The following is a 72,089-nucleotide window of genomic DNA, read 5'->3' as shown; positions in this document are numbered from 1 at the left end:
ATGTTGCATCCAAAGTCTATCCAATGTGGTTCTCCGTATGAACCAGAGCCTGCTATTTGCTTGGGCCTCTTCTTGTGCTTGAAGATAGAGGATACGATAACTTAAAGAGTGGTCGTCAGATGCTGCAATGGTGCTGGCTATTCTAGCAAGGTTTATGAGCTTTAATTGGTCTCTTAGGGCATCCAATGGCTTATAGGACTTAATATCCGAAAAAAAGCTACTTTCTTTTGATTCCCTGTTCGATTCAAATTGCTGTAATTTTAGTTTAATATCTAAAAAAAAGCTACTTTCTTTAGATTCCCTGTTCGATTCAAATTGCTGTAATTTTAGTTTCTTTGCCTATCGATATCTTTGGACATGTATGCCAATAACACTCATTTTCCCATGTAGATCTAATCTTTTTTTAGCATCCCACCTTTTTTTAGCTCAATTTAGTTCTTTATTTGTGTTTAATAATTTTTTAAAGAATTTAACAGGTATTTTTCAAAATTTTATGAAAATTATGTTGAAAATTTTAAAAACATTAACATGCATTATATAAATTTTGTCTAAATTGTGAAGCAATTGACAAAAAAATATATGTTATGTACCAAAAAAAAAAAAAAAAAAAAAAAAACATAGAAGTCTACATAAAGTAGAGGGATAATTATATAAACTAATCATCTACTTTAAAAACCTTTTACAATTGCCCTTGAGTTTTTATTATTATTATTTTTTTTTATAAACTTGCCTTCTAATTTCTTATCCATTGCCATTTATCCTTTTTTTTTTTTTTTAATTTATCACTTTTAATATCAAAATGATAATGAAACATTTAATGTGAAAAGACAAGAATACTTTTTTAAATAAACGAGCCACTAAGGTTGTTGCTCTTTCTATCCCTTTGGTCCATGCAAAATTACCATCCATTAGTAATAAAGGACCTTGGTAGAGAGCAACTTTTTAACAAATTTGTTCATTTTGCTATTAATTTTAACCTAAAAAATAATGTTTATTTTTTTTTATTGAAACTGTATAAAAGAAACTATATCATGACTTTAATGACCTCAAGTATTGTTGTGTTGTTGTTTTTTCTTTTTCTAAAAGTAAATTATTAGGTACTTTTTGTTACTATTTAAACAAAATCTCTACCCAAATGCAAATCTTCATATCACTTTTTTTGTGTGTGTTTTTATTTGCATTCCCAAAAGGAAAAGAAAAGCAATATATATATATATATATATAAAATGAAAAATCATTTGAATAAAATAACATAAACGTACACATAAAACATGTATATGTATAGTGGTGGACTCATAAAATTTACAGGGCACCATTTATTACCAAAATGATAGAATTGAATTAATAATATTAATTAAAAATATAAAAAAAATTATTAATAAAATATATAAAGAGTAACTAAAAAATTTCTTTACTTATATATCAAAAGTTGTCCTTAAATTGCAACTTTTAATGTTTTTAAAATCAGTTAACAATAATAAAAAAAATTAAAATATGAATTAACAAAATTAATGTTTGGTTGATTAATTATTAAGTATATTAGGTATTATATTAAGTATAATAGTTAAAACAAAAATAACTACCATCCATTAAAGTTGTGAATTTAATGTTAAAAAAATGGTTGAAAGAGAAAAAAGGAATACTAATATACTCACATTTAACAGTATAAAAGATCAAAATATATTTTATTATTTTATTTTCAAGTTTTTTTGTTGAGGGACAAATTGTAAATTTCTCAACTAAGAGTAAGCAAATGTTATTTATTAAACAAAAAAAAAAGTGGTTGCATAAATATATAGATTAAAAGAAAATAAAGGAAGAAACAAACAAAACAAGCGAAAGGAAGGGGAAAAAAAGAAAAAAGAATGGCAACATTTATATTCCCTTTTCATCTCTAAAGCTTACAGACAAAAAAGGGAAAAAAAACAAAAATCAAAACTCTCATTCTCCCTCTTCATTGACCATTGACTTCAAAGTCTTTCTTTGCAAACTTCAATATCAAATTAGAGGTGAAACACAGCCAAAAGTGGAGTATCAGAGAGACATAATAAAAGCAAAAGAAGTAGAACCTGACACTCAAGATTTGAGTACAATGGATAAGCTGTGCACTCTTGTAAAGCGCTTAGATAATGTTGATCAAACAATCGATAATTGTAAAAAAAATGCTGATTGCTTGAATGAATCCAAAGGGGGTGATGTTGTTGAAGTAAAATCTGTTGAGGGAGTCAACAAGACCACAAATGAGTGAGTTCACTGATTTGTCATTTTGGAGCCTTTTTTGTTTTTGTTTTGTTTTTTTTTTTTTTTTGAAGGGTGTTGTTTCCATATTGGTACGTGTAATATAGAATATATAAATAAACTTTGCTTGCTTTATGGGAAAATATTCAGGTTCAACTGAGATTAATGCTATATAATCAATCTGACTTTTTTAACTCATCTACCAAACAAGAATTTAAGTTATCTAACCTTGTTTAAGAACCCTGGATATATTAGTTATTTGTCTTCAAAGATGGTTTTAGTTGGAACAAATTGAGATGATTAATATGAAGAATAGAGAGACTAATAATTAATAGGTTGTGGGTATCTAAGATAATGAAATAATTAAATTCAACAAAGAAATTAAAAAATTAATAAATATCAATAGGAGATTTCTAAAATAAACCAAAGATGATTTCTCTCTTATAGTCTTGATACAAAAAGGAAAAATTAATACAAAAGACTCTCAAGCCAAAAAGTGATGAAGAACCCAACATTTATAAGAAAAACCAACAATTTTTTTTTTTTGTGGGTAAAACATTAATTTGAGTTGTTTGTTAATGTTAATAATAGTCTTTTCTATTTTATTTGAATGGACACTATAGCTATATGATCGAGCTGACTTTTCTGATAAATGTTGGTTTTTTCATCAATTTTTGGCTTGAGAGGATCTTTAGTGTGTTGAGGTAATAATGAACTGTAACAGTGAAAAATACTCTAAACCCTATCAAATATTGTAACAAAATAAACCAATTTGTCCAATTGCATAGTGTCCAATCAAATGGTGTCCATCCCAATGCTATGACGACAATTTGTCTTTTCAAAGCTATCGCCCTACTAAAAAAATTATTCTTGTGATAGGTCCTATTCTTGGTCAGAAATATAGTGAAATCATCTTTCCTATTCTTTCTCCGGACCTTGCTATCCTGCATACCGCGGTATCATGCATTGCTATTCAAAGCAGTAAATTAAAAATTACAAAAATTACAAAATTTCTGATATTATCTAGTTTAAACATCAAACCGTAAATATTGCACAGTAAAAGTACCATACCTCATATACGACTATTCAAGGACAATAGCCAACAATATTGCAGCAATATAAAAACCTACCAAAAAAACATATACTGAAGCATGAGTATATTTCTATAACAACCTAAAAGAATGTTTACTCCAATGTAGCAAAATGTAAGTAAATTACCTCTCAGTTCTTGTGAACCTCTTTTTTGTGATTCTTTATGTCAGGACCCGTCCAGAATTCCTTCCCCGGAACCCTAGACAGCCCTGATCCCAGGGAAACCCTACCGGACCCTCCAAAGGAAAATCCAACAGAGCCTCCCCTAAGGGATTTACTTACCACAAATTACCTGCACTGAAAACGCACTTCTAAAAACATCCCCTTGTTCCTCCCACAAACTACAAACTGATTCCACAAATTCCAGCACTTCTCAAAGCAACAACAGTCCAGTGCATAAATAAAACAGAAGTATTCCAATAGTATACAGAGCTTTAAGAAGTGCTAAACAACAGAAATACAACAAGGCTGAAAAGAAATAATACACTGAGATGAAAGAGTACAAAGAAACTTCTCGAAACACAACAGCAGCGGAAAACTTGGTTCGCTCCGGAAGAACGTCTACCACCACTTGCACCTAAGGGAACGGAATTTAAGAGTGTGAGATGCTAATCATCTCCGTGAGTAACCCGAACTACTGAACACCTTTTAATAATAATAATAAAATAATAACAATTAAGGAGTGGAACAAATACCAACAATTAATAATAAATAATAATAACCTTTGGAAAATAATGATTTCCCTCAAAACTCTCACCAATCGCTCCGTTTGAAATGTTCCCTTTTTAAAACCTTTTCGCAAAACCCAATGTGCATACCTCCCAAAAACCAAGGGATTGAATAATTTAACAACAAAAATTAAATAAATACATACCCCAAATATATAATAAAAATATAATAAATCATAGTAAATAAATTTTGAACACCTTTGGGGTTTAAACCATTATTTGCAATTACACCGACAATTACACCTGACGCACCACACCATATACCGGTGATGCCCTCCGATACCCAGCGTCCCGAGCACCGACTGGCGGGAGGTTAAAGAGAGAAACCTGCAGTGGTCACTTCGGCGTCCCGACAGTACCGACTGCTAAAAACCATCACCCGGCCAAGGAGGGGGGCGGCTGTGCGCAACAATAACCTTGCCTGCCCACGGTCCAATGGCAACTCACGGGTGAAGTAATAACCGCACGCTAAACCACATAATAACCGCGTGCTAAACCACGTGTCCATACACCATACACCAGAACACCAATACTGTATGAGTGCGTCTAAAAATAAACATAAACAACCAACCGTACCGTTTTTCCAAAAACCACCGTGGGAAGTATACCAAAATTTCACAAAACACCATCCCACATATTTATCCAATCACCCGGTACGAAACAGCGATAACAACAAACCACAATTTTCTCGAAATACAAAATGCAACCATAAAAATACCGCGGGCATAATTTATAAAATTTAACCAAATATTTTCACAAAATATTTAACCCAATTATGCCCGAGAAATCACATTTGAAACCACGTAAAATTTAATACCGAAACATACCTTGCTCATGCATAACAAATAATTTAAATTAAACCGCATTAAAATCATAATTAAACCACACCACATGAGCATAATTAAATACTAAATTAAATACCAATTAAATTTAATTAATTGCCCAAAATAATTTTTGAAGGTGGGTCACTCACCTGGAGAGCGCAAATCAACTAAGATCCTCCTCGGGATCCACTCCACTACTCGCGCGTGCACCTAAACAACCATAGTGCACAAACCAAAAATATTAATATTTTATTCGGGTAATTCCCAAATGGATACCCGAGGAGCGAACACCAAGCGACATCTAAGGGTTACGAGTTATATACCGAATCGAAGCTCGCGTGATGAGGATCACGGATTCGGTCTTACTTTCCGGTGATCGAACCCGACGGGGTCGGAATCTCGCCGGAAAGCTTTTCGAGTTTCGGCTCCGCAATTCTCCCAAACCGTCGCGAATTGGCGGAAACGGAAGTCGGATTTGGGTTCAGGAGGTCGAACACTGCAGATTGGAGTTGGCCGGAAATTTTCGGGTACTCGCCGGAACAGTATTTTCCGGCGGGCCGCCACGTCACCGGCAACCGTCACCGGAACAGTATTTTCCGACGGTGGCCGTTTGCTGTGAAATTTTGCAGATATGTAGATCGTGAGGAGAGCAATCCAACGGGACAGACGGTGAGCAAAACGGAGGTCGGACGGCGGAGAAATCACCGTTTGAAGATTTTCGACCCCTCGCCGGAAAACGCTCCGATCCCGGCGCGTCGGTGGTCCGATGGCCGTGATTTTTGGTGGGTAGGCCGGACTTGAGGAGAGGATCAAGGCTGTCAGGCGCGTGTGGCCGGAAAATGGCCGGAACAGTGCCGATTCGCGGTGGCCGGCGGTGGAGGGGAAAAATCGCCGCCAAACTTCGGACGTCCGATCCGGGCGCGTCCGGCGGCCGTTCGCCGTGAAATTTGGAGGTTTTGCCGGAAATGAGGTGGGCAAGCTTTCTGTCCGGCACGTGTACAGTAACTCGGCCGGAACAGTGGAAAACTCCGGTGGCCGGCGGTGGCTCTCTCTCTCTCTTTCTCTCTCCTCTCTCTCTTTCTCTCTCTTCTCTCTCTTTCTCTCTCTTCCCCGAGAGTTTTTTCAAAATTAAAACCCCTGCGTGACACTGTTCATGCCACATGGACCAATCAGAAACTGACACGTGGCGTTTCACTGTTCACCGACCCAAAAAAATATTAAAATAATACGGTATCCGGTAAACTTCAAACGTCCATAACTTTTTAACCGAATGTCCGTTTTGAGCGTGCTGCTAGTCTCTGAACTCGTATCGACGAGCACTTCACAACCATGCATGAGTCAAAGCTCAATTCCCCATAAACAAAAAGTCAACTCCAGCACCCCTTGGACAGTTTGGACCGCAACTTGTTTCGTCCATAACTTTCAAACCGTAGCTCCATTTTCGACGTGCTACTAGTCTACGAACTCGTGGCATCGTGCACTTCGCCACGGTACCCTAGTCATCTCGCAGTTCCCACCGAGTCAAAAAGTCAACTTTTGACCCCTTTGGTCAACGGTCAACAGTCAACCTCGGTCAACGTGCACGGATTCCGGTGCGATTTGGGACGGGGTGTTACACTTTAAGTCTCCAGGTCTATCAAGCCAATTATGAGAGTTATAAGATCCCACCAAAATGTAGAGTATGGTGAAGCTTCATATGATTGATTGTGAGTAGAACCATGCTGTGATATGCTAATTGCATAAAGAAAATTAGTTGTTCACGATCATTAATTATATATATAGGAAAATATTACCTCCACACATGAAGACATTTTATACTATATATATATATATATTACATGATGGATTCTATTAAATAAAATAATTAATCATCAAATATGGTTATTAAATTGTGCATTAATTCGCGAGTTCCACAAGTTAATTTTCATTAGTTGTAAAATTCGAAGTGGAAGTAAGAAAGAGTACCTCCATATTGGTGTGATGGTAAGAATTCTCCTTCACTTCGTGTGTTATGTATGTATATTTCATATACTCACTTTTTTTTATTGATCTTTTAGGTATCTATATCTATGTTATACAAATGTTAAGACTAACTATACATACCATGTACTCCACATTGGTGTGATGACAACTTTTTTTATTCGTGTAAATAAAAAACCCTTAGTCCCTTTATAAAGCTTATGACAAGTCCTCTGCAAATGCCAAAGCCAATTTCATAACTTGGAAATTGTGAGATGAGTTTATTACAAGTCTAATCAAATCCCTATACCTTGTTTGTAGATGGCTAACATGCACAGAATGCAAAATACAAAAAAAGGGGATAATTAGACATTATATAAGGAGCATAGCTATAGATTATAAATTTTGTGATACTGATAGATTTTTGGGTGCACTTGGTAACATGCATCTTCTATGGTGTAGCCATGATTTGACGTGATCCTAGTGAGATATGGTTATGGGGCTTAACAATAGAGAAAGAATAAATCTTTTTATGACTTTAAGAATGAACTAGAAAGGAAAAACCATAGCATATGACTAGCTAGTAAATCACGAATTGCACATTTATAATATGCGTACTTATGTATTTTTGAAAAGAAACTTTTGTTTCCATATCGATTTCAAATGTACGGAAAAATAAACATTTATTTTTTCATAAAATAATTTAAAACACATATTAAAAATATTACTGTAATATACATATGAAGAAACAAATATTGTAAAACAAATAATAATTTTAATTATTTTTTCTCTTTATAAAAAATAAAAATATGTGAATAAAATAAATTTTTAATTTTATTCTTTTAATCATTTACTGCTTTTTTATTTTTTTTAATATGTTACATAATTATTATCTTACTAATAGTTATATTTTTATTATATGAATTACACATAACTAATTTTAATATATATATATATATATATTAGATATTCATATTTTTCATCCCACATTTTTTTTAATTTATAACGTATTATACATGTATACATCGAATTTATAAATTTTCTATTCATGTATTTTTTGACCTAATTTTTCTCTATATTTTTAAATAAATAAAATAATTTATACACATAAGTATCATATACGTATGTTTGTCATACCATATTTAATTAATTATGATTTTATGATCACAACTACCATAATTGGTAAATATATTGACTATCAATTTATTCTTCCACAAGAGTTGTTAAATTTAAAAGATAGGTTATAGAGACATTCAAACAGTAAACATATTGGAAATGTATGTAGCTATAAGCATTATTAATCAGCCTGATGTTATGCCTTTGGTGAGATCATATTTGTAGGTCCATTTGTCACCCATATCTTCTTTATTTTCTTTCACTCTCAAATATTATTCGTTCTCATAATTATTTAACCAATTATGTGTCCATAATTATTATATATTATTATTATTATTCAGTTTCAACTATTTTTAAATTAACGAATAAAATGACTATTACATTCTAATTGCTTATTTTATTTTTCAATGTTGATTTTCAGTTTCTAATTGTAAGTGTTATGCCATGCCATCATTATTAATTTGAAAATATTTCATTACTCATTATTAGTGCTAGTTTGTTCATTTATTTTAGGAGCTTCTAACGTTATGAGCACAATTTTGAATGAGACATCAACCACTTTGCTAAATACAACTCTCATTAAAAGGACGTTGCGGATATCCTCTCACCTATTATATTTATATATGTTTTGGTAATTTATATTTGAATGTTATAAATAATTTTTTTTTGTTGTATTTTTTTTTTTATGTATTTTTGTAGTATCTTTTTCATCTCATCCAAGATCTCCCTTTGATTGTGGATTCAGATCCATTAAGATATGACAAATGCACTAAGATGCGATATGGTATGCATTTAACCTTTCATTTTCTATTGCCAAATAATAGATTTGATAATTTTAGTTTAATTAGCTTTTTTTTTTTTTTTTAGTAGTGTACTTTTTCTCTCTTCATTTTTATTTTATTTTTTTAATCTTCAATATATTTATGTACTAGGGAGAAAATGTTTGACCTTTCTTTGGGTTTGGAATTTAATTTCTATTATCGTAATTTATTTTCCTTTGCTAATTTTTTCTTTGTAATTTCTTTTGCCCTTCCCTTTATAACGTTCCATGACAAAGGAAATAGAATGGCGGAGTTGGATGATATATACCTAGTCTAAGGAGTTAATCAAATTTGATGAAGATTTGAGAAAGAAGAATGCGTAGTTTTTAGATTAGAGTAAAGGTTGTAGTACAGCAGATGATCACCAAAATTGGGATAAATGGTTATGGAAACGGGTTCAAAAATAAGAGAATATGAAAGAAGAGATGTTTATAGAATTGAAAAAGGTTCAAAAATATATTTTTATCTGAACTTTATTATCATAAGTAAGTTTTTATCAAATTACTAGCTTTCTAGGGAGAAGCCTAGTAATATCATGCAACCTTGCAAGCAAAAGTTTTTTAACTAAACATAAATAGACCTTGACATCACACATGTTTTTGAATGTCATTTTGAACTATTAATTGCTACTTTTGTGCAAAATGAATCATTACAAATTGTATGTCATTTTTTGTTCATTTATCTTATGAGATTTTGAGGTTTTGATAATTTTGAAGGAGACATCATCTACTTGTTTAAATATCAATCTCGTTGGAAAGATACTGCGGGTATCATTCCACCTTTTTATATTATGGTAATTTGTATTTTAGTGTTATATATATGTTTATATATGTATATATATTTTTAATTTTGGTGTTATCTTTTTGTAGAATTTTTCTATTATCATTCTCGATCCCCCTCCGGTTGTGGATTCAGATGCGCTGAGATATGATAAGGTTTAATTCTTTCATTTTCTGTTGTCAAATAATTGATTACATAAATTTAGTTTAACATTTTATTTTCTCTGAGTGGTGTATGTTTTCTCTCTTGGTTTTTATTTTTATTTTTTGTCTTCAATATATTCATGTACAAAAGAGAAAATCTCAGTGTTCTTTTCCTCTCTCTCTCTCTCTCTTCTTCTTCTTTGAAATTTAATTTCTATTCTAATTTCTTTTTCAGTTGCTTATTGCTTCTCTGTCTCTTTTGCCTTCTACTTTGTGAAGCTCCATGACAAAGCAAATAGGAGGGCTGAATTTGTAGATATATGCCTTGGCGTACAAGAACTAATCAAACTTCTTGAATATTTGTGTAAGAAGAGAGATAGGCTTGAAAATTTGGGCAAACAATGTACAACCGTGGATGATTATAAAAAATTGAATAAATTTTATCAGAATTGGATAAAAAAGTAAATGATATGGGAAAAGAGATGGATACAGCAGCGAGAAGGGTTTAGAAATATCTTTTAGTCAAAGATTATTATCATAAGTACATATCAAATTAAAGAAAAGAAAATTACGTTTATATTTCAGAGTCATAAAATAAAGCTTTCACATCTTTTCATAACTGTTTTGTTTTTTTATATTCAGAACTTCTATTGGCGGAGCCTCTAATCATTGAATTTGTGTAACTTTTCTTGCAGGTTGAACTCAACATCATGAATGACAAAGCAGAACCGTCAACAAATAGTCTAGTCTAGTGGGTATTTTCTTACAATTTCCTAAACAATAGCTTTGTAATCTTCCTAAAGCACTCATAGATTGACCAGATTAAAGATTGATGATTTGGTAGAGTAACTTGTGTATGCAATTTGTACATAGAACCCTGGATTGCATAGTTGAGTTGAAAGTGATCTCTGATTGATGACCACATGTTTTTATATGTTCATGATCTTGTTGTAAATGCTTCTTGCTGTTATGTGTTAGTGTTATTGCTATAGATGAGTTCCAATGTGCTTAAAAAAGAAAAGAAAAGAAAAGAGTTCTCATTTCTCAGCCTTCAAATAATTTTCCTTGAATTGCATCACTAAGCTCAGTACACAAAATGTTTTGACTTTCTTTCCGAGGAGACTGAGATGGTGATTAAGGAAAAATAAATAATAATAATAATAATAATAATTATGATAAAAAGTTCAAATTAGTCTAGTCTTGGCCTTAGGCTGACTTGCTTGGTCTTGGCCTTAGTTTGGAATCATTCTCCATCCTTGGAGGCTTAATGTGCTTTTATGCAAGCAAAAAACTATTCACCAAAACAAAAGAAGGAAAAAAAAAAAAAAAATCCTATAGAGACATTTTTGTTGATTTTGTAAGATGGAGACCAATATGGGTGTTACAAAGGACCTTAGTATCAAGAAGCCCAAAAGATTTGACAGCGATTTTTTAACAAATTTGTTCATTTTGCTACTAATATTAACCCAAAAATAAAAATAAAAAAGAGAAACACATTTTTGTATTGAAACTGTGTAAAAGAAAATACATGACCTCAAGTTTTGTTATTCTTATTTTTTCATATTCTAAAAGTAAATTATTAGGTACTTCTTATTACTATTTAAACAAAACCTCTATCAAAATGCATATCTTCACGTCACTTATCTTTTATTTGCATTCCTATAAGGAAAAGAAAAGAAAAAAAAAACAATTATAAGAAAAAATTATTTGGATAAAATAACATAAATGCATACATATAACATGTATATGTGTAGTGGTGGACTCATAAAGTTTACAAGGCACCGTTTGTTGCCAAAATGATAGAATTAAATTAATAATATTATTTAAAAATATAAAAAATTATTCATAAAATATATATAGAGTAATTAAAAATTTTCTTTATTTATATATCAAAAATTGCCCTTAAAGTACAAGTTTTAATGTTTTTAAAATCAGTTAACGATAATAAAAAAAAATTAAAATATAAATTAACAAAATTAATGTTTGGTTGATTAATTTTTAGTTATGTTAGGTATTATATTAAGCATACTAGACAAACTTCATAAATCCTACTATGTGAAAATTTGAAACAAAAAAAAAAACTCAAGAATAATTAATTAGCTATGAGAGTGTTGTTAATTATAATTTTTACAACACATTAAATATAGTGGAAGATATAAAATCATAAAATTTAGTGAAGAAAATGAAAATTATGAAGTAATTTTAGTACCATAGAGAGCTAGCACGGGAAAATAAAACAAAGCTAGCAAGTGGGGGCCTAACAGCTATGAGGTTTGTTGAGTGGAGTCGCATAGGATCTACTAGTGTGAGTCAGTTATAAATTAAAGTGTAATTGCCAAAATAATAATAATAATAATAAAGCTTCTCTGATAAGCTTCCAAAGTAATATTGGTCTACTTACCAAGGAAAAAAGTGTGTCACACTAAATTAAAAGAAGAATAAGAGAATATATTAATAAAATAAATATGTTAAGTAATCATTTTTCTCAAGCTAACTAATTTTGGAGATTGGACCAGGAACAACGAAAAGATTGTAAATAATATTTTTATCATCAAAGTTGTGAATTTAATGCAAAGGAAATAATAAAAAAAATGGTTGAAAAAGAAAAAAGAAATACTAATGCACTCCCATTTAACATTTAACAGTATAAAAGACCAAAATATATTTTATTATTTTATTTTCCATCTGTTTGTTAAGAACAAATTGTAAATCTCTCAAAGAATGTTATTTGTGAAAAAACAAAAAAAGAATGTTCGCATAAATATATAGATTAAAAGAAAATAAAGAAAGAAACAAAGAAATGGACGAAAAAAATAGAAGGGCAACTTTTGTATTCATTTTTCATTTCTAAAGCTTATAGACAAAAAAGGAAAAAAAAAAAAAAAAAAACCATCAAAACCCTCTTCTCCCTCTTCATTGCCCATCGACTTCACAAAATTTCTTTGCAGACTTGAATGTAAAATTAGAGGGAAATACGTGCAAAAATGAAGCATCATGGTGAGATAACAAAAACAAAAGTAGTAGAAGTAGAATCTAAGGCTCAAGATTCGAGTACAGTGGATAAACTTGGACTTTCAGAAAGCGCTTGGGCAATGTTAATCAAATGATTGATAATTGCAAAAAAATTGCTTAATTGATTTGTTGGCCATTTTATTTTTCTCTCTCTCTCTTCTTTTTCCTCTGACAATTGAGCACTATGTGTATCAGTGTATGTGTGTGTGTTAAAATTTCATTTAAACCTTTTAATTTTGTCATAATTACATTTAGATTTTATATCTTTAGAATATAGTTATTAACCATTTATTTGTTTTTAATATTTATCAAAATAGACCTATTTATCAATTTTTATCCATTAAAGACTAGGATTGTATTTTTACAATATTATTTAGTTATAAATAATTGAATTTTAACATCCATTTAATAGACATGGATTGATTTAATAGACATGGATTGATTTATAACATTTTATATGCTAGGGGCACTAAGTGTTAAAAAAGAATTTATGGGCACTAAGTGTTAAAAAAGAATTTATATCCTTTAAATGAATTTACCCAAATCTAAAGGGTAGTAAAATAGCAAAAAGAAAAAAAGTTCAGAAAAACTCCAAAAGTCACTTTCTCCATCCCCTTCATAAGCCACAACAATCTTCTTTGTAGTTTAGTGTCCTTAATTTTGAACAAACATGGAGAAAGAGATAATAAATATGATAGTAAAATTTAATATTCATAGAAGGCTTAGGCACCTTCTGGCAGGATTTGAGTAATCATACGAATGGTATGGAAGTTACATGTAAAAAGGTGAAACGGAATGTGCACATTATTAAAATGGGATCTACTGAGGAAGTTAAGATTACAAAGGGTAGAGTCCACAAACATTGATAATTTATCTTCTTCTTTTTTTTCAGGTTGGGTCACCATATTTGTTTGGAATTTCATAATCACTCATTTTAATTGTCGTTGTAAAATCTTAAATCCCTAATTTATATTGCATAGATATCATAAATTAAAATGAAATTTTGTAAGATGAAACCTATAAACTTGACATGCTTGTTTTTGAACTTACATAACCACTCATTTTCATTGTTGTGGTAAAATCTTATAAAGTTTCAATTGAAAAAATATTAACAGATGTTAGTGTTATGGTAAATTTAACATATGTTATCATAACACTCATTTTCCCATGTAGATCTAATCTTTTTTGAGCATCCAACCTTTTTTTAGCTCAATTTAGTTCTTTATTTGTGTTTAATAATTTTTTAAGGAATTTAACAAGTATTTTTAAAAATTTTATGAAAATTATATAGAAAATTTTGAAAACATTAACATGTATTATATAAATTTTGTCTAAATTGTGAAGCAATTGACAAAAAAAAATATGTTATGTACCAAAAAAAAAATAAAAAATAGAAGTCTACATAAAATAGAGGGATAATTATATAGGGATAATTATATAAACTAATCATCTACTTTAAAAACCGTTTACAATTGCCCTTGAGTTGTTATTATTATTATTTTTTTTTATAAACTTGCCTTCTAATTTCTTATCCATTGCCATCTATCCTTTTCGTTTAATTTACCACTTTTAATATCAAATTGATAATGAAACATTTAATGTGAAAAGACAAAGATACTTTTTTAAATAAACCAGCCACTAAGGTTGTTGTTTTTTCTATCCCTTTGGTCCATGCAAAATTACCATCCATTAGTGATAAAGGATCTTGGTAGAGAGCAACTTTTTAACAAATTTATTCATTTTGCTATTAATTTTAACCTAAAAAATAAACGTTTATTTTTTCATTGAAACTGTATAAAAGAAACTATATCGTGACTTCAGTGACCTCAAGTATTGTTGTGTTGTTGTTTTTTCTTTTTCTAAAAGTAAATTATTTGGTACTTTTTGTTACTATTTAAACAAAATCTCTACCCAAATGCAAATTTTCATATCACTTTTCTTGTATGTGTTTTATTTGCATTCCCAATAGGAAAAGGAAAGCAAAATATAGATATATATATATATATATATATAATATAAAATCATTTGGATAAAATAACATAAACGTATACATATAACATGTATATGTATAGTGGTGGACTCATAAAATTTACAGGGCACCATTTATTACCAAAATGATAGAATTGAATTAATAATATTAATTAAAAATATATAAAAAAAATTATTAATAAAATATATAAAGAGTAACTAAAAATCTTTTTTACTTATATATCAAAAGTTGTCCTTAAATTGCAAGTTTTAATGTTTTTAAAATCAGTTAACAATAATAAAAAAAATTAAAATATGAATTAACAAAATATTCGAAGGTGTCAAAATATTTTTGTGTTACATTTCAAATATTGTGTTACAAAATATACCGATGCGTAATATAAGAAGAAAAGTAAAACAATCATCACATCAACAACAATAATAATAATAGCAATCGTTTTCATGATAAAAATAGTACTAATATCATCTGTCATATTTACTCGAAGGTAATCACTTGTCTAAGAACTATCACATAATCACAGCTGTCCCAAGGACTATCTCACCTGTCCAAAGGTTACCATTTGTACAATAACTATTATACTTGCCCAATGGCTATCTTTCTTGCCCGTAAGCTGTGATACTTGTCCGGATATATCATATGCTAATAATAATAATAGAAAAAAAAAGAGAATTAAAAATAAATAAATAAATAATATTAAAATAATAAAATTTTATCATAATAATATAATATATAAAATAATAACAAAAATACTATAAGATAACATTTACTTGTGGCTGACATGTGGCATTTTCTCATTGTGACACACAGCACCATTAACTAAGTTACACGTGGCATATACTATTCACATGTTTAAAAATAATATTAAAATAATACGGTATTTGAAAAACTTTGCAGGTCCATAACTTTAAAACCACATGTCCAAATCGGGCGTGCCACTAGTCTACAAACTCATATCGATGAATACTTCACAACCATGTATGAGTCAAATCTCAATTTCACGAAAATAAAAAGTCAACTCGGGCACCCTCGGACAGTTTGGACATCAACTTGTTTTGCTCATAACTTTCAAACCGTAGCTCCGTTTTTGATGTACTACTAGTCTATGGACTCGTGTCGATGCATAATTCATAATGGTGCCTCGATTAATCTAGAATTCTTGCTGAGTCAAAAAGTCAAAGTTTGACCATTCTCGGTCAATGACGGTCAAACCCAGTCAACCTTGGTCAACATGAGAAAATTCCAGCGTACTTCGGGACGGGGTGTTACACGGGCCTCGCAGGCCCAATCACGATATTGTCTGCTTTGGAAGCTAGGTGGTGAGCCTAATCCTAACCCTCACGGTTTTACTTTCCCTCATAGGAATGCGTCTCAAGGGAAAGGTATCCACACTCTCTAATGAGGCATGTTTCGTGCCCCTTTCCAACTGATTTGGGATCTCACACACCATGTCTTTGGCTTTTTGTCTTCTTTTTTATTTATAGAAACATCACACATAGGACTACCAGCAACCCTACACTACTTCTGTTAATTATGCATCATAATTAATTAATTAAAATTAGATTAATTAATTTTGATATCCAATTTGCATTATAAAATAGCTAGCTAATATGTAGCTTCTAAGCTATCCTCTTAGCTCATAATAAGCTTAAGATCTTCATACTAGCTACCTATCAAGCTAAGCTTTATATATTTATTAACAAAGATTATGTCTAAGTAGGAAAGAGCCAGTGCGGTTCAAAAGAAGATCTCCATTTTAGCAACTCTGCTACTTTTGATGGTGGTTGGCTTGGAATATGCTGAAGCGGCATTGTTTATAGTCGGAGACTCTGGTGGATGGGACTTTAAATCTCAGAATTGGCCTCAAGGAAAGCTCTTTAGAGTTGGTGACCTGCTTAGTAAAGTTATAAACAAACCGCACATTTTCATATAGCATATGATTCCTTTTTTTTTTTTTTATTAGGGATAAAAAATGAGTTTGAATTTGTGAATTAAATACAAATTGTCTTTACAGTATTCAATTATGATTCGACAATGCACAATGTATTGGCAGTGGTAAGGTAGGGTATGTAAGCTGTAAAGCTCTAGCAAATGCAAATGTTTGCGGAACAAGGAAGGACCAAGTTATGTTGACTAGAGGACAGAGTTACTTCATTTGCAATTTGCCAGGCCATTGTGACTCTAGGAAGAAGATTGCCGCTAATGCTGTCTAATTAATTATGTTACGAAAATATGACAAGAACAATAGCAATAGAAAAACGAGAATAAAACAAAACGCACACAGATTTACGTGGAAAACTTTTGATGGGAAAAAACCACGTGCAGTGAGAAGCAAAATCTTTTATTGAAAAATTGTTACAAGATGTGAGCATATAGAGCTACTACTAAATGCAATACCACCAAAAAAATAAAAACCCTATCAGTCTGTATCGTTAGGGTGTTGTCCCCGCACCCTCAACAAACTTGGTGGTGGGCTACGGTCTTAGGCTTATTGATCCTCGACCTCTGGTTCCACCATAGAGCTCCAAAAAAGTTCCATAAAATAAATTTCCACAGAGCCCTAAAAAAATTTCACAAAATAAATTTTACCAAACGGGTTGCACTGCGAGCTTTTCAGCTCAAACCAACTAGAATTCAGGTCACCAACTTTAACAATCTCCACCTTAACACAAATTCCATACAAGAAATGAAAAACATGAAACGCCAATTTTCAATAAAAGCTGCCATCCTCTTCCACAAAAGCCTCTAAGTGAAAAACTTAGCAAAGAACACTAACCAAGTCCAAACAATGCTCAAACTTGGTTACTGGAAGTGTCTTGGTCATCATGTCAGTAGGATTATCATAAGTACTCACCTTGCTAATAATAATATCACCACAAGCAATAACATCATGCACAAAATGATACCGAACATCTATATGCTTTGTCCTCTCGTGAAACATCTTATCTTTCGTGAGAAAGATTGCACTCAGATTGTCACAAAAGACTATGGTCATATGCAAAACATCACTAAGCTCACCAAATAGTCCTTTCAACCATAACTCCTTATAAGCCTCAGTAATAGCCATGTACTCTGCCTCAGTAGTTGACATCGCAACAGTATTCAACTGTATTTTGCAAAGTAGCTTTCTAACTGATAGCACAGCCCCCAATAGTAAACACATACCTTGTGAGAGATCTTATTTTATCTAAGTCTCCAGCAAAATCAAAATCTACATACCCAATGACTCCATCTCTAGTCTTCCCAAACTGCAAACAAACATCAAAAGAGCCATACAAGTATCTGAAAATCCAGTGAACTGCTTTCCAATGTTCTTTACCAGGGTTCACCATGTATTTACAAACTGCATTGATTGAATATGATAAATCTACACATGAACAAACCATAGCATATATGAGAGTGATTGCACTAGAATATGGAACTCGAGGCATCTAGTCAACCTCGTCATCTGATTGTGGAGATAAAGTAGATGAAAGCCTGAAATGAGCTGCTAATGGTGTACTAACAAGTTTGATATTTTGCACGTTGAACCTATTAAGAGCTTTCTCAACATACCCTTTCTGAGTTAGGTACAATTTGCTTGCCTGTCTATCTCTAAGAATCTCCATTCTAAGAATCTTCTTCGCCGCTTCCAAATCTTTCATCTTGAACTCTCTACTAAGTTGGGCTTTAACTTTTCTTATCTCTCCCTTATCCTTTACTGCTATTAATGTAACAACCCGATCAAGTTTTGACCAAGTTTGATTAACATTGATCAGGGTTGATCAAATGGGTTCCATGATTGATTTTTTACTGTGAAAGAAATTTTGTATTGGTCAAGTTACCATAAAAAAGCATTCATCGACATGAATTCATAGATTAGTAGTATCCTAAAATCGGATTTAAGATTAGGAAGTTATTGTCAAAACAATTTTAAAGGTATTTTGGTCATTTAATAATTAGATCCCACATGTTTAAGTGTTGTACAGTTTTGATTATTAAAATATTATTTTTTTGGGTTAATTAAAACCCACTAACCCGTTAACTATCCTTATATATATATATAGATATATATTATATTAATTTTTCTAAATTATTAGTATTTTATTACTTTATTATTTTATTATTTTTATTTTAATTTATTTTATTGGTGATATTTTGGACTCTTCCCCACTCTCTCCTGTTCATTCTTCTTCCCCGATCACTCAAAAAGAAAATAGAAAAGAGACCAGCAACCTCACCTTCACGGCAGCAACTTCCACCATCAAATTTTTTTTTTTCTGGAATCAGAACTTGTTTAGCGTTTCGAAAGGGATCCTAAATGGATCTTAACAATTAATATATCATCCATATATAAGAGTAAATAAACTAACAATTAATATATTATCCATATATAAGAGTAAATAAACTAACGATCCATCATTACTCCTCTTAAATTAAACACAACTAGTAGTTAGAAAATAGAAAAGAGACCAGCAACCTCACCTTCACGGCAGCAACTTTCATGATCAATTTCTTTTTTTTGGGATAAGAGTTTGTCTAGGATTTCGAATATGGATCCTGGATCGGTCCTAACAATTAACATATCATCCATATATAAGAGTAAATAAACTAACGATTCATCGTCACCACTTTTAAAATAAACACAACTATCATAACTGCATCTCTTAAAACTATTAGAGATTACAAATGAGTCGAACTTTTTGTACCATTGTCTGGGAGACTGTTTTAGGCCATAAAATGACTTTTTCAGCAGACACACAAAATCCTCTTTACCTGAAACTACAGGACCCTTAGCTTTTATACCATCGTTCGATTTTTTATTTAAGAAGCAATATACTTTTCTAATGTGAAAATTTAGACGAGCCTATGACAATATGAAAATTTTATTAACAATAAAGCTTAAACACTCCATATTAAACATTAATCCTATATAGATTTCAAAATTTGGGTTGGGTTGGGCATATAATTTCTGTTGAATTCAATAATCATGTTTTTGAAAAATTAAAATCGTCAAATTTGTTGATGTGTGTGAAAACAGTAAAACTTTCCTAAGTTCCAATTTCCAAAATTCAAGCACAAGGATGTATATTTCCATCAATAACCTTTCTCCCTTCCACTTTTATTGTCAAGGTTATTGCTTCCTCACTAGCTAGCCAATGATTTGATGATAAACTTCCTCTATATTTCTCACTTCCATCATAATCTTTTCTGGGACAACCTCAAATTCTTTAATTCATTTACAATCCCCACCTTGTGCAATTTTGGTATTCATCCACAGTACAGCCACCTTTCTGCAAATCTCTAAGCTGGTCTTCTGTCATTTTAACGTCTGCACGTACCTTTTTAAGAACTCTTCGTACATGTATCACGCTAAGTCGGAGAACCACCGTCCTGATTCCCTCTCCCAATCTAAGGCATAAATTATTAAACTGCCAAAAGAAAGAAATATAGAAACAATTAGCAAGGAAAAATAAATTATAATAGAAATTAAAAAGACATAGACATTTTCTCATTGAATTGCACATGAGTATATTGAACATAAAATAATAATAATAATAATAATAATAATAAATAAATAAATAAATAAATAAAATAAATTGTTAACTTAAAACTAGATTTGTGAAAAATATTAATATTTGACGACTGAGAATGAAAGAATGCAAACCTGATCATATCTGACTGAATCTAAATCCACAACCTGAGGAAGATTTGGTATGACATCAGAAAGATTCTGCAAAAAAAAATAAATAAATAAATAAAATACATTTATTCGTAACATGAAAATATAAATAATTATTTTTCTACCAAGATATAATAAAATTAAAGGTACATATTAAATTTTCACCAAAAACAAGAAAAAAAAGGTAATATCAAATGACAATGTTACCTAATATTGACATAAAATCAGGTATTCCAATTTGAAATGTTTTTGTAATATATATATATATATATATATATGGAATGGTGGAATTATGATACCCGCAACATCTCTTTAATCTTAATGAGATTAGTGACATCTAGAAGAACTGTTGATTCCTTCGAAACTGTAAGATAAATGAACAAGAAATGGAAAAACTTGTGACGTTAACAACTAATTATAGATCTAAAATTAATTAAAAACATGTGAGATGTCAAGGTCTATTTTTACGTATAGTCTATAAATTAATTCAAGCTAGAGTGGAATAGAAAATTTTGATCTGAAGAACCCAAGTGTTTGTCTCTATGACATTGGAAGCTCCAAAGTACAAACTAACAAAATATGGCATATATGAGATTCATTACAAACTAACAAAAACATGGCATATATGAGATTAATATTGACAATGTATATATAAATTTTTGTAAAGAAACTACAGCATGAATTAATGTACCCCCACATTTGTGGTGGCGTTGGGGTTGAAATAGTACCAACGGAGGTAGATCTAGAAGTTGGAGCCTTTGGAACAGTCCATAGTACCATTTGCTTTACCATTTTAGCAACACTTCTTATATGTCCCAGTACAATTTCAAATAGCTCACTCATCAATTTGATGAGCATAATATACCTGTTTGATAAAAAAGAAACAAAAAATTAAAATATAAAATAAAATATGTAAACATTAATTGGGAGAATCGTATATACCAAGCAATTTTAATCGAGACTGTCCCATGCTGTAAACAACCAACTGATCCTTCTGCAACATTATCCTCAGAGTTCTTCAAACTGAGATCATAAACCCACTCACCAATACAATATAAGAAAATCCCTTAAATTTTACCTCTAGTTTATCCATATTTATCGTACTTTAAAAAAGAAAAAAAAAAATCTAAGATTCCCCCCCCCCCCCCCCCCAAAAAAAAAGAAGTCTGGATTCCAAATGACCTGGGATTAGAAGAAACAGAAGTTGAAAGCGCAGGCCCGACGCAAACATCTTGGGCTGTTTTCTGACGCTGCCGGAGCTTCCTTTCTCCCGACATTGAACAATTAATCTTTAGACTCACTTTCTTGTACCATTTTTTTTTTTTCTGCACCTAAACAGAGTATAAGAATCACCAGTCACCCTTTTAATTTATGTTTGGAATAGTTTTGCATGATTTTGATAGCAAATAAATCGATGGATAACTAAACCGTCATTACCTCATCTTTATTTTTATTTTTTAAAAAATTAACACCTTTAAAGGCATCTTTGTTTCTTGTTTACCTTGTTTTACCCGTTACAATTTTTTTTCTTTTAATCATTAGATAATTCCAAATCTTAACAAAGTGACATGTATGATCATGTACCGTGAGAGGTATATCAAGTAAGTCAAGAGATCAGCGTATCAATTATATTGTTTTTGCATTTTTTTTCTTAAAAACAATTTACATTTATTGTTTTAATTTTTTTTATAATATATATTATCGAAAAGATAAGATTTATAAGGATCTTATAATAAAAATAATTTATATTGTAAGCTATATCATCTAAATAATATTATATCATTTAAAAACATTCCATTTGTTTTAGTAAAATCTAAAAAGGGAATTAATAACTATGAGATTTGCATGAGATCTATTGAAGTTTAAATTGATAATTTATTTTTCTCATGTGATAACCAATATGAATAATATGTCTTGTCACATAAAATATTCTTACTATAAGCTTCTTCAGAGTCCTTATTATATCTTAATTATATATATATATATATATATATATATATTCAGTTCTCTATTAAATGAAGATCCATCTTTTATTTTTACATTAAATAATAGGTTTAAGTTTTACATTTTTAGTACTTATGTTTGGAACTCGGGGTAACAAATTTCTTTTCATTTGTTGGAACATGACTTTTATATATTTTATTGTTGGTCATTCATATTTCTTTTTTTAAAATTATTTTTTATTGAAATTGTCATTAAGATTTCTTATTAGTTATCAAGGAATAAAAAAGGAAGCAATCAAGCAAATATAATTCTCACAGTTTTTTGGATTATAATCTTTTTCAGATTTCAAAGTATTGCTTCTTTATTTTATTCTGATTTTTGCCGATCCCTATAATCAATTGTCGATTCAAATGTTAACAGATCAACTTAAACTATAGACTAAAAAATGCTTTGTTTCTATTAATCAACTCATCCCCAACCAAAAAAAAAAAAAAAAAAAAAAAAAAAATCTAAAAGGTCATAAAAAATACTAGTTATTCAAGCTTCAATCAGTAAATTCAGAAAGACAAATAAATAAATCTATCCTGATCCTTTTATGGATATAATGGATATGAATTTGTCTAAGAAATGATTATTCATCCATAAGCAATATTAATATAAAAATCAAAATAAAATCTACATCATACAATGATAATAGAAAATCACACAAAATCAACAACACAAACATATATGTCTAAATCCAATAGCACTGCCTCTCCCCTAGCCCATGAATGCAACCAAGAAGGCTGCCAACACAACTGTCACCCCAAGCATCTTCATGTTACAAACAATACTTGCCGCCTCAGCCGGTGACGGCGGGGTGGCACTGTCTCGGAGGGGGTGGTGGGGGGAGTGTTCGGGGAAGTTGGAGAGGTGGAGCCCGATGGTGATGGTGGGCTTCCAGTTGGGCCTGGGGTTGCTGCCACAACATTGACCGAAAGCTTCATGCCCCCGGTACAGTGATCAGAGATTGGGCATACAAAGTAATATGAACCAACTTTTGTAAGAGATATTGAAGTATTTCCATCGTCGTGGCTTTCAATTGCATTGCCGAACTTGCAGTTTTTATAATCAGCCTCGTTCACTTCGTCCACCTTGTGTGTAGTACCATAGACAAACACTGTTTTTGAAACATAGAGCTCATTTTGGTTACTTCTTCTATTACATATTTTAATTCTCAAAGCAATTTAATAGATAATAAAAAAAGTTAAACCTAATATAATTTATATATATATATATATATATGTATACTATGTAACATCTTCATTTCAATATTTTGGGAGAGTAAATAAATGAAGTGCTTGGAAACTGCATTAAAAATTATTGAAGTTAATTAAGTCTTATTAGTTTGGCCATGAATTGAAAATAAAATTCAATAATTTCTGAATTTGGAAACAATGATTGATGATGGAGTCGAAAATAGGTAAGAAAGAAAATTTCATCTGATTGTGCTAATTTTCCTTTATGCTGTTGACAATCAATATTGGAGAAGACAACCTGTCATGTTTTCATGGAGTAAGTTAGATTATCTTTAATTTTATTTAATATAAAATTGAAAGGTTAGGTAGATGACAGTGCAACTAAAAGAAAGAGGGTCATATAATTAGACATGTATGGTACAATATTCTTTAATATCCATTTTGTCATATTCTATAGTGTTAAGTTGGACCGCAAGAATAAAAAACGTGTTGAGACGACGACAAACTACGTGAACTAGAGGACATGTATTTGTATATAGCCTAAATTGTGTTTTTCGTATTTATATATCTTGATTAACATTCACTTTAAAAAACCGAACTAAATTTAATTTTTCTATAAAAGAATTAAAAATAAAGATTTTCTTTTTTGTTATACAGTATGTTTTTATTTGTAATAACGCTAAAAGTTGATCCACTTTATATTTCCAACCCTATGTTAATAAACCTGAAATTACTTTTAAGCAATAATGTCAATGGAATATGAAATTCTGTTCTATTAATGTACAATTCAAGTTTTAATAAAATGAAAGAAAGAGTTGAGTTTCTCTCTAAACATTTTTATTTTTCAATCTTTTTTCAAAACTGAAAACAAATTCTAAAGTGTGAGTCATAATCAACTCCTTGGCTCCATTGGTTATCGCCACCGACAATGTGCTCCACTCCTTGGACTACCGGAGCAGCCGCCACCATCAGAATCACCAGGGCTACTGCCATGGCTGCCATTTCTTATTAAAATCCTTAATTTGATGATGAAACACAGAAAGAGAAATGAAAGAGAAAGAGAGAGATGGATAAGGGCGTCTAGTTAACCACGTAACACGTTATTATATTGGCGGCAAAAAATTTGTAAATAAAAATTAGAAGAGAGATACAATATTGTTTTTATATACATACATATATATATATATATATATAACCATGAAAAGTCAGCCACCCACCACACATCTTTATCATCTTTAACTTACTAATATATAAAATGTTCGAACTAATTTTATATTAATTCCTTTGTTATATGTTTACTTAGTGGTTCTCCTCCCTTTGTCTAAACTTATACCTAACTCATTCACCCATTTGTGTCTTTTTTCCCTTTGTGGATGGCTTGAGGATTAGAGATATAATCGCTTAAGATTGCGATTAAATGGCTTGGCAAAGTTAATTTGCAGTTAACAGATTAGTACAACAAAAGCAAATAAATATTCTATGTAGTGTTGGGTAGAAAATGTTATATTTATATCAATTTTGTATTAAGTTCTCGTCCGCAATCAGTGAAAGTGATGAGTTAAAAAAAAAAAAATACTTTTTATTTCTTTGCTTGTTCTGAATATGTATGGACTCAAAGCAGAATGTTTACGTTTGAAAGAAAATGACACTTAACAACATAATTATACTATCTCTTAATGTATGAAAGTATATTATATAATTACATTTATAAATCTAAATAGTATCTTTAATTTGAATTTTTTATATATAAGGCTTTCCACTGAAGCTTTTTAATTTAGGTACCCAAGAGAATTCAAGTATTGGATGGTTGAAAGAATAAAAGATAAAAATAATTATATATACATATATGTGGTAAGTTAAACTAAGCTCGTTCAATATTTTAACATTACAGATTATTCCAATCATATGTTCAATATTTTATACTAATGAATTAAAAAGTTGGTTAAGACTTACATTTTCTTTTTCAAATAATAAAAAAAAAGACATCATTAATATTATTAACGACTTTATACCTACATTTTTTTACATAGACAGACAAGAAGAATACTTGCCTATGTTAGTACCCTCTGGCAAGAAAAAAATACGTATATTAACTTTCAAATAGAACTAAGTAGCTCATCCAATGGTTCTTTGTCCTTTTTTTATTTTTTATTTTAAACTCATCGCCTTGTTAAATAATTATTATTAATATTTTTCAAGACTAGTTGAATAATTATTTAATGAATATATATAACACTCTATAAATTAGCAATTAACCATAAATTATATTTTCATTTAAAAAAAAAAAACTGTGGATGATATTTGTCCTTATGGAGATAGATGAGTGGTAAAATTACTATTTTTTTAGATGATAATCCAAATTTGAATTCCCTACCATTAATTCAAAAAAAGAAACTATAAATGATATCTTCATTATATAGGTTTTGTGATTATTTAATTATCTAAAAACTTAGAGATTTTGGAAAAAAAAAGAAAAAAAGAGAGAGGAAAAAAACACAAGTTAGAGAGAATATAAAAATCATCGTGCTTTGCTGAACAATAGTGTTGATCTGTGCTTTAAGCAAAAAAATAAAAATAAAAAATAAAAGGAAACCAGTGTTGATATGTGTTAAAGCAGTAAAACTTCCAAGTTCTAATTTCCAAATTTCAAGCACAAGGATAATATAGATATCCATCGATAACTGTGTTTCTCCCTCTCACTAATTTTGTGGTCAAGAATATTTCTTCTTAGCTAGGTAATATTATGATAATAAATTTTTTGTATATTTCTTGCTTCTATCTGAATTTTTTCCTTCATAGTTTCAAATTCTTGAATGAGTTGTATTCCTTGACAGCCTCAAACTCTCAAATAAGTTGTAATCCCCATTTAATGCAATTTTGGTATTCATCCACGATACAGCAATATTTCCACAAATCTTTAAGCTAGTCTTCTTTTTGACATCTCTTGTGCCTCTAGCATTCTAAGTGCAAATAGATATAACACTTTGACATCTCTTGTACCTCTAGCATTCTAAGTGCAAATAGATATAACATGTACCATGTTGAATCATATTTTTATTGTATGCATTAGAAATTTATAAAATTTGAACAAAATTCATTAAATTTTTGTGTGCAAATAAATAAATATGAACGTATTAATTAAATTATCATATAATCTATCATTTAATTTATTAGTTCATTAAAAATATATACTATTTCAAATTTGATTTAGGTTTTAAGCAATCAAATACACTTTTTTTTGGGTCTAATTTTTATTTTTCTATTTTAGAATGGCTTTTTCTTTTTTTTTTGGTCAAATGGATAGAATTTTTCAAAAGTAAAAAAAAGTGATCATTTTTCATTTCCATATTAGTATTTTGATCTATAATTCATTTGATCAAATGGAAAAATCAGACAACTTTTGGTCTTTGTATTTTTTTTTATTTTTGCTATATAAAATTGAAAAATAGCAATGCATTTTTTTCAACTTTTTTAAATCATTATTCTAATTTCTGAAAAATCAATTATGGCATCATCATGAATTAATTATAGACAGAAAAATAAAAAATCAATTGTTTGACACAAAAAATTTTAATTTTTGGTCTAATTTTTATTTTGATATTTGGTTACACTTCTCTCTCTCTCTTTTTTTTTTTTTTTTTTTGGTTTTGGGCATAAAAAATTATTTTAAATATTTGGACTAATAAAATTATTTTTTACCAAAATTTTTAATTTTATTAAATTCTTAGTTTTTGGTATAATTTTAAGTCTAAAAAATATTTAATTATGATTATGGATATTTTAATTTAAATGAAAAATAATGAATACAATTTTTCCAATAAAAATCATAAAATAGAAAATAGAAAAATAACAAATGTATTTTTCACTTTCTTTAAAAAAAAAAATTATTTCTTTAAAATGAAGCATGAGATTATGTTGATGTTAGCATTTAAAGTTTAACAGCTCTCTAATTTGCATCAATTTTTAAATTTTGAAGTTAAAATTGCTCAAATAGAAATTTTAAAATCTAAATTGCATAAATTTTAAAATTTAGGATACTAAAGTGTAATTTTTACTCAAAATATATTTACTTTTTTCCCACCAATAATTACCTAAAGAGCACATGTCAAGTATATTTGGCATTAATTAGTGCAGAAACCTTTAACTTGCAATTATAAGAGGTCACATTTTTGGTGTCTCTCTCTCTCTCTCTATATATATATATATATATATTGTTAGTATTATTAGATGCCTGTTTCTTTACTTTATGTGAGTAGTATTAGGTATATTCAATTAGCGTGAGTAATTTTGATGAATAACCGATTAAAAGACTAATTAAAAGGATGAGCTTTCTTTCTACGTTTTAGTACAAGCGTACTTGGACCTAAGACCTAAATACCTTTTTTTCAAAAAGCTTGTTTTTATAGAATATGAACATTTCTTAATTTACAACAAATGAAAAAATTAACAATCTATATTGTTACTTCTGAAAATAAAAGGTTTAAATTGCAAAACATAAAAAATTAAAGATAAAAAATGCAACTAATCCAAAACATTAACTCTAGGATTATCCCAATTCATCATACTAAAAAAAAAAATGATAATTTTCTAAATAACAAATAGAGACTTCTGAAATATTACCGAAAAATTTATATATAGACTTTTGAAACCTCATTTTGACAAAAACCCGATTTTCAAGATTGAGAAAATAACAAGCTCATTTTGTCAAAAAGAATAAAGAAAGAAAAATAATAAAATAATAAAATAATAAAATAAAAATAGGTTATTTAAAAAAAAAAAAAAAACAAAAAGATAAGAAGAAAAAGGCTAATATCTTTTTTTAATTGATATCTGTTTTGAAACCCAGTTTTGAAACCCAATCTTGTTATGTCGATTTAATTGGGAGTCTTGAATTGTAGTCCCATCTTCTCTTATCCAAACCCATATGGGTCATTATCTCAAAGAGTAGTCCATATTGGCCTCTAGTTGGGCTTCGAATCCATGGGCCCTTGGGGAATTATTTCGCCCTCGTTTTATTTTATTTTATTTCTCTTTATCTCTCTCTCTCTTTTAAAGAGTTATAGAGAAGTGAAGGTTGGATCATGGAAAGGGGAGATTGACATAGAGATCATAAGACATTTCACAAACCTGTCATTTAGAATTTCTTTGTAATCCATATGTTCACCTTGATGGGTTACCATAAGCATCCAAGTACGAAAATTTTTCTACATCTGCATACTGTCCTTGCAATGTCTGAGTAAAATTTTGACCATTTGGTTACTTTTTATTGTATTTACTTTGTGTTTTGAGGGGTTTGTTTGGTTTGGTGCTTTCTGAGATTAAAGCCCAATAATGGCTAGAATGCAGTGGTTATGGTTATATGTGCCTTGCAGTGCTGTTACTGTTGTTTACTATAGTTCCTCATTTTGACTAAACTTGTACTATGCATCAGATTAATTTTGATTTGTTGTCTTCAGGCACATCAATTTGTCAATTGGAGGTTAGCGCAGTTTTCAGATATCTATGACTTTCTGATTCTGGAAGTTCCTTTTTAATTTGCATTTATCTTTTTCTGCACTTTATATGCGTAGAGTACTGGATATATGCAATTAGGGTGAGTGATTTTGATGAAGAACTGGTTAACAGATTAATTAAAAAGCATGAGTTTTCTTTCTACATGTTAGTGTAAGCATAACTAAACCTAAGACCTTAAAATACCATTTTTTTTTTTAAAAAGCTTATGCTTATGGAATATAAACATTTTCAATAATATATATGGTAGTAAGAGATTAAGAATATCTCAATTAATTATTTGTTTTAACAGAATATTTCATTTATACTCTTTGAGATTTGTGGTAAATACATTAACATCTTTAATATTTTTAATAGTACCATCTACAACTTTAAAGAAGTCTAAATTGCCATTATACATTTATATAAGTTAAATTAATGTTAAAATTTCTTTTATTTCTTTATTTTTTGGTAAAATAATTAATTTTAATATTTCAAAACTTTTGTGAATCTATATTTTAATTAATTTGATTTAAACTAAGAAATAATTTTCAATTTTAAAAAAAATCCTATGTAGTTTAACTAATTGATAATCTATCAAATATATTTTACTTAATATGTAAAAATGGATTATAATTTATCAAATATATTATAATTTTTCAAATATATTCAGCTGAATGCATCTATCAAATATAAAACTTACTTAAAAGTGTTTATATACTTAAAATTATTGTATAGTTCTTTCAAATGAAAAAAAAAAAGGAAGAAAAAGTATCAAATAATTTAAATAAGAATTAATTAAAAATATAGAAAAAAATTTAAAATCTTCCATCAAGATGAAGTTGGCTCAATTGATAAATCCATCGTTTCTACATTTGTAATTTTTTTTTATTTAACTAAATTTTACAATGTAAATAAAATATTTTTTTAATTTCAAAAAAACATATTTTTTTGGAGATTTAATTAAATAGACAAGAAGTTTGTAAGATCAATCAAAATGTTTGCGGCATATTTTGATGGATCTTACGAAACTTCTTTTCAATTTAATTATTTTTTTTAAATAATTTAAAAAGGAACTAGATGATATTTATTGATATATGAACCTAATAATTTTAACCAATTGAAAAATACTAAATCATTATTATTTATCCGAAGATGTAATAAATGAATAAAAAAAAAAAATTCTAATAGTACCTTTTCAGTTTTATCTTGATTATATATAAACCTATCATTTTAAAAAAATTCATCGCTAACCTTTCATTATCGGCTTTTATAAATTAATTTTAAAAATACCTAATTATATTTTTACAATATTATTAATGATTTGTTTTAATAAATATGAAAAATTAAAAAAATGAAATTAATGACGATCTTATAAAAATAAGATCCGAGCTTGACGGAAAAAGGGAGCTGGTGTTCTTGTACTGCGCTTTACTGGGATTCTTCTTTTGGCCTTTTGTTTTCTTGGCTAACAATATGTAGCAACCATCTATAGATTCTTTTTTTTTTTTTGTTTTTTCTTTCTAAAAATCTATTGTTTTGATATTTATATAAAAAAAGAAAAATGAAAAATTATCGTAGAACCATTTATCGTTTCAATCATATAACATTAAATTTGGGAAATACAATATTAACGTAAAAAGCACACGTTCCGTCTTGGCGTCGTCTTCCCAAATCCAATGTGACAGCCCCAAAACCCATACCGTCCGGACCGTAAGGCATCCGCATTCTCTCTTTCTCTCTCATACTCTGCTCTTGCGGCTTCGGTTTTTCTATCTCTTACACTCATAATGGCGACCACCACCAACCTATTTCAATTGTTGGAGGATGGTAATGAGGACCCGAAGCGGCTGGCGGCGGCAGCAATCGCCAAGGTTCGGGCGTTTCAGGCTTCTTCTCAGGCTGGTGATGGTGAGTTTTGTTTTTTGTCTTTTTGATCTGGTTGGTTCTTGTATTTCTCTCTTGCAATGTTTTTTTCTTGGAAAATGGTTATGTCTCTTTCTTGTTTCTTGTTTGTTTGGAAGTTGTAATGTGTTATTGTTTTGTACCATCCCTGCATAGTTCTCTATCGTGCTTTTTAGATTTGAGTTTTAACCTTTTATGCGTTGTGTTTTAAATTCTATTCTTTTATATAAAACGGATGAAAATGAAATGTTACGTTGTTTTGTCGTCATTTGTTTGTCCTCATTTGTTAAGTTAATGTGTTGTAACACAGAACAATTATTAAGTTAATGCGTTGTCATTTATTAGATTGCTAGACAATTTTATAATTTGTGTCGAGCGTAGAGAGAAATACCTGCTCAACAACCCAATAGGTGGCTATTTACAAGTTAACCTTTGAACCTTTCTTAATTGATGTATCCCATCTATCCCATCATGCCAACATGCTTTGACCCCTGCTTGGTAGCTTTGTCTATAAATTTTTATAAATTTCAAGGTAGGGAATTCCATGCCTGTTCCCAAAGTATAGACAATCCCAGGATCATAAGCTTCGCTTAAATCATTCAACCGGATTACACCAATCATACTGCGGTGATGGTGCATCACTGTCATGACTAACAACTTGTGACTTCCAGCTTTTTTTTCTCTTTTTTTTTTATTTTTTATTTTTTTTTAACTGGTGCATTTAAAATTAAGTTCAAAACTATTGGTGTACCATCCATACATTTCACTTTGTGTTTTGAGAGATGGACTCACTATTATTTCAGTAGCGACACTTCCTTAGTTGATTGCACTTCCCACAACAGCTTAAGTGGGAGTAGCCACTGCTAGAGAATTGATATAAGCATCTCTATGGATATAAATAAATGCTCATACTGATAGGTGTCTAAGCAGGATGGAATAATTGATGGTCTTAACATGATTTTAGCCTCTGAATGTTCTAGTAGTACTGATGTGCATAGTTTTGTAGCTTTTTCAATAAAGCATCTACATTTATGTTCATCACTTAAGGCATGACGAAGCTTCTTTGGGTTTGATCTTTAGTCGATCTAGTAAGACGCGGATAAGATTATCATGCTCAACTGTTAGAACTGTGTTTTGGTTCAGTTGTTAGAACCATTGACTCTAGGTTTTGCTGTTAAATTATGACTTGGTTATCATGGCATTTATATTCAGGTTCTTTAGAACAAGGCTCTATGCAAGCATTTAGATATGGATTCATTTAGAACCTAGCTCTAGTTGAGCATTAAGATAAGAGTTCATTTAGAACTTTGCTCTATTTGAGCATTGAGATGTGGGTTCATTTAGAACCTAGCTCTGTTTGAGCATTAACAAGACAATTCATTTATAACTTTGCTCTATTTTAGCATTGAGATATGAGTTCATTTATAACCTAGCTCCATATGAGCATTTAGATAAGAGTTCACATTATACTGAATATAGCTCTAAATATGCTTTTTAGGGGATACAAAATGTTCTCTCTTCTAGCAGCTACCACATGACCCTATGGAAACTGAATATAAGATATGTATGCAATATTGTGCATTTTCCAATCAGCTCATTATATTGGTATTTCTTCTGAATACAATGTGGCCACATGTATTATGAAATATGAATTGGCTTTCACCATCCTGATAAGTGTATTTCTGATGAATTACACGATTCCATGCAGGGTGTTTAACCCCCACTTGCATGAAAAATTTGAACTAGGTGGTTTTGTAACTTCCTTCTGGAATTAAATTCGTTTTTGCTGTAATTACGGACTGCCTTCATAAGTAGACACATCATATGTATTTGATTGTGCATACGCACACATATATTCTCTATTTTTTTTCAATGCCTTAGACAACTTAGATGAGTTAATAAACTTAAATGGAGTTGGCATTTCTATTAGACTCCCTTAGGGCCTGGGGATCGAGGTGATATTAGGACTCAAGCGTAATTGCTGGAGAATTTATACCTCCTGATAACTGGCCTAACACATATATATGGCTGCAGCAGTTATATAATCCTAGACCAGTTGTCTTTCTCGAGCCTACTTCACCATGTGATACCTACTGATACAGCTTCCTGTGTGGTGGAAAATCATAAGTGCAGGCCCTTGTATTCCAATACGTGAAGTAGGTGGAAGTCTTGTATGGCTAGCAAATGCCTCGGATAACTTTTCAACCGCTTCTCCTCTATAGCAGGCTTGTATCAGTCTGTCATACCTGTGTTTTTTGGCGATGATAACTGAACTATGATCACCACAAAGTCAATCCAAACAGATGGAGTGGGTACATCATAATAACTGGGGGCAAGATGTGGCTCATGGCAAGCTCATGAGATTATGAGTACATGAAAATGGTGTTCAACTTTAATGTCTAATGCCATCCCACTAGAACAAATACACTTTCTTTTGTGTTGGTATTTTCTAGATTAGCAGATTGCTGTTGTTAACGTTGTCATTGGAATATATGGGACTCCAGATATTTTATTGAATATCTTCTGAGGATTCTCTTTGGTTTCGATTTTGCTAGAATCTATTAGATCAAAATTCCGTGCTATAAGTGCTTCCCAGCTAATAACCAAATGGTGCTGTTCTTCAAATTCAGAACACATGTGCATGCTAATTTGAACTAAACTTGTGTGGAGTTGAATCTCTCAAAGATTTCTTTAATTTATCCTTCAAAGCATAACCTTTTAATAATACATAATGCACCAGCTTCAGTTTGTAAAAGATGTCAGCATATTGGGTCAGCGACAGACTCCAGTAGATGCTGCTTGAGACAAAGTAGATAGATGCCAACCGTTAGTTCTGATGATATATTAGATAAGTTTTGTGTCCTTTTAAAAAAAATATCAGCATCAATGTAGTTGAAAACCCATACTGACTTGTTTTCATAGTTATAAAAACAGGCTGTCTTTTAGAAAAGGGTAACTAGAAGGCCTTTATCAGTTTTGAACTTCCCAGACCTTGAGGTTTAGCAGAGAGTATTCTTGAAGAATCTGCCCCTAGATTCTTGTTCCTCTCATACGGTACTTCAAGAGAGTCTTCCACATACGTTTTTGGAGCTTCTCGGGTCCATGGTGGAATCATAAGCTAGGAGAAATTGGACAGCTTTATTAATACATCACATGTCTCCTCAAGAAGTGGAAGTTGTGTTGATCTATTTTTATGCTTTCCATCTTTTTCCAACAGAAGCATTGATGCTCAAAATTGGATCCACCCCCTTTTCATCCTTCCTTTATACTATTCGACATTTGTGCTTGTCTTGCTTTTATCATGTATGTGTCAAATAGTTTGGGTTTCTATCTTTATTATGTTGGCTGTTGTCACAGCTTCTACTGAGGTAACTTTTATGGCTGTTGTGATGCTCGTGTGGGTTGTGGCCCTTGTGGGCAGTCTTCTTTGTTGCTGGTCTATGACTGTGTTGAAGCTTGAGTTTAGCTCCCTTTTATTTATTTGATGCTTTATTAATTATTAATTTTATTCTTTATTGTTGGATAGCTACCCATATTTTTCCCATATAACTTTACCCCATAACATATGCAATAACTCAATTTTGACCTTTGCATTTTCTATGACTACTTTACACCCACTCCTGTAATGATTCATTTGCATACCTGGGAAAATCCTATTTTCCAAACGAATGCATTTTTTCTGCTCTTGATATATTCTTCTTGTTAATTTGTGTGTTTTTGAGCAGTCAGGGAGGCCAAGAAGGAAACTGGTCAGCGAGGAGGACGTGGAGTTGGACACAGTTATGGCCATCGGAAGCCTAGGAAGACCTCAAAATTTGGTCGGTAAGTGCATTTTTACAATCCATAACTTAGTAATGCCTAAACTGTGCTTTGCTTTTCCTTTGCTCTTAAAAACATGCTAACCTTATTTTGTTCATCATATTTCCTTATCTAGGGTGACTACTAATGTCAATTTGGCTGAGAGGAATTTGGGTGATGATGTGCCTAATGGTGTTGATAAGCCTAGTGGGAAAAAAATTGAGGTTTGTCAGCTTGATGAAATGGCTCAGTAAGTACATTCTTACAATCCATAGCTTAGTGATGCCTAAAGTCTGCTTTTGCTTTTCCTTTGCTTTTAAGAATATCTTAAATTTATTTTGTTCTTCCTATTTTCATATCCAGGGTGACTACTGATGTCAATTTGTCTGAGAAGAATTTGGTTGATGAGAAGCCTGATGGTGCTGATAAAGCTGAACGTAAAGGATCTGATGAAGTTGTTAAGTAAGTGCATCCTCATAATCCAGAACTTGGTGATGCCTAAAATGTCCTTTGCTGTTTCCTTTGCATTTGTTAACATATTAACCTTATTTTGCTCCTCATATTTCAATACCCAGAGTGAATTTGGGTGATGATAAACTTCAAGAGAAAAAAGATGAGATGCCTGAGCTTGAAGATGTTGATAAGTAAGTGCATTCTTACAATCCATGACCTAAAATATGCCGTGCTTTTTCCTTTGCTTTTAACAACATGTTAACATTATTTTGTTCATCATAATTCTATATGCAGGGATGATGATGAGCCTGCAGGAGACAAAGGTGTTGGAGATGACAAGAAGGAGGATAAGGTATACCTTTGTGTCATCATGGTTGCTATCTGAATCTAAATTCCTGCTCCGTTTTGGGTCATTTTTTTAATGCTTATTATCTACAAAGCAGACTGATTTGTAAAAAGCAGCAGGTTTTCTTCAGATGGTTGTTCTTTGAGATAGTTCTAATCTTTCTTCTTAGGGTGATATAACATAGTTCTAGTCTTTTTTCTTGAAGTGATATAAAATAAAACAAAAGTATTAATAAAGCAAGGCTTTTTTTGATGGATTTCATTGTTTTATATGAATAAGCAAATGTAAAGCCTAAGGGTTTTCATCGTTTGTTTATTGTAGGGAAAAAGGCAGCACATTTAGCTTTCGTAAACTACAATGCTAACCTTCTTGCCTAGTTGCTGGGTTATATTAGGGTTATTTGATGTTACGTGGAATGGACTGGACTGGTAGTCATTTTATTTATTTGGTTAGTATGTTTTCATTCCTAGGACCAGGCCCAGTTAACTTTTAGGTTATCACTGCTCTTTCGCTGATAAGAGTTGGCATTGTTTGTTGAACATAGGCAAGTTCTTAAATTCTGCGTATGATTGTATCTTGCTGGATCGTAATTTTCCTGTATTGGAAGTGGAAGTGTTCTGCATTGCCGTTTATAATTTTCAAACTTCCTGATCTGAATAATGTCAGCAAATGATCAGTCTAATAATGTCTAAAAGCTGTTGCCCTTCAGCTTTATCTTTTTAAGTGCCACTTATCAGTTCAGTGTAGCGGGTTTAATTTTGTTTATTTATTTAATATTCATTTTGATGTGTAAATAGGAAATGACAAATGGTACACGGAGTCTGCCACAATTGCTCGGTATATTTCTCCAAATATTCATGTACTTTTTTTATTTATTGTTTATTATTTAATATACTTTTTTATTTCTCCAAATATTCATGTACTTTTTTTTTTTTATTGTTTATTATTTATCCTACTTTTTCTTTTACTATACAGGAATGCTTTTTGAATTTCTATGCACACTATTCAGAATCCCTTTTAGAGTGGCTAGGTACTTGTATGCCAGTCTAGAGGGTGTTTTTACATCTCCAGATTCAGGTAAGCTTATATGGTTTGGAAAAATGAATTTTGTTTTCCATGCCTTAAATTTTTCCTTTTTTAATGATCAAAGGAAGGGGCTGATAGCCCAAAAAAAAAAAAAAAAACAACTATTTAGCAATCTAACAAGAGTCGACTACACCAATGTAATCATTTTTCAAAATTTAACAGATTCCTTTAGTATATTTATCTAGAAAATGATAACCTATGCCATATTCATAGCTAAGCTTAGGAAAGGAAGTCAACAGACTGATGGTAAAATATGATTTGTGAAGTCCTAAATTAGTACAAAACAAGTATAAGAGTTAAAGATAATTAAAATAAGAACATTGAGCTGCTTTAATTTGATGAAAGAATTATATATTTTTAATCAAATGATTCTATGAACTACCTGACCAGATTGGCATTGGGTTCTTGGGATCAAAACTTTATTGTCAAGCCTATGTCTGACTTTAGCTTAATTTATTAACTAAACATAAATAGACCTTGACATCACACATGTTTTTGAATGTCATTTTGGACCATTAATTGCTACTTTTATGCAAAATGAATCATTACAAATTGTATGTCATTTTTTGTTAATTTATCTTATGAGCTTTTGGGGTTTTGACAGTTTTGAAGGAGACATCAACTACTCGTTTAAATATCAATCAAGTTAGAAGGATACTGCAGGTATCATTCCACTTTTTTATATTGTGGTAATTTACATTTCAATGTTATAAATATATATATATATAGATATATATTTTAATTTTGGTTTTATCTTTTTGTAGATACTTTCTATTGTCATCCCTGATCCCCCTCCGGTTGTGGATTCAGATGCGCTGAGATATGATAAGGTGTGATTCTTTCATTTTCTGTTGTCAAATAATTGATTACATAAAATTTAGTTTAACAATTTTTTTTTTTTTTCCTCCGAGTGTTGTATGTTTTATCTCTTGGTTTTCATTTTATTTTTTGTCTTCAATATATTCATGTACAAAGGAGAAAATCTCAGTGTTTTTTTTTTTGAAAATTTAATTTCTATTGTAATTTCCTTTTCATTTGCTTATTGCTTCTCTGTTTCTTTTGCCCTCTGCTTCGTGAAGCTCCATGACAAAGCAAATAGGAGGGCTGAATATGTAGATATATGCCTTTGCGGAAAAGAGCTAGTTAAACTTCATGAATATTTGAGTAAGAAGAGAGATCGGCTTAAAAATTTGGGTAAAGGATGTACTACCGTGGATGATTATAAAAATTTTAATAAATTGGTATCAGAACTGGATCAAAAAGTAATGGGTATGAAAGAAGAGATGGATACAGCAGCGAGAAGGATTCAGAAATATCTTTTATTCGAAGAGTATTATCATAAGTACGTATCAAATTGAAGAATATATTTCAGAATCATAAAATAAAGCTTTCACATCTTTTCATAACTGTTTTGTTTTTTTATATTCAGAAGTTCTACTGGCGGAGCCTCTAATCATTGAATTTGCCTAACTATCCCTGCAGGTTGAACTCAGCATCATGAATGACAAAGCAGAACCGTCAACAAGTAGTCTAGTCTTGTGGATATTTTCTTACAATTTCTAAACAGTAGCTTTGTAATCATCCTAAATGACTCATAGATTGACCAGTTTAAAGATTGATGATCTGGTAGAGAACTTGTGTATTCAATTTGTATATAGAAGCCTGGATTGCATAGTTGAGTTGAAAGTGATCTCTGATTGATGGCCGCAAGTTTTTATATGGGTGTTAATGTTATTGCTATAGATGAGTTCCAGTGTGCTTAAAATTTAAAAATAATAATAATAATAATAACAAATAAATAAATAAAAAAGAAGAAGAATTCTCATATCTCAGCCTTCAAATAATTTTCCTTGAATTGCATAATCAAGCTTGGTACACAAAATGTTTTGACTTTCTCTCCAAGGAGACTGAGATGGTGATTCAGGAAAAATAAATAATAAAAGAAAACTAGTGTTATACAGAAAGGGCGAAAGATGGTTATTGATGGTATCGTGGAGCAGGTCTTCTCATGATGGACTTTCTTTTACATTAAATAATAGGTTTTTAACTTTTAGTAGGTTTCTTCCCCCCAAAAAAATAAAAAAACTAGTAGGTACAGATATAATGAAAAACGAACTAAATATTTTTCTTAGTATGTGAGATTCCTATGTAATATTGTATTGTACGAGAAGATATGATTAAGAACATATAATTAGGATTAGCTAATAGAATACAAAGTTTTTATACAGCCTAATACAGTGTGCCCAACGAGCTCTCCTAGGCTTGAGGTGTTGGTTAATGCACTTTTTGAATGGTCAACTTTTTTACTTTGGTTATTTTAAAATATGTATATTAATTTGGCATGTGAAATGGTTCAGTTGTCTTATAGTCATGCTAAATTATAATTTTTAAAGCATAAATTTATGATTAAATTTGAATAGTTACTAAATAATTTTGAAATCTTTTCTATTAAAATATCTACTTCTGGATAAATTATGTAAGATAATTCAAATTTATATTTTCCGTAAAAAAACAATGCTCAATTTTGTATCCTTAAAAGAAGAAGAAAAAAAATTTACTTGAAGTTTTAGTTTTTCCACACAGACCAACAATAATTACTAATTTATATGATAATTTTTATTAAATATTTCATTCTATTATTTTTTATTTTAAAATTTTTTAATAAATTTTACAATAATAAGTATTTAAATTACTATTGGTCTATAAATTCCTTAATTTTTGAAAAGATAATTATTGGATTCAAAAGAAACTAAATGCCCAAATTTTGAAATCTATGATTAATGTTTAATATGGTGTGTTTAAGCTTTATTATTATTATTATTTTTTCAATATTGTCACGTGCTTCCAAAATCTTCACATAAGGAAAAAATATTGTTTCTCCACCCAAAAAAAAAAAAAAAAAAAAAAATCTGGACAAGAACATAACGGTATCAAAGAAGGTTTATACATCAAAATCAAATCATTGGACCTATGGCCTGTTTCAATGACCTTTTGGTCCTTTTAAGTCATTGGAATACTGATTGATTAGTTATAAATGTATAATTTAAAAACAGAATGATACTTTTGGTCCTTTAATTCTTTGTAATATTTATCAGGTCATTCCCTTTCTTAGAGTGCTCCCCATTGTCTAAAGAAGCCAAGTTTGTACTGATTGTAGGGCCGAATAAAGGTCTAAACCAAGGGAAAAGTGCAATGAATAAAAAATATCAATTCTAGGATACCCCAATTTATCATACGAAAAAAAAATCAGTTTCAAATAAATAAATAAACTCCAAAATGACCTAGGTTCAGAAGAAAAAGGAGAAAGGGCAGGCCGGATGCACACAACTTGGGCTGTTCTTGGAGGCTGCCAGAGCTTCCTCTCACCAGACATTGAACATTTATCTTAAACTTTTAAGCGTATGCTTTTTTCTTTTCTTTCTTCTGCACCTAAACACACACATCTATATTTTTTTAATGTTCAAAGCCTAATTATCAAACTACATACATTGAGGACCAAAATAAGATTAAACAAACTATAATGACTTATAAGGATCACCACTTAACACATGGAGAGTTTTACAAATTGGTCCTTATGATTCAACTAGCTTGCATAGCATTATATATTTTATAATTACTTAAAAAAAATAAAAAGGCAAGCTTCATGATTTTGAAATATAAACACAATACGTAAACATGATGATGGATAAGAGAATTTAAAGTATATATACTTGTTTGTCAAATCTTTTGTATTTAGATGCGGGTTATGATATTTAGTTATGTTGTGAAATCTTCATCTATTCATGAGAATTAGTCCATAACATTTGAAAGCATTTAAGTTTTTAAAGATTTGGTTACATTTGGCTATTAATGAATCGAAGGGCTAAGATTCATCATAATCTAATTTAATTTCACTCATTTCCATATCAATGTGTTTGCAATAGATGTGTATGCTTTTTAACTTAAGTCCATTATATGATATAGTAAGAGGGATGTATTCAATTTAGAGTTTGATGGATTTAAAATGAATTATAGACTTTAAAGGATTTGATGGATTGTTATGGAATTCTACAGACTCCATAAAGATTTTATAAGAATCCAATGAAATCTTTGGATTTAAAGGTGGATTTCATATTGACAATTTTCTTCATAATTTCCCTGTTAAAATCCTTTCAAATCCATTAAAATCCATCATTTTTTAAAGTCTTTTAAAATCAATGACTTTTTGAATACCATCAGATTTTAAAAGAATTCTATAAAGTCCTAATTGAATACATCTAGATTTTAATGAACTTTTATAAAATCCATCAAAATCTGAATTGAATATCATTAGATTTGTATGCACTCCTTTAAAATCTAAATCGAATACCTCAAAACTTTAAAAGACTTTTAAAAATCCTTCAAATTCTAAATTGAATACATCCCCCTTAATAAAATAAAATTTTAGAATTTAATGAAATAATTTGATTGGAAAAAAAAATAATACAATACGAAAACATGCCGTTGATGTTTGGAAAAAAAAAAAAAAAAAGAGGAAAGGACAAAAAAAGAGAGGAAATTATGGTGATTGAAACGGGTCATAGGTCCATTGACTTATGCATGAACCTGCTTTTATACCATCATATTATGGTCCGGTTTTTATTTTTTTATTTTATTTTTATTTTTTATTTGAGAAACAAGGTGTTTTTCTAATGTGAAAATTTTGACAAGCCTGCGACGGCATTAAGAAAATATCAATAATATGCTTAAACATACTATATTAAACATATAAATTCATTATTTTCTAATTCTAAGTTGGAATCCTTTATATTTCAATAAAAAAAATTAAAAATTATTTGAATAAAAAATATAATTAAATAATTTAAGAGAAGCTTCACGGGAAGGAATTTCGGTTCACATGGAGTGAAACGATTCAAACAAATAATTTTTTTTTTTTTATCATAATTCAAACAAATACTGAAATATAGTATTTATAAGCATATTAAAGTGTTAAAAAATTCAGTTTCATGGCTGATTATTATTTATTGATTTATATTAATTACAAGCAAAAGAATTCAATTCAAGATCATTTTGCGAGAAATGATGTCTTAGTATGAATTAATTCTAAGATTTATCATGAACAAATTAATACAATTGGGACATAAATTTGCCTATTAAATACATTAATTTCCCACTTCCTCATCTGAGGAGCAAAAGGAGAAAACAAAAACCGAGTTCATATAATGCAGTCTAACCAAGCCTTCTTAATTGATGATTAGAGTGACAAATATCCATTTTTTTATGAGTAATCCTGAAATTCAATTATTTTGAGCGTGTTTGATTGAAACCATTAGTTATACCTCAAACTAAAGAAGGAAATAAATTAATAATTGAGGATCACTACCATACAAGAGTTCAGGCGACGAGTAGCCTAAAAAGAGTTGCTTGTGAATTTTGCACCCAACAATGTTTTTGGATTCCCCGATCATTTCTATGGTTTCGGGTTTATCGGTTCTCAACTTTCGTTTCACTACAGAGCTCCAAAAAAATATCACAAAATAAATTTTATGAAATGAATCGCACTGAACTTTTTGAATCGGACCAATTAAAATTCGGATTATCAACTCTAACAAATTAAAATATAAATAAAATTTTAAATAGTAAATCATTAGGTCCACCATTTAAATATAATGGTATTAGGATATATATATATATATATTTACATATAAGTCGTCTACTCCTCTGCAGTATTTGGTACTTCATTTGAAAGAAGTATACTTGGTTAATTATATGTATATAATATGTAGTTTGAGTGTAGGATATAAATTAAGCAAGGCCAAATATATGAATCTATATCAATTGGCCTAAAATTTGATGGAGTGCCTGGTTGAATCTAATTCGCTAGATTTTCAGTAATGTTTGTTGTACCTGGCATTTGTGAAAGATTTGGTAACCATATATTTTATGTTGTTTGAATGGTTAATTATATTATCTGAATTTGGTCACGGTACACCCAATGTTCACCAACCACAAAAATTGCTGCTCGCAGCTTAATTATGCATTAAAAAAAATTAGTTAAGCTTAATCCATATAAAAACATGGTTATATCTGTTCCTGCGCCTAAATTTTAGACAAGGGAAATTTTGTACACAAATAATTTCTTGAAACATTACCAAGAAAAAAAAATTTTTGAAATAGGCGTTGAACTATCTAAAGTTTTTTTCTTTTCTTTTTTAATCCTAAATTTGTTTCGGTTTTTTCTTTTATAAAAAATGATCACCGGGCAAAAATATGTCCATGTACTGACAATATAATAGAAGGCCTGCAACGCAATTACGTATTAATTATCAGAATTGTTTTATATAAATGTAGAACTTTTTTCTTTTTTCCTTCTTTTGGAGAAACACCATCACCAATCATTAAGATGTTTGCCCACCAGCAAATGATAATGCTGTCAGGCCAAAAATCATAATAAAAGATAAAACAATGTGAGTTGAAACGAAATAATTAAAAAAATGGAAGAAAATTACAAAAACAAAAGAAAAATCAGCTGTTAAGTCAACCAACAACTGGAGGATTGTCAACGTGTTAGTACTCCTGTAATGATTCATTTGCATTCCTGGGAAATCTTATTTTCCAAATGAATGCAATTTTTTCTGCTCTTGATATATTCTTCTTGTTAATTTGTGTGTTTTTGAGCAGTCAGGGAGGCCAAGAAGGAAACTGGTCAGCAAGGAAGACGTGGAGTTGGACACAGTTATGGCCGTCGGAAGCCTAGGAAGACCTCAAAATTTGCTTGGTAAGTGCATTTTTACAATCCATAACTTAGTAATGCCTAAACTGTGCTTTGCTTTTCCTTTGCTCTTAAGAACATGCTAACCTTATTTTGTTCATCATATTTCCATATTTAGGGTGACTACTAATGTCAGTTTGGCTCAGAAGAATTTGGGTGATGATGTGCCTAATGGTGTTGATAAGCCTAGTGGGAAAAAAATTGAGGTTTGCCAGCTTGATGAAATGGCTCAGTAAGTACATTCTTACAATCCATAGCTTAGTGATGCCTAAAATCTGCTTTTGCTTTTCCTTTGCTTTTAAGAATATCTTAATCTTATTTTGTTCTTCCTATTTTCATATCCAGGGTGACTCCTGTCTAGCGGTGCTCAGGACGCTGAAAACCGTTGGCGCCACTTGTATACAGTGGGTGCATCAAGTGGTTTTCGAAACATAATTTTCAAAATAAATATTTTGAAATTGTATTTAAATTAAGAATATATTTAATGTTGTTTTTATTATTTATTTCAAATGGAGGTTTTAATTTGATTTATTTTTTTCGTTGCTTAATTATTCAATAAATTGATTTATTTTAATTATTTAATTATTTCATGAATTGTTTTAATGTGAGTTTTATTAATATTTCGATATTAATTGTTATGATATGCATTAATTATTTAGTAATTGTTATAAGTTATTTTTATTTCAATTTATTTCATTATAAATTTGGATTCTTGAATTATCGTAATTTATTAGAAAACTATTGACTAATTGTTTTCCTTGGTTTTCGGGGCATATGAATAGTGGGTTTTATAAAACGTTTTAAAAAGGAAACTTTTACAACTGAGTGAATCGTGAGGGGTTTGAGGGAAAATATTATTTTTAACTACCCATTATTTATTTACTTATTTCTTATTAATCAATTAACTAAGTTATTTACCATTTTATTAGTATTATTATTATTGTATAGTAGATTGGGTTACTCACTGAGATAATTAGTATCTCATATTTTTAAATTCCGTTCCCCTAGGCCCAGGTTAGGAGACGTTGATCGTTCGGGGCGAGCCCGACGTCTCAGTTCATTGCGTAAAGTACAAGAAGCATTTCCTCCCTTTTTTCTCTCCATCTTGTATTGCTTCTTTATCTGTCATTGTATTAAAGTCATATTTATTTGTATAACGCTCTGTATACGGATTGGACAGATATTTGTTTAATTACTTATTGGTTTCCTGTTATTATTTTGGAGTGCTGTAAATTTGTGGATACAAATTGTAGTAAGGTGGGAGGAATAAAGTGGTGTTATTGGAGTGTGTTTTATGTGCAGGGAATTTTATGGTAAGTCCAATCTTTAGGGGAGGTTCTGCCGAATTTTTCTTTGGAAGGTCCGGTAGGGTTTCCCTGGGATCAGAGCTTGTCTATGGTTCCGGTGAGGAATTTTGGACGGGTCCTGACAAACAAGGCTTTAGTCCGATCAGTCTTGGCTTGGTACATGTCCTCTAGCTTTTTCCAGAGGGTGTATGCGTTTGTCTCTTATGCAACATGATGGAAGACATTGTAGTCGATCCATTGGCGGATTTGACTGATTGTTTTCCTGTTCATCTTCTTCCATTCTACTTCTTTGGTGGGATCGAGTTTCTTTCCTTTGGCATCAAAGGGGTTAAACAAGTCCTTACAATTTGGAAGATCTTCCATCCGAAGTCTCCAAAGTGCATAGTTGGTGGCAGTAAGCTTGATCATCGCTCCCGAATATGACTTGTCCATTGACATCTTGTCCTACAAAATATCGGAGCTGAATTTGGCAAAATGGAGTCCACCAATGCATCTGGAACGGTAATAAACATTAGGTTTGACTCTTCTCGAGCCAAAATCTGAATCTTCAAAATTTTAGGGTCAAAGTGCAATTTTCAAAAATTCTGGGCCAATCTGTAAATATCAAAACTTCTAGAAAAACCTGCAAATACAAAAAATATTGGTTGGGTGACGTGGCACAGCTCGGCTCCGAACTCGGCTCAGCGGCTTATCTCTCGGCTTGGCTTGGCTGGAGGCTCAGCTCATCTCTTGGCTCGGTTTGCGGCTAGGCTCGGCTTGGCTAGGGAGCGTGTTGGTTGACCGGCATGTGAAAACCTGCAAATACAAAAAATATAGGAGTGTTTTTGCAATTTCACAAAAGCCTTGGACTGGTGCTAACATGGCAGACCTGATGACGTAGTAGAGCGTTGGCTGATGACGTAGCTGGGTGACGTGGCACAGCTCGGCTCCGAACTCGGCTCAGCGGCTTATCTCTCGGCTTGGCTTGGCTGGAGGCTCAGCTCATCTCTTGGCTCGGTTTACGGCTCGGCTCGGCTTGGCTAGGGAGCGTGTTGGTTGACTGGCATGTGAAAACCTGCACAGAAAATTTGACCGGCACGTGCGAAGGTTGATGGAGGTTTGGTTGGGCTCGTTCTCTTAGTCTTGACGAGATCTACCTTCTGGTATGCTCAAATACTTTGTTTGATCGTTTGACAGCGAACCCTATATCTGGATCTTGGCTCTGATACCACTTGTTGTGATCCTTTGATCACAAAAAAAAACACACAAAACTAATATAGAAAAATAAAGAGAGACAAAAGCACGAAAATTGAGAAGAAAAAGATGTATTATAACTATAAAATTTACACCAAAAAAAAAAAAAAAAACTTCTCTTAGCCTCTTTCAAAAACCTATACTGTATGTTGTGTGATACAAGAATGAGAAATTAAGTATCTATTTATAATGCTCTTTCTAGGGTTTCTAGGGTTTCTAGGGTTGAAATCCTAATGAGCTTGGATTTTAGGAGATAATAGGTTGGACCACATACTAAACACAGTATAAGAATCACCAGTCACCCTTCTAATTTATGTTTGGAATAGTTCTGCATGATTTTGATAGCAAATAAATCGATGTATAACTAAACCGTCATTGCCTCATCTTTATTTTTATTTTTTTTAAAATTAACACTTTTAAAGGCATCTTTGTTTCTTGTGTACCTTGTTTTACCTTTTACAATTTTTGTTTTAAGGAATTAATTACACTGTGCACCCTTAAAGTTTCCCTTAATCACAACCGGATACCTTCAATGTTTCCATAATTATATTACACATCCTCGAAGTTTCCCTTAATTACAACCAGATACCTTCATGTTTCCATAATTACATTTGTCTTCCTTCTAACAAAACTTCATCCATAAAAATGTATTCTCTCTCTTATGTAGCAGTTAAAATTTTATTAATTGTCCATTGTATATATTAATTAAAATAAAGTTTTTTAATTTGAAAAGGTTAAAGCCCAACATATAGTAAGTACAAGAATAACTACTAATTTTTAACGGCACCCTCTGGAATGTTTAAAACATAATTTTTATGTTTTCTAATTTTTTTTTAAAATTTGTTTTCAAAACTTGTTTTTGAAAATGAATGGACAAACAAGTTTGGCCATTCCTATTTGGCCAAATTTGGGTCATCCTTTGAAGTTGTTCATGGAAAAATTTTAGGAAGTTAACCAAATATGAAAAGATAAGCCTGGCATGTATTTTGCAATAAATAGATGTGGGATTTTAGAACTAAGATCCTTAATTATACATATATAAAAATTTTATTTTCTGTATGTAACCGTTAAAAGTTAAGTAAGCTATCCATGACTATAAAATTTTAAAAATATTTCTTGCACTTTACGACATTTAATATAATATATAACCAGTTCTACCAAGAAAAAAAGAAAATTAAGAAAAAGAAAACAGCTACAAATTAGAATCAGCAGGAAGTGCATAATTTATAAAAATATATAATATCACAAGGGTAACCCCTGTTGTAGCTATTAAAAACATGAAGTCCACCAATCCCCCCAAGGCACATATCACAAGTTTGGCCATTCATTTTCAAAATCAAATTTTGAAAACAAATTTTAAAAAAAAAAATTAGAAAACATAAAAATTATGTTTTAAATATTCCAGAGGGTGCCATTCAAAATTGATAGTTATTCTTGTACTTACTATTTGTTGGGCTTCAACTTTTTCAAATTAAAAAAAATTTATTTTTTAAATTAATCAAAATTCACGTTTAATTAATATATACAAGGGACAATTTATAAGATTTTAATTGTCACATAAGAGAGAGAGTACATTTTTATAGATGAAGTTTTGTTAGAAGGGAGACGAATGTAATTATGAAAACATGAATGTATCCGGTTGTAATTAAAAAAAAAATCTCGAGGGTATGCAATGTAATTATAGAAATATAAAGGTATCAGGTTGTAATTAAGGGAAACCTCGAGAGTATGGAATGTAATTATGGAAATATTGAAGGTACCTGGTTGTAATTAAGAGAAATATCGATGATGCGCAGTGTAATTAATCCTTTTTTTGATCATTAGATAATTCCAAATCTAGACAAAGTGACATGTATGATCATGTGTTGTGAGAGATATATCAGCTAAGCCAAGATATCAACATATTAGTTATATTTTTTTTGCATTTTTTTTTAAAAACAATTTACATTTATTGTTTTAATTTTTTTGAAAATATATATTATCGACAAGATAATATTTATAAGGATCTTATGATAAAGATAATCTATATTGTAAACTATATCATCTAAATAATATTATATCATTTAAAAAATGTTCATTTTTTGTTTTAGTAAAACCTAAAAAGGGAATTAATAATCTATGAGATTTGCATGAGATCTGTTGAAGTTTCAATTGATAATTTATTTTTCTTATTTGATAACCAATATGAATAATATGTCTTGCCACAGAAAATATTCTTACTATATATAACAGTTCAGACCACTTGCGTCCGATATTGTTCTCTTTGGGCCTAGAGAATCCTCTTACAACCCAACCCTCAAGGTTTTGTCAAAACGCGTCATACGGAAAAGTTATTCACATCCACTTATATGGCATGCTTCATTCCCCTTTCCAACCGATATGGGACTTTACAATCCTTGCTCATTGGGATCCAGCGTCCTCGCTACCACATCAATCAGGGTAATGACTTTGATACCATTTGTAACAGCCCAGACCACCCGTATGAGATATTGTCTGCTTTGGATCCAATCCGCACGGTTTTACATTCCCTCATGGAAAGGCCTCACAATGGTTAGGGGGAATGCTCTTCCAACCCCTACCTACCAGTCCCACTGGCACGGGCTTCCAGGCCCAATCATGACATTGTCCGCTTTGGGCCCAGTCCGTACGGTTTTACGTTTCCTCATGGAAAGACCTCGTTCAAGTTTAATATGCATATGATGAGTATTTCGATAGGCCCCTATTGGATAACCCTCATTCTCTTTTCCAACCAATATGAGACTTCATACTATAAGCTTCTTCTAGAGTCTTTATTATATCCTATATATATATATCAGTTCTCTATTAATTGAAGAACCATCTTTTATTTTTACATTAAATAATAGGTTTAAGTTTTACATTTTTAGTACTTATGTTTGGAGCTCGGGGTAACAAATTTCTTTTCATTTGTTGGAATATGACTTTTATATATCTTATTGTTGGTCATTCATATTTCTTTTTTTCTTTTTTAATTATTTTTTATTGAAAGTGTCATTAAGATTTCTTATTAATTATCAAGGAATCAAAAAGGAAGCAATCAAGCAAATATAATTCTCACAGTTTTTTGGATTATAATCTTTTTCAGATTTCAAAGTATTGCTTCTTTATTTTATTTTATTTTAGTCAGATTTTTGCCGATCCCTAAAATCAATTGTTGATTCAAATGTTAACAAATCAACTTAAGTTATAGACTAAAAAATGCTTTGTTTCTATTAATCAACTCATCACAACCCACACCACCCCCCCCCCCCCCCCCCCCCCCCCCCCGGAACAAAAAAAAAAAAAAAAAAAAAATCCAAAAGGTCAAAAAAAATACTAGTTATTAAACCTTCAATCAGTAAATTCAGAAAGACAAATAAATAAATCTATCCAAATCCTTTTATGAATATAATGGATATGAATTTGTATAAGAAACGATTATTCATCCATAAACAATATTAATATAAAATCAAAATAAAATCTACATCATACGATGATAATAGAAAATCACACAAAATCAACAACACAAACATATATGTCTAAATCCAATAGCACTGCCTCTCCCCTAGCCCATGAATGCAACCAACAAGGCTGCCAACACAACTGTCACCCCAAGCATCTTCATGTTACAAACAATACTTGCCGCCTCAGCCGGTGACGGCGGTGGTGGCACTGTCTCGGAGGGGGTGGTGGGGGGAGTGTTCGGGGAAGTTGGGGAGGTGGAGCCCGATGGTGATGGTGGGCTTCCAGTTGGGCCTGGGGTTGCTGCCACAACATTGACCGAAAGCTTCATGCCCCCGGTACAGTGATCAGAGATTGGGCATACAAAGTAATATGAACCAACTTTTGTAAGAGATATTGAAGTATTTCCATCGTCATGGCTGTCAATTGCATTGCCGAACTTGCAGTTTTTATAATCAGCCTCGTTCACTTCGTCCACCTTGTGTGTAGTACCATAGACAAACACTGTTTTTGAAACATAGAGCTCATTTTGGTTACTTCTTATATTACATATTTTAATTGTCGAAGCAATTTAATAGATAATAAAGAAAGTTAAACCTAATATAATATATATATATATATATATACTATGTAACATCTTCATTTCAATCTCTTGGAAGAGTAAATAAATGAAGTGCTTGGAAACTGCATTAAAAATTATTGAAGTTAATTAAATGTTATTAGTTTGGCCATGAATTGAAAATAAAATTCATTAATTTCTGAATTTGGAAACAATAATTGATGATGGAGTCGAAAATAGGTAAGAAAGAAAATTTCATCTGTTTGTGCTAATTTTCCTATATGCTGTTGACAATCAATATTGGAGAAGACAACCTGTCATGTTTTCATGGAGTAAGTTAGATTATCTTTAATTTTATTTAATATAAAATTGAAAGGTTAGGTAGATGACAGTGCAACTAAAAGAAAGAGGCTCATATAATTAGACATGTATGGTACAATATTCTTTAATATCCATTTTGTCATATTCTATAGTGTTAAGTTGGACCGCAAGAATAAAAAACGTGTTGAGACGACGACAAACTACGTGAACTAGAGGACATGTATTTGTATATAGCCTAAATTGTGTTTTTCGTATTTATATATCTTGATTAACATTCAGTTTAAAACACAGTAAATTTAATTTTTCTATAAAAGAAATAAAAAATAAAGATTTTCTTTTTTGTTATACAGTATGTTTTTATTTGTAATAACTCTAAAAGTTGACCCACTTTTATATTTCTAATCCTATGTTAATAAACTTGAAAGTACCTTTAAGCAATAATGTCCGTGGTATATGAAATTCTGTTCTATTAATGTACAATTCAAGTTTTAATGAAATGAAAGAAAGAGTTGAGTTTCTCTTTAAACATTTTTATTTTTCAATCTTTTTGAAAACTGAAAACAAATTCCAAAGTGTGACTATATATTTATGGATTAATTATATTTTAGAATATTATATTTTGACTTAGATTGTATATTGGGCTTTTGAATTTAAAAACGTTTTATATTGGACTCTTAATTTTTAATTTGTTTTACATTAGTTAAATTCCTAAATTAACTAGCACATACTTTTAAAATTTGAAAAAATTAATCAGTTTTCTCAATTTACAACAAGTTGAGAAAAAAAAAACTAATTAATTAATGATTAATGAGAAAACTAATTAATTTTATTAATTTTTAAATTTTTTATTAGTCATTTTGAAATCAATTTGAAAATTAAATTAATATGAAATAAATTGTAAATTGAAAGCCGAATATAAGATGTTTCAGATTAAAATGTTTAATATATAATTTGACCAAATTACAGGATACAAAAATACAATTAACCTTACATCTGTTACGTTTTAAATATCTATAAACTTGCACAAAAAATATCCATATATATTACTCATGTATAATGATTTTATGCCAATATTAAGAGATAATTAGTTCATAACCTTAGCACATTATTTAGAGCAGCAGTTTAATTTTGATTTTGGATTAATTTAGACGACGGATTAGTATCTCTAGCTATGCTAGTTTAAGTATATCTACTTACAAAGAGTATCGCCGACGGTGAAAGTTTGGGAAGCAGCCCAAGCTACATAATCAACGCCTTGGCTCCATTGGTTATCGCCACCGACAATGTGCTCCACTCCTTGGACTGCCGGAGCAGCCGCCACCATCAGAATCACCAAGGCTATTGTCATGGCTGCCATTTCTTATTAAAATCCTTAATTTGATTATGAAAGACAGAAAGAGAAGTGAAAGAGAAAGAGAGAGATGGATAAGGGCGTCTAGTTAACCACGTAACACGTATATTATATAGGCGGCAAAAAATTTGTAAATAAAAATTAGAAGAGAGATACAATAATGTTCTTTTATATATATATATATATATATATATATAATCATGAAAAGTCAGCCACCCACCACACATCTTTATCATCTTTAACTTAATAATATATAAAATGTTCTAACTAATTTTATATTAATTCCTTTGTTATATGTTTACTTAGTGGTTCTCCATCCTTTGTCTAGCATTATACCTAATTCATTCACCCATTTGTGTCTTCTTTTTTTTCCTTTGTGGATGGATTGAGGGTTAGAGATATAATCGCTTAAGATTGTGATTAACTGGCTTGGCAAAAAGTCAATTTGCAGTTAAAAATTAGTAAAATAAAAGCAAATAAATATTCTATGTAGTGTTGTGTAGAAGATGCTATATTTATATCAATTTTGTATTAAGTTCTCGGGCTCAATCAGTGAAAATGATGACTTAAAAAAATACTTTATTTCTTTTCTTGTTCTGAATATGTATGGACTCAAAGCAGAATGTTTATGTCTGAAAGAAAATGACACTTAACAACATAATTATACCATCCCTTAATAATTATTAAGAACTTGTATATTTCTACCTGTGTTGAATTTTAGGTGCCGGCGGTTTTACTTCTACTTTTACTACTCATTTTTCTTTAGCAAACATGTTGATTATTTTTCATAAATCAACCAAAATGACTTAATTGGAACTGCAATTCTATCTATTGTCATTAACCATTTCTGAGGAAAGAAAATTATATGGTCCTCCGGCTTTATTACGAGAAGTGAAAGGTTTTTATTTGATTTTATTTTATTGGAGGTATGGGGATTTAAATAAGGAGTCATTGTTTAAAAAAACAGTATTTTTATACTTAGATTATCTTTATATATCTAATTAAACGTAGATATGTATGATTAGATATGATCACAGGTTTAGAAAAGTTCAAGGTTAAAACTTCGTATATTTGTTATGAAAAGGGGTTCTAATTAAAACATGCATGATTCACAGTTTGGGCAATTAAAATATTTGTACATTAAATAGATCAAGAGGTTGTAATTGGTCAAATTAAGACCAATTAAAGCTAGCAGCCAACCCAATCCAATGAACAAAAGCTACACGCTAAAGGGAATTTATATTTGAAAACATCAATCAATAGCGGCTTCACCCTATCTCTATGTTTGAACCTTTCTTTTTGACTAAAATATGCCACCTAACAAGAAGATGTACAAGAAACATCATCATGCGGAGAGATTAGGTACCATGTACATGCACCCTACAGCCTATTATCTAATTAAATTCCTCAAATATTAATGAAAATCAATTAAATATGTATTAGTTATATCTACAAATTAAAATGATTGTCACATCTGTTGACTGTGATATATAGCAATAAAGAACTGGTGGAGTTGTTAAAGCATGCATTAGTATATTCACAAAAGTTTTTTTCTCCTTTACTGTTTTCCTTGGAAATTTGTACTTGATCACAACATTTATTGTTAAATATTAATACTAAGATTAAAGCCATGACAAGGACTTTTGGTTTCCAAAACTGAATTTGCTTATTTATCTGTGGGTAAAAAAAATCCTCTGTTTTTTATTTGAAGGGGGGGGGGGGGGAAAGCCTCCTGTCATACTCTTACCTAATTTATCAGCCTGCCATACGAGACCAAACCTTTGAAATTAATTATATTACTGTGAAGAAAACAAGTAATATGAATAATTAATATTATTCTTATGCCAAACTTCTATTTATTGTCTCCAAAGTCAAAATTTATATTCTTTCACCCCCCAAAAAAAAAAAAGAAAAGAAACAGAGTCAGGATTTATGTTACAAAGGCCTGCAAAAATACTAAAAGAAATAAGTTTTGTAGCATAATTTTTTCTAAAAAAAATTATATCTAGATAGATAAAGCCTAAAACATTTAGCTCTCTGTTTCCAATCATTTGGTTCAACACCCACCCCAAAAAAATAAATAAATAAATAAAAATAGAAAAATGCAAAACATGTGAGTTGCCACATTAAACGCCAACCCATATTAAGCCAAAAAGCAGAGGATGAATCAATATTAGAAAATGACAAAAATATCCCAAAAAAAAAAAAAAACTGATAAAGAATAAATATCAATTTTTTTTTTTAAATTAACGAAATCAAATTCTTTAAAGAGGATTATCTAAATTTTGCAGACTCCAAAGGAAATGGATCCCCTGATGTTCTGTACATTGTACAACCTTATGATCACGTTTATTTTGTATTCCAGTAAATTGATTTAGGTAATAATTTATTATAATTATAAAACAGAGCACATTTTTTGGGTAACAAATCAGTTTGTTGCCAAAAACTAATATTTTGTTGCCGGCCAATGACTTATGGTACCTTGTTACATGTCACATTCCATAATGTCTTGGACCAAGAAATTAATTAGTCATTATATTAATTTAGTCAGCTGTAGTTTTTTATGAAAAAGTTATTGTCTGGTGTAAAAATTAATTAAAGATGATGAAAACATTATTAATTTCATTATATGTTAATCACATTGTCTTCGTTAAACAAATTAAGTTGCAAAGTTTTTGTACTGAAAAACAAAACAGAAATCTGTTCAAATGCTTACAAAAAACAAAATCGATCACAAACATCTTACTTTTTCAATCCCTGTTTATTTCATATGCTTCAAGCTATTTTTTTTTTTTTTTGTTTTATTTATCCAAACAGAGTAATAAATAGTACCCCCCCAAAAAAAAAAATTGTAATTTCCACTAAAACAAAAGTAAATCTTTATTCGTGTAAGTATTAGTATATCATACTTACAATAAAAATCAAGGTCCATAATAAAATAAAATCACACCAGTTAAACATTAGGATAAAGATGCACTGTCTCTTTCCTAGCCCATGAATCCAAACATGGTCAACAAAACAAGCCATATACCAAGCATCAAATTACTATCGGTGTTACACATAATTTTGGATGCTCTGCTCGATGTTGGCGGTGTTGCCGTCGTCGACGGTGGCGGTGGTGGGGATGGCGTGACCGGTGTTGTTGTGTTTGGTGCCACAACATTGATAGCAAGCTTCTGGCCCTCAGAACAGTGATTAGCAATGGGGCATAGGAAGTACATTGGGCCCACTACTGTTAGAGGAATTGTGGTGTTTCCATCATCATATGTACTCAAGGCCTTGCTAGTGTTGCAAGCGGTATAGTCACTTTCATTTACTATGTCCACTTTGTGATTGCTACCATAGGTGAACACTGGTTTTGGATAATATTGGAAAATTTAGGTTAATTATTATTTTTTTGATAATAATTTGTAGAAAAATGGGTGAAAAAGAAAAAAAGCAAATATAACGTTTCTATAATATTACACAAATTTAATGGAAGAGTATAGATCAGCTCTTCATATAATAGTCACCCTCTACTATTTTATGCTCAAAAACAAATAAAACAAAGAAAATATATACATATATATATACATACATATATATGTTCTCGATCGATTTCATTTGGATTGTATGTTTGTCGTAGAGAATTATGTTTTAAAATTATAATATATTAAATTGCCTCCCCCACCTCCCCCCCCAAAAAAAAAAAGAAAAAAAAAATGAAGAAGAAGAAGAAGAAAAGAACTTACAAAGAGTGTCACCAACTGCAAATGTACGGGAAGAAGCCCAAGTCTCGTAATTTACATTTGCATTAGTCCAGCCTGAACTATCACCAACAACGTGCTCTACTCCATAAACCATTAATGGAGCACTAATTAGCAATAGAATCACAAGGAGACTACCTTCTGTTATACCCATTGCTGTAAAGATTTTACAATCCAAAAGGAGGCCAAAATTAAGTCTACCAATTTAAGCCCTTGATTTACACCACCAATGTATACATTTATGGATATATATAGGCCAACATATAGAGGGCTTTGAAAATAGCTCTGTATATAATACTCTTTTATATAAACTCTAGTTAAGGACAGAAATTTAAACACCCTCCTATAGGCTATAACCAACCTTCTTCGTCCGTCAACCCAATTTTAATTTATCAATTAAGAGAGATTAGACTGTTCTGGTTTTTACCTTCCCCTGATTCGAGAAAAAGGCATTCATACATTAGATATTATACATGCGACGTATATTTTATACCGTTGAACAAGTGGTTTTTAATTTGGTAAAAGTTAGCACATCAACTTCAGTTTATATAATATAAATTTAAACTTTTTTTTCATGATGTACTTGACATAAATTATTCATAGCTTTCTTTAATTAACGAAATTAATTAAACATATGGAGAATAGTTAATTATGAATAATGATATTTTTTATTTAATTTAACACCAGATTGAGTGTTATGTTAACATTTGAAATTAATAAGTTTATTTAGTCAAATAGAGACATAATAATTAGCTACTTCTTCCAGATGATGTTAATTAAAGTTGTAGATAATAGCCTACCTTGATCAAGTAATTAATGAAATAATTTAATAAGGTTCCATTATAATTTGTCCTTGCTTTTCACTACTTATTCTTTTACAGGCAAGAATATTCAAGAAACCTAGCCCTCTTTTTCCAAGTAATTGGTAGGGCTTTCTACTTAAGCAAAAAAAAATAATAATAATAAATAAAAATAAATAAAAAATTGGTAGGGCTTTCTCTTTCCATAGATGCTCTAATTCTTCCAAAGTAGAATAATTAGGAAGTTGTCAAGAAAAGAAAACCCAGAGCGGCTTTGAAGTTGCTTCAGCATTAGGTGTGAAATATTATTAATTCCTCAGCGTTGAAACACAGGAAAAAAGGGATTTTAATAATGGAAGCAGATAAGATCAAAAGAAATCGGTATAATAAAATTAAAAAGAATTATATAGATAATATACAATTGTATATTATATGGTCCGGTTGCAATTGATGGAATGTAAAATAAAGATACAAGATTTTAAATATATATTTGCTTCTAGACAGAAACTTTAAATTGTTCTTAGTCTTTTTTATGATATATTTTAATCATTTGCCACCCAAAAAAAAAAAAAAAAAAAAAAAAACAGTTTTATCTTTGCTCCTTTTCCAAAATTTGGGGCAGTGAGAACGCATCATTGGGAACGGACCCAAATTCATGATTTTGAAAAAGTGAATGTGGGTCGGCTCAAAAATTAAGGAGCCCATTGAGGTGCAAAGAAACCCCTTTGGAAATACGGATACCTATAGATTACTAATATATTTACAAAAAAAAATTAATTAATATATATTTACATGTATACACGTAAAATCGTTAACTAGGAAGGAGTGCCCCTTTTTTTTTTTTTTTTTTCTTTAATTTCTAGAGAAAGGATGAAGGAATTAATTCTTATGCTTAAAATAAAGGGGATAACTATAGTTCTAGTGTACATAAAAAAAAAAAAAATATATATATATATATATATAGTTCTAGTGCTTTATTTTGCTTCTATTTCGAATTGAAATTCATATTTAATTTTATTTTTTCAATAGGCATAGTTAATTTTAGTTCCAATAAGAACCAGAAAAATTGAACATGCTAGGATCCATTTAGAAATTGGGAGCAAATAGAAATATCAAACGTATAATGTAACAGTCCAGACCATCCGCATGTGATATTGTCTTTTTTGGGTATGGGGAACCCTCTTACAATCCATCCTTCAAGGTTTTGTCAAAACGCATCATAATGGTTAGGGATCCCACTTCTTCACCTGCTAGTTCCACTGGGGCAGGCCTTCGGGCCCAATCACGATATTGTCAGCTTTGGAAGCTAGATGGTGAGCCCAATCCTACCCCTCACGATTTTATTTTCCCTCATGGGCATGCGTCACAATGGTTAGGGGTCCCACCGCTTCACCTGCCAGTCCCACTGGTCCAGACCTTCCAGGCCCAATCACGATATTGTCCGCTTTGGAAGTTAAGTGGTGAGCCCAATCCTACCCCTCACGGTTTTCCTTTTCCTCATGGGAACGCGTTGCAAAGGAAATGTATACCACCTTATAAAGCATGTTTTACTCCCCTTTCCAATCGATGTGGGACTTCACAATCCTTCCCCCTTGGGGTCTAGCATCCTCGCTGGCACACCAATCCGGGTACTGGCTCTGATACCATCTGTAACAGCCTAGACCACCCGCATGCGATATTGTCACCGCTTCACCTGCCAATCCCACTAGTCCGGACCTTCCAGGCCCAATCATGATATTGTCCGCTTTGGAAGCTAAGTGATGAGTCCAATCCTACCCCTCACGATTTTAGTTTCCCTCATGAGAACGAGTCGCAAGAGAAAGGTATCCCCCTTTTCAACCGATTTGGGACTTGACATATAATTTATTGAAATTTAAATATTGTTTGATACATATGTATTTGTATAGTTCATATATTTAGTTTGTCACTTTTACTTTAATATATATAATTATATGCATATATATATAAATATATTCACATCACCTGGTGATAAAAACTTTAATGCCTGTAGTATATTCGTATGAAATAGATATATTATATTTATTGTTTTTCCATTTCTTTATGGTAATTGGTTGCAAAGTATTTACTCTTATAAAATGACAAAATACTCGTATTTAGCTCCCATCTCACATGCCTAAGTTGACCAATTTCCACTCTCTTTATCAGGCGCGTGAAATGCATTCACCTCCTACGTGGTACCGCTTTCTGTAATCAAGGGTTAAAATATTCAATATTTTCTCAAAATTTTTTCGATATTTCTATTTTTTGAAGGAGTTAAAATAAAATTTAAATTTGAAATGCAAATGGATAGAACTTTCATAATATCCATTGAAAATTTTCAAATTTCGCCAAAATTTCCATGAAAATTTCCATAAAATATCCACATCAAATCTTTAATGATTTGGTTAAAAAATCTATATTTTCCATGGAAATTTATGAAATTTCCATGAAATTTCTATGGAAATTTCTATTGAAATTTAGAAAATATCCACATAATTTTTTAATTTTTTTTTAAATTCATAAATATTATTGATATTTAGTAAAAACATTTATCAAATTAACTTCATTGATAATTTTTTTACCCTTTAATTGGTTTTTAGACATTTAGTGATATAAACAAAATAGATTGAATTGAATTGAATAACATTAATAAGTTATACTTATTAAATATCGATAACAAAAATATAAAAATTGTAGATTATATTTTTTAACCTGGCAAATCTTATTGTCGGGAATATCTGTTTTACAAATGTGGATAAATAGATGATGAAATATATACATGTAAAATAATAATATTTGTTTGAAAAATAAAAAAAAATCCCTGACAATTCATAATTTTTTTTATTACATTTTTTAAGAAGTTAAAAAAGGTAGTGGCCAAAGGGAATCACCAAGTCGAGAGGTTGGATTAATCCGTTTACTGGTGAACAATATTACACACATGCAATACAAGATGAAGATCATAAGAGTAGAGATGCATGTCAAGGATTCGGTATTGTTGGAAAAAACTATATATGTAAAGATAAATCTATAATGGAAATGTCACAAGAAGAAGAATATTTGATTTCTATGAATTTTGGATATATGAGAGTTGGAAGTTATTTTCGTAACCCTTATTTAATGGATATTTATGGAATGTCATCAAATAGTAACTCATGGGTACCATTTTAAACTCAACCATCAGAGAGTAGTAGTTATACACATAGTCAACCACTAATGCAAGATCCATATGGTTGATATATTAATAATTATATGCAAAATTATTAGGGAAATACATTAAATACATCTTTTCATAAATACTTTTCACATTTTACATCTCAAAATCAAAAGAAGAAGAAACCGATGATTTTCAATCATCCAAAAGTTTTATATGGTATTAATATGATATTTATGAATTACAATGTAATTGTAATAATTGTTTTATATATTTTAGTTGATAAATAATTTTATCATATATGTATTTTTGGACATATTTTTATTAATAATAATTCATCTATGATCATTAATTCTTATTATAAATCAATTTACTAAGAAGAATATAACATCCATTCAATATTTTAGCAAGTTTTATAATCAATTTGATAATTGATGGATTAAATAAGCTAATTTTAAAGTTTCAATAAAAATTTTCATCATTTTTTATTATTTTTTTATCGCTATTCGATATTTTTCGATATTTTCATGAAAATTTTCATATTTTAAATTCTTGATATTTCTATCGATATCGATTTTTGAACCTTATTTGTAATAGAATTCAGATTCCAGCTATTACAAAAAATAATAATAATAATAATAATAATAATAATAAATAAATAAATAAATAAAAATTTCATATTCAATTCAGATTCCAGCAATATTTTAAGATCCTGCGACCCACAGTGTTATGGAATTTTGCTACACCAGATTTAACTTTCAAGTACTTCTCATGTATTTTCCAAAAAAAAGGAAAAATTACAAACCATGTTTTTTTTTAGGTGAATGAAATTGAATTGTCTTAAATAAGACTATTTTATGAACACTCTAATATGATAGGATAAGAATTGAAATAATTTTATCCTATCCAATCCAATCTAATCCTCCTTAATAAACGGATTTATGTGCGTTGCTATAAGAACTCTAGGGCATTTATATATTTTTGGTACCTCTCTACTAGCTCACTGCTCATTTATTATGCATGTTCAAAAACTCTTAAGAAATTACTCAATATGCTAATAACCATTACCAAAATGTTAATACCAATACATTGCAACTATACAAGAATCAAAACCTTAGGGAGAGATTAAAAATGAGGGGGAAAAAAGGAAAAAGAAAAAGAAAAACAGAGAGCTTGTAAATAGGGAATATCATGTATTCCACCTCTCCCAATTCATCAAAATCATATTCACAAATTTGGTTTTTGGAAGATCAAAGAGAACAAAAAAAAAAAAAAAAAAAATACGAGGTTGGTAGAAATGGAAGTTGGTCATCATTAGAAAGTAGACTGTTTACAAGTGCAATGAAACTAAACCATCTGGGGGTTTGTCAAAATCCCATAACAACGTCCAAATCCTACACTTGTGTACCCCAATTCTACTACTTTTACTCATTTTCGACCTTTCTCCTCTACACCATCCTTCTCTAAGATCTCAATTGATCAATGAGATCCGGATGGCTTGTAAGGCAATTGGGTTCTTTCAAGTTCTCATATATCCTTGTTAAGCTTGCCGCTTTAATGCGACTTTTCAAGATATGGCATACAAAGGTGTAAATTTCCTCACATATTTTATATAATAATGTCGATCGTATAATACCATTTTTGACATGTTTTTTGCGGTGCTTTAATTTTTTTTATTCCTGTTATGTATCCTTTTATGAATCATTGTAGTACCTATGTATATAATTAGTTTGTACTTCCGTCGTTTAATCTTGATTAATCTTTTATTATTCTTCAAACAGATTTCAATATGTTTTTTTTAGTGATCAATCATGGCATTCCTCCTATGGTGATGAAAGAAGCCTTAGAGCTGCAAGAGAGTTCTTCAATTTGCCTATGGAGGAGAAGATTAGATTCTTCCTTCTGATTATTTTTATGAACCTATATGGTATGTGTGAGATCCCACATCGGTTGAAAAAGAGAACGAAGCATGGTTTATAAGCGTGTGGATACATTTCCCTTATAGACACGTTTTAAACCCGTGATGGCTGGGTTGTAAGAGGATTCCCTAGGCCCAAAGCGGACAATATTTACATGCGGGTGGTCTGGGTTGTCACAGATGGTATCAGAGCCGGACCCGGATCGGTGTGCCAACGAGGACGTTGGGCCCCAAGGGGGGAGAATTGTGAGATCCCACATCGGTTGGAAAGGGACCCTGGATCTGAGTTCAGGGGGTCGAAAGCGGACTGTCAGAACCTATCCAAAATTCCTCACCGGAACCCTAGACAAGTCCTGATCCTAGGGAAACCCTATCGGACCTTCCAATGGAAAATCCGACAGAACCTCCCCTAAGGGTTGGACTTACCACAATTTTCCTGCACTGAAAACATACTTCTAGAAACATCCCCTTATTTCTCCCACATTACTACAATTTAATCCACAACCTTCAGCACTCCGATAAAATAAACAGGAAATTCATGCAGTATTGATACAATACGTCCAGTAAATATACAGATGACTTTCTCCAATATTCAATCATGGCATCAAAATATATATATATATGTATGCATATAACCAAACATCCGAAATTTGACATTATAAAATAAATACCCAATTTTATAAAATTCCAACCACATACATATATTTTCCAAATATTCAAATATCACCAAATAAATATAATTCATCACCCGAAAATAGTTTTTAAGGTGGGTTACTCACCTGGAGCACGCAATAAATCCAAGATCCTCCATGGGATCAATTCCATGACATACACGTGCTCCTAGAACAACAATTCACACATAGTCAAATAAAATAATATTTTATTCGGATAAATAATATCCGGTACTCGGGGGGTTAAACACAAACGTTAATCAAAATTGACAAATAATATACTGAATCGAAGCTTGAGTGACGAGGATTACGAATCTGGTCTTACTTCCCGGAGATCGGACCAATGGTGGCCGGAATCTCGCTAGAAAGCTCTCGGCTTTTAGAGCCTCGATTCTCCCAAACCGTCACGAATTGGAGGAAAAGGACCCTGGATCTGAGTTCAGGGGGTCGAAATTAGTGGGGAGGGACCGGCGGTGCAACTGGGTACTCGCCGGAACTAGATTTTCCGACGAACCGCCGAATCCCACCGGAAACCGTCACCGTCGGTGGCGCATCTAGTGGCTGGTGGCCGATATTTTTGGGGATTTTGTTGATCGAGGGGAGAGGGTTCCAACGGGACCGGCGGTGAGGCAAACGGAGGCTGGAATTGGGAGAAATCTGGGTTTGAAGATTTTCGGCCCCTAGTCGGAAAATACTTCGATCCCGGTGCGTCGGAGGTCCGGTAGCCGTGAAATTTGGTGGGCTGGACACAAATGAGGAGGTGGTGAGGGGTGGCTAACGCATGTGGCCTAAAAATGGCCGGAAATGGGTCAAACGGCGGTCGCCGGTGGTGGATGGGAAAAATGGCCGTCGCCGGAAAACGCTCCGATCCTGGTCCATTACCGACCGGTTGGCAGTGAGATTTGGGTGGCCGGTCGGAATTGAGGAGGCAGAGGCAGTGGGGTGGCGCGTATGGCCCTTCGGTGGCCGGACGATGGCCAACTGGTGGTGGCCGATTTTTCTCCCCTTTCTTTCTCTCTCCTCCTTCTCTCCCTTCTCTCCCCCCTCTCTCTCTTCTCTCCTACCTCACCTAAGAAAAACCACGTGGGTGCCACTGTGCACCCACAGGAATGGCTGCGATTGCGACATGTGGTGTTTCACTGTTCACCGATTCAAAAATATTAAAATATTACAGTATTCGGAAAACTTCGCATGTCCATAACTTTCAAACCACATGTCCAAATCGGATGTGCCGCTAGTCTACGGACTTGTATCAACGAGTACTTCACAACCATGCATGAGTCAAAGCTCAACTTTGCATGAATAAAAAGTCAACTCCGGCACCCCTTGGATAGTTTGAACTTTAACTTGTTTTGCTCATAACTTTCAAACCGTAGCTCCATTTTCGACGTGCTACTAGTCTATGGACTCGTGATAATGCGTACTTTGTAACGGTACCTTGGTCAACCTAGAATTCCATCCAAGCAAAAGTCAACTTTTGACCCATTTGGTCAACAGTCAAAGTCAACGGTCAACCTCTATCAAAATTGAAAATTTCTGTTGTACTTTGGGACGGGGTGTTACATGGACAATATTTACATGCAGGTGGTCTGGGCTGTCACAGTATGGGACAAGTTTAAATCTTGACAAAAATCAAGTTCAGTTTTGGAGAGATTTCATCAAGCACCTATTCAAATCCTATCTCAAAATTGATTCACCTTTGACCAGACTTACAGTAAGCACTATCACTTAATTTAAGCCATGTATAGTTTCTTTTTATGCCTCTCTCTCTCTCTCTATATATATATATAGATATATATATATATACATATATAATAAAATCGTAAAAGATTTATATATTTTAACACTCGTTTTTCACATGTCAATGTCCTTAAATAAGCCGTAAACATACTTTATTGTATGTGTTTATTCTTGTCTACGTGAGACAGAGAAAATGGGAAACTTCTAAGGCAATGCAAGAATTAAAAAAGCAACTTATGCAACTTTTTTTTTTCTTTTTCAGGTGATGAGCTGTAACACTCCGTCCCGAAGTACACCGGAAATTTCTCAAATTTGACCAAGGTTGATCGGGTTTGACCATCGTTGACCGAGAAGGGGTCAAATGTTGATTTTTTGGTCCTGATGGAATTTCACATTGACCGCAGTAACATTAAAAATTATACGTTGTCACGAGTTCATAGACTAGTAGCACGTTGAAAACGGAGCTACGGTTTGAAAGTTATGAGCAAAACAAGTTGAGGTCCAAACTGTCCAAGAGGTGCCCGAGTTGACTTTTTGTTTATACAAAGTTGAGCTTTGACTCATGTATGGTCGTGAAGTACTCGTCGATACGAGTTCATAGACTAGCGGCACGCTTAAATTGGACATCTGGTTAAAAATTATGGACATGCAAAGTTTTTCGAATATCGTAATATTTTAATATATTTTGACTTGAGGGAACAGTGTGTGCCACGTGTTATATTTTCAGTCAATCCCATGAGTGAACAGTATCAACCACGGGTGGCTTTTATTTTGGCCAAAACACATGAGCCGGGGAAGGAGAGAGAAAGAGGGGAGGAGAGAGAGAGAAAGAGAGAGCTAGAGAGAGAAACCCAACCGGCCAACCGCCGTTCACCCATTTCCGGCCATCAGAACAGTATACGCACCACCCCACCTTGACGCCCACCTGAAAATCGGTCGGGTAGCCAAAAATCAATGCCAAGCGACCGCCGATGTGCCCGGATCGAGATTTTTTCCGGTGGCAGCGCCGATTACTTCAAACCCAGATTTCTTTTCATTCCGACCTCTGTTTGCCTCACTGACGGTCCTATTGAGTCACCCATTCCCCGATCTACCTTCCCACCAAAAATCACGACCAGTGGCCACCGGACTCGCCGCCGGCGGTGGCGGATTCCGATGACCACAGTGGTTCGTCAGGAAATCGACTTTCCGGCAAGTTTCCAGTTGCACTGCCTATCCTTTCCCACTAATTCTGACCCTCTGAAACCAAATGAAGTGTCCATTTTCCTCAATTCTTAACGGATTATGAGTATCGAGGGTCTAAAATCGGATAGCTTTCCGACGAGATTCCGGCCACCTCGGGTCCGATCTCCGGGAAGTAAAACCAGATTCGCAATCCTCGTTTCACAAGTTTCGATTCGGTATATTACTCGTAAATTTTGGTTAACGTTTGTGTTAAACCCTCAGGTACCAGATATTATTTATCCGAATAAAATATTAATTTATTTGAGTTGTGTAATATTGTTGTTCTAGGAGCACGTGTGCGTCGTGGAATTTATCCCATGGAGGATCTTGGGTTAATTTCGTGCTTGAGGTGAGTGACCCACCTTCAAAAATTAATTTCGGGTGTCAAATTAATTATATTTCGTTATATTTTAATATTTGGATATTTATATTATATTAATTATGTGATAAATTGCAAATTAAATTTCGATGCTAATATCTAGACAATTTGAAATGTGTATATGTGTGTGCACCGAAGCATATTTCGATTTTGATAAATTATGGAAATTCATTTTATGAAAATTTGATATTTAAAGAAATTATGATTTTTAACATTATTGATTTATTGTTGAAATTATTATGAGTTTATTTCAAGTAATAAAAAGGCATTTATATGGATTTATGAATTTTGGAAATTTTATGGGATTTTAATGAAATTATGCCTATCTTGAATTTTAAGGATTTAAGGATATTATTTTAAAAATTATGCTTACGCATTTGAATAGTGTGGATTGGAAAATTAATGCATTTGAAAGTTGATGGATTCGAAATTGATAGAAATTGTGCGATGGATTTATGACGATGATTTATAAAGGAATTGTGGAAAATTTACGGATTTAATTGGATGGAATAAACCCGATAATATTTATGAGATTTTGAGATTTGAAAATAAATATATTGATTTTATGATTTTTAGATGCACCATACACATACTGGTGTTCTTTATACATGGATATGATTAGCGCACAGGTGGATGTGATGAGTGCGCAGGTAGGTGTGAGTAGTGCATAGGTGATTATGGGGTTGTCCTGTGGCTGCCATCGGATGAGGGTAGGCCGCCCCTCCATGGCCGGGACGCCTGTTTGCAGCGGCACGGTGGGACGCCACGCAACCGTATGCCGGTTTCTCTCTTTAACCTCCTGTCTGGCGGTATCTTGGGACGCTGGATATCGTTGGCGCCACTGGTATATAGTGGGTGCATCAAATGGTTTTCAGAACATGGATTTTAAAATAAATATTTGAAATTGTATTTAAATTAAGAATATATTTAATGTTGTTTTTATTATTTATTTAAATTTAAAGGTTTACACAAATTTTATGAAATTGTTATCGTGAGTTTATTACCTATTCTCATTAATGTTTAAAAGTTATTTGCCTTGATTTTATCATTTAAATCGATTGGTATTTTAAAATAAATTCTATTATATTTTTATCATTTGTTTTATATAGATGTTTAAATTGATTTAAAATGTTTCTTTGATTATTTCATTGATTTAATTAATAAATTTTATAATTTATATATTGGGTTTATTTTTGTTCTTATGCCAAATTTCTTTAATACAAGTTTATTTATGAGATTATTTATTTTATCCAATGATGTCTTATTCTATATTTCCATTATAAATTTGGATCCTTAAATTCTTGTATTTTATTTGAAATTTATTTGACTAATTATTTCTTGATTTTTGGGGCATAAAATGTTGGGTTTTGCAAAAATGTTTTAAAAATGAAACTTTTCCAACTGAGTGAATCGTGAGGGTTGAGAAAAAATATTATTTTTAACTACCTATTAATTATTTACTTATTTCTTATTAATCATTTAATTAAGTTATTTACCCTTTTATTATTATTATTATTATTGTATAGTGAGTGAATCGTGAGGGTTTTGAGAAAAAATATTATTTTTAACTACCTATTAATTATTTATTTATTTCTTATTAATCAATTAACTAAGTTATTTACCCTTTTATTATTATTATTATTATTGTATAGTTTTTAAATTCCATTCTTTTTAAATTCCATTCCCTTAGGTTCAGGTTAGTCGACGTTGATTGTCCGGGGGCGAACTCGACGTCTCAGTTCATTGCCGAAAGTCCAAGAAGTATTTCCTTCCTTTTTTTTCCTCTCCATCTTGTATTGCTTCATCTGTCATTGTATTAATTTCATAATTGTTTGTATAATGCTCTGTGTACTAATTGGATACATATTTATTGAATCATATATTGATTCCCTGTTATTATTTTGGAGTGCTGTAAATCTGTGGAAATATATTGTAGTAAGGTGTGAGAAATAAGGGGATGTTTCTAGAAGTGTTTTTCATGCAGGGAAATTTGTGGTAAGTCCAACCCTTAGAGGATGTTCTGCCGGATTTTCCATTTGAAGGTCCGGTAGGATTTTCCTAGGATCAGGGCTTGTCTAGGGTTCCGGTGAAGGATTTTGGATGGGTCCTGACATGAGCAACTTATGGAACTTGTTTAGAAAGCTTAAGGCTAAATCCTAATTACTTACACGAAGTCGACAATGGCTCACAATTCCTAGTGGTGAATTCTCAAATCTGGGATACCTCCATATTCTGATTATTGGTCATTACCAATTTCAAAATTGTTCGGGTTTTTAGATCACAAATCAAAATAATAACAAATGTCAAGGTAAGGGTGTTTGTGCAATTTGCATGTTGCATTGAACTATATTAGATGCAAATGAATTAGTTTAAATTTAATCCAATTAAATTGAACCAAAGTTGATTGGGCTAAATTTAAAATAATCTAATCCAATCCAATCTCGATCAATAAACAAGTATATTTTCAACTTTGAAACCAAATGGAGGTGATGAGTAATGACCAACACAAAAGTGTTGTTCATAGAGAAACTTTTAACATGGAGAAGCACAGATTCTCTATAACCTAGCTCTGGACAAAAAGTATTGGACCAGCTCTGCATGCAGCTTGTGGATGAACAACACCCAAAAGCCTACAAACGGTTCAGCTTCAAGGATTTTTCTTGATTATATATCTGGTAACGAAAAAATTGGCTGAGTCATGGGTCTAACCAAGGTGCGGAGCCAGGATTTTAGGACAGTGGGGGCAAATAAAAAAGCAGAAAAAATTTCAAATATATAAACTATCATGCATTTTAAAAAAAAAAATCTAATCATGCACAAACAATTACATAATAATTCTTGGTAAATAAAAACTCACACAGTACATTTAACTTAGTTTATGACTATCTAAAAAAATAAATAAATAAACAACCTAGTTTATGGCAAAAAATAAAAATACTGTGGAACCCTTGTTTTTAAATAAATAAATAAATATATATATATATATATATATTTATATATATGGCTTAATTTGGATAAACAAATGCTTAATAAAAATATAATAAATTTAAGGTTTTTTTTTTTTTTTTTTTTAAGTTATAGGCATAATAAGAAAAAAAATGTTAGGGAGATTCAAATAAGATTGCATAAAATAAAAACTAAAGGTCATTTTTTCTTTTTCTTTTAACATGAAACGTAAAAAGAGTGATAAATCCAATTTAACACTATTAATTTTGCATTAATTATGTATCGTCTATGGTTAAAAGATGAATCCAGTATTAATTTTCTTTAGCATTAGTTATGTATCAATTAGTATTGATGGGAATTTAAGACTCATTTAAGAAACAATTTACAATTTACTTGGTAGTTCTTTAATTTTTTTTATTTATGGATAAATACGATAAAAATAAATAAATGTACTCGTGTGAGAAATGGGTGGAAAGTGAATTTTATGAAAATATATAAAATTATTCATTACATTTTGTTCTTTTTCCTGAATTTTCCATGTGGATTATTCGTGTCATGTTCATACCTACCAGTACATTAGAGAGCGAAACGGAAAAAAAAAAAAAAAAAAGGCAAAAATAATCTTGGACGTAGAGATATTGTAGAAAAACTTAAAACTTACTTCCAATTTTCAATTTGAAGAGAAATGGAAACTATAATGGGTTTTAAAGCATGGGGTTAATTATTTGTGTTTTTTCTTTTTTTTTTTTGGGGGGGGTGACAAGATCATTGACTCACATTGAAACACATGTCAGTTGGTGGTTCGATGATCCCGCGTATGATTCAGTGTTTCTCGCTTGTATCAAGAAATTTGATCCAACTGGCTTCAACATTGTATGAATTTGATCACCATCGGCTCATCCATGCATAAACGGAGACATTAACATTACCTCTTCAAATGGACGGTGGAAATTCACCTTCATGAAGTTTGATCTTGGATTATCTGAGTTCGTATTTCAGAACCAATAAAGTTAAAAAAAAAAAAATTAGACTTAAAATATATAATGAAATATCGATATCATTTTTGGCCTGCTTCATGCCCATAACTTGATCTGCTGCAATATTGAAAATGAACTCGTTTGAGGTTCATGTTACTTAAATTTGAATATTTGATTATAAATATTCTTTTAGTTTCAACACCTTTCTATTTTAATGCTATTTATTTACATTTTCTAGGTTTAAATGCATCTATAGGATATATATATATATATATATATATAAACCAATTACAATGCTTTAACGTATTTTGAAGACACAAACAAGGATTTTCATTGAGGTTATTATAAACATTAGAGGGCTAAATCTAAAAGCCTTTAATATGATTATGACGTTATATTATATAGTCTCCTAATTAATGCACAATATTGATAAACTTTAGCATTAAGCTGATGTCTTTCATAAACTCTTTTTAACAAAACAAAAAAGGCAAAGCAAAAGAGTACCAACAATATTTTGACAAAGCAAAAAAGGAAAAATTGAAAAGGGATCGATGCCTAGTTTGGGAGGTTGAGTACTTAATTTTTATTTTTTATTTTTATCAAAATCAATTCAGGAAAACTAACAGAAGGAGCTATAATGATATTTACCTAAAATATTATGGGCGTATCATCGGATAGATTATATTGGACACGATACGGTTAATTACTTACCATTGGATGTTGTGATCTGTATGACCCGAACATGAACATATATAAGAACTAATCCAATAAAAAGATAAAATAAAAAACCTAGAAATGGAATTTATTAAGGCCATGCAAAAATTAAGATACATACATATATTATGTACATAGAGCCCAAATGCTGAATGATCTCTGCTTTCTTTCTGTTCTCTCCATTGCTCCAGCTTGAAGGAAAGCTGATCTGGATCCACATATATTATGTACATACATACATATAGCATTGATCCAACCCCGACCTAGCGAACCTAGCTAATATTGCAGATGGGCTTTAAGACCATTAGTCTTCTTGCATATACTCTCTCTCTCTCTCTATATATATATATATACAAATATATATAATATTTATATTCAAATTAGAGTAGAATTATCAGTATTTATGAAAGTGAGTAGGGTCCGTGTATGCCATATTTATATATTGATTACAAAGGGATATAAAACAATATTTATGTTTCTGAAACGTCACAGTTTTTGTTCTTATATAGTAATATTGATTTTCAATAGAACATAGTCGATGTAGCTGGTTTTGTTTGATACCAAAAATATCCGTTCAATGTTTGCTGTCCAACGGAGTAAGCATATGCATATTATAGGTTAAAAATTCAGTAGGTACGTGTTTGGATAAGCCAGTTGATGTTTGTACTTTGTGGTATTAATGAGTATGACTTAAAATTGAGAGCAGCTAGGTGAGGACAGGATTATTTAATTAATTAATTGATTGTTGCGTTTTGAGAGATTGGTGGTTGTGTGTGGAAAATTTAAGAGGGTATGACATATTCTCCATATCCGAGTGTTGTTTGATTGCATGAGCACCAAAACAAAACTGAGACACACTGGATCATGTGCTTTCCACCGGGCTTGCTCCGGTTTTCTGCACCATATATACTATCTCTCTTGAGAGCTTTGCTTTTTTGGGTGCTTTATACATGTTTGACACTCATATTTGGGGTAAATTTATTCTGTTTATGCTTTTGAGGCACCACATTTATATGCTTTTGACCAAATGATTTTAATTTTATATGGACAGTTAGCTACCCTTTTTTTTTTAACCTGAATAGAAATGGTACACTTATTATATTCTCACCTCAAGGTATTTTTGCTCAATTTAGCAAATATATCATTATTTTATGAAAGTATCCATTTTATATAACGTAGATATGTGAAAATTTTGATTAAATAAATGTAAATTTTGGCCCCTTTTTTTTTTATTAAATTAAGACAATTTTTGTTTTGTTAAATTTGATAATTTAGCCATTGTTTTTAGAAAATTTTCCAAATAATTAAACCACTTCATTTAGATAAAAATGTAAATTTGTCAAAATATTTTACACCATTGGCTGTTGTTATGTTGCTAAAGTAATCAAATAGCGCCTAGAAAAGCACTTCATATGTAAAACTTGAATTCAAATCCAAGAGATTCCGTCCCACTAGAGATAGTCTTGATAACAATAATTACTCATGTCTAAATAATTTTTCTTGTCTGAATATGTAAAATCTTCCTTCTCCGAGTTAACATGTATTATAAAAAAATAAAAGTCAAAGGGAGACCAAAACAGAATTGGGGACTACGAGCATTTTGGTTATAAGGTCTACCATAACACCAATATTGTTCTCCATATTATAAAATTACCAAAAAATGTATCTATAGGATCTTCTGTATCAAGACGAAGCTATAGATGCTATCTACTGTGTCACTATCTTCAAAATTGGTCTCCATTTGCATGGCCCCAAACTAAAAAGGTTTAGATTCTCAACCTTCAAACAAGTCATCAAAATTAAAGCAATTAGAATAATAGAAAGTTCAATTCATCTAGCCGTTGACCATTGAAAAACAAAATGCTAATAGATCTGTGTCTCATTCAAATGCATGCAGAAATGTGCAAGTAATGTGAAAAATAGAAAACACTGCTCAAGACTTCACGAGTGAGAATTTATTTGGTAGACAACAATCCAATTCAACATGAGAAAACAATCACACCTTCCATTTTATAAGGTATTGAAATTCAATTTGTCAAATCCGCTTGACTAGCTTCAGATGATGGTTGTACAAGCTTTTGTTGAACTTGGTCTAGGTGCAGTGAATCTTCTATCAATCAGGAAAAAGAACTTTAGGAAGCCGTCGTACATGACCTTTTTATATTTATCCCAATATATATATATATATATATATATTTTTTGGTAACTAATATATAT

General features: G+C 31.2%; 4 protein-coding genes and 1 long non-coding RNA gene across 5 annotated transcripts; 1 reads left to right on the top strand and 4 right to left on the bottom strand.

The window, feature by feature from the left end:
• Window positions 1–3,471: 3,471 nt before the first annotated feature.
• On the bottom strand, window positions 3,472–5,916 carry LOC132803921 (uncharacterized). The gene is made up of 3 exons (XR_009639159.1): window positions 5,206–5,916; window positions 5,032–5,092; window positions 3,472–3,907 (listed from the first exon to the last, which is right to left on the bottom strand). It is a non-coding gene; the product is annotated as an uncharacterized LOC132803921 (long non-coding RNA).
• Window positions 5,917–23,121: 17,205 nt separating this feature from the next.
• Window positions 23,122–24,546, bottom strand: LOC132803793 (uclacyanin-3-like). The gene is made up of 2 exons (XM_060817336.1): window positions 24,414–24,546; window positions 23,122–23,465 (listed from the first exon to the last, which is right to left on the bottom strand). The coding sequence occupies exons 1-2, from the start codon at window positions 24,544–24,546 to the stop codon at window positions 23,122–23,124; spliced, it is 477 nt and encodes a 158-aa protein (XP_060673319.1).
• Window positions 24,547–30,486: 5,940 nt separating this feature from the next.
• Window positions 30,487–38,341, top strand: LOC107421741 (uncharacterized). Its single transcript, XM_060817054.1, has 12 exons — window positions 30,487–30,945; window positions 34,665–34,761; window positions 34,874–34,987; window positions 35,101–35,199; window positions 35,313–35,381; window positions 35,485–35,542; window positions 36,334–36,373; window positions 36,512–36,613; window positions 37,227–37,285; window positions 37,387–37,452; window positions 37,702–37,964; window positions 38,105–38,341. Exons 1-12 carry the CDS (start codon window positions 30,825–30,827, stop codon window positions 38,121–38,123), a joined length of 1,107 nt encoding a protein of 368 aa, XP_060673037.1. The 5' UTR covers window positions 30,487–30,824; the 3' UTR covers window positions 38,124–38,341.
• A 10,932-nt stretch (window positions 38,342–49,273) lies between these two features.
• On the bottom strand, window positions 49,274–51,723 carry LOC132803837 (uclacyanin-3-like). The gene is made up of 2 exons (XM_060817500.1): window positions 51,450–51,723; window positions 49,274–49,876 (listed from the first exon to the last, which is right to left on the bottom strand). The coding sequence occupies exons 1-2, from the start codon at window positions 51,607–51,609 to the stop codon at window positions 49,476–49,478; spliced, it is 561 nt and encodes a 186-aa protein (XP_060673483.1). The 5' UTR covers window positions 51,610–51,723; the 3' UTR covers window positions 49,274–49,475.
• A 2,742-nt stretch (window positions 51,724–54,465) lies between these two features.
• LOC132803862 (mavicyanin-like) lies at window positions 54,466–55,643 on the bottom strand. The gene is made up of 2 exons (XM_060817645.1): window positions 55,335–55,643; window positions 54,466–54,955 (listed from the first exon to the last, which is right to left on the bottom strand). Exons 1-2 carry the CDS (start codon window positions 55,501–55,503, stop codon window positions 54,591–54,593), a joined length of 534 nt encoding a protein of 177 aa, XP_060673628.1. The 5' UTR covers window positions 55,504–55,643; the 3' UTR covers window positions 54,466–54,590.
• Between the last annotated feature and the right edge of the window lie 16,446 nt (window positions 55,644–72,089).

The sequence above is a fragment of the Ziziphus jujuba genome, chromosome 5 (assembly GCF_031755915.1).
Source record: "Ziziphus jujuba cultivar Dongzao chromosome 5, ASM3175591v1".
NCBI classification, from domain to species: Eukaryota; Viridiplantae; Streptophyta; class Magnoliopsida; order Rosales; family Rhamnaceae; genus Ziziphus; species Ziziphus jujuba.
This window is presented reverse-complemented; position numbering and strand designations above follow the sequence as displayed.

What these genes read in the sequence shown, in the direction of transcription:
- LOC132803862 (XM_060817645.1), bottom strand. Translation starts at nt 55,503, where the DNA reads ATGGGTATAACAGAAGGTAGTCTCCTTGTGATTCTATTGCTAATTAGT. An exon ending in TGCAGTTGGTGACACTCTTT is followed by an intron (nt 54,956 to 55,334) that starts GTAAGTTCTTTT and finishes ATCCAAAACCAG; the next exon opens with TGTTCACCTATGGTAGCAAT.
- LOC132803837 (XM_060817500.1), bottom strand. Translation starts at nt 51,609, where the DNA reads ATGGCAGCCATGACAATAGCCTTGGTGATTCTGATGGTGGCGGCTGCT. An exon ending in CACCGTCGGCGATACTCTTT is followed by an intron (nt 49,877 to 51,449) that starts GTAAGTAGATAT and finishes TTTCAAAAACAG; the next exon opens with TGTTTGTCTATGGTACTACA.
- LOC107421741 (XM_060817054.1), top strand. Translation starts at nt 30,825, where the DNA reads ATGGCGACCACCACCAACCTATTTCAATTGTTGGAGGATGGTAATGAG. An exon ending in CAGCTTGATGAAATGGCTCA is followed by an intron (nt 34,988 to 35,100) that starts GTAAGTACATTC and finishes TTTCATATCCAG; the next exon opens with GGTGACTACTGATGTCAATT. An exon ending in GAGTCTGCCACAATTGCTCG is followed by an intron (nt 36,374 to 36,511) that starts GTATATTTCTCC and finishes TTTACTATACAG; the next exon opens with GAATGCTTTTTGAATTTCTA.
- LOC132803793 (XM_060817336.1), bottom strand. Translation starts at nt 24,546, where the DNA reads ATGGCAGCCATGGCAGTAGCCCTGGTGATTCTGATGGTGGCGGCTGCT. An exon ending in TGACTCACACTTTAGAATTT is followed by an intron (nt 23,466 to 24,413) that starts GTTTTCAGTTTT and finishes TTTCAAAAACAG; the next exon opens with TGTTTGTCTATGGTACTACA.